Genomic DNA, 72089 nt, shown 5'->3' with positions numbered 1-72089 from the left:
CTGTTTAGCATTCCATCTCCCAAATATAACCTGTTACCTTGATCTGCATTATATTCCATTCTGTCTGTTAGAATAATTGTTGTTTGAATACTGGTGACGTTGGGATATCACTGTACCCCCTCCAATCTCCACATCCACTGCCCCATTCCTCTCTGTCTCAAAGACAATGTCACATCAATGTCCCCGATTTATTAATCCATGGGCTTTAATGAACAACGTCATTTTACACATCATGTTTGGGCTTTAAACTGAATCAAGAAATATAAATGTTCCTGCTTAAAGCACAAAAATTGCAATGAGGAACATTATGTGTTGAAGATACAAAATTGCTTCAATACAGCAATGAGAGGAACATCCAGACAATCCACACTTGCCCTGCATGGTCAAGGAACTATATCAGCGACATAATATTGGTTGTGGAGGACTGATAAGCACAGTCACAACATTCCGCTTTTGTACGTTTATTTTTCAGGGCCTGGGGCGTTGATGCAGTTGATTACAATATTGTACATGGACAAAAGAGAATCTAACTTACAACAAGAAATATCCATCATTTCCCTTTACCAAAGACTATCTTAGAGCAATTGGTGATGGGATATAAGACCAATAGCCACTGATGTTAACATCCAGTCTATCCCAGTTGTTATTGTGAATAGAAAGTGCTGTATTGTAGGGGGTTAACTGGAACTGTTTGTTCAGTGACTTTGACTGATGTAAGTCTCCATGGATTCTAACTGTGTCACAGGAGGCTTTCCCTCTCCTATTACTGAGGGTCTCTATTCAGTGTGCAAGCCCATAACATAAGCAGGAGCATCAGTGACAGCACAAACTGGGATCAGCTGCTGCAGAGAGAGAGGGAGGAGAGATGCAAATCTGAGCACAATAGACTGGAACGTTAAAACAATCGGCAGGAGTTTATCCTGGGGGCTTTCCTATCTTCCCTGGAGTTGGCCAACATTACCAGATCGGATACGAGGTGTATTGATGATTATTCAGGCTGGTTACTATCCAATTCTCGCTATTGTTGGTGTTCCTGGTCAGTCTGTCTATCTCTACCTATTTATTACTTTCAGAAGGCATATTCAATTCTATTCATATTTCTGTTACTGATATTTGGCAAAGACAGAAACAATTACTATCAGTTTTAATTAAAACATCCTGTCAGTATCCATGCATTTCAGACTTTCTCTCACCAGCATTTGAGGGCAAGACTGTTCAAGCACTGTGGACCTTTTATGACTGATGTCTCACTATTGTCTCCATCACCTGTCCAATAAAAGGTTCATAATATCCCCACTCTCTCCCACTGCCTTTGTGCTGTTGCTGAATATACCATTATCTATGCCGAGGTAAAATTCAGACTATATAATTCCAGCTTTTTTCTGGCCTGTCTTTCAGTTACAAATATTTCGATCACACTGTTGCTCTTTTCTCTAAAGTTACTTTACAATAGGGAAACCAGGTCAGAGTAGTTACATTGCTGGGCAGGTAATTCAGAGGCACAGATTATTACGCGAAAGATACCGTTTCAATTCCTACCACAGATGGAACAAAAGAAAATTTCACTCACAGCAACCATTATACCAGCATCATTTTGTTTCATTACACTGATGTCCTTTAGGAAAGAATTCTAACATTATTACCTTGTCCGGATTAAGTGTAAATTCATGCAAAAAAAATCAACGTATTTGTCTCTATACAACCATGTGGAATGGTCGCAGTCAGGGGCAGTTAATGATGGTGAGCATATGCTGCCCTTGCCAGCGATGTCAACATCCCATGAAATAACAAAATTAATGATTAAACCAAACAAAGGCAAGTGCTGGAAATCTGAAACAAAGTACTGAGGAAACTGAGCCGGTTTGGCAGGCACACTCAAAATAAAAAAAAGACAGTGTTGGCATTTCGAGTCCTCTAAACCACATATCAGAACTGAAATCAGCCTGTGAATATTATGTCTTTTTCTGGTGACACGGATGTTTACATTGATTGACATGGGACAGCACAGTAGCTCAGTGGTTAACACCGTTGCCTCACAGAGCTAGGGACCCAGGTTTGATCCCAGCCTCGGGTAACTGTCTGTGTGGAGTTTGAACATTCTCCCAGTGTCTGCATGGGTTTCCTCCGGGTGCTCTGGTTTCCTCTCACTGGCCAAAGATGTGCAGGCTCAGTGGATTGGCCATGCTAATTTGCCTGTAGTGTTCTGGAGTGTGTAGATTATGTGAGTTATGGAGGGTTGTGTCTGGGTGAGATGTTGTGAGGGTCATTATGGACTTGTTGGGCTGAAGGGCCAGCTTCCAACACTGTAGGGATTCTATGACCCATGGCGCTATGAGTTTCAGAGTCCTCCACCGTTTCAGCTCAACCTGTCCATGTCAAACATAACCCCAAACCTAACTGAGTCCCACCTGCCTGGGTTTGGCACATATCCCTCCAAATGTTTCCTGTTCATGTTCTTATCCAAAAGTTTTGGGGTATCACATGTATCATTTGGATCACAGCAATTCGCAAGGCAGACAAATGATTTGGTTGTGACCAACAGTAGCATGCATCTCATTTTGTATTGATTAAATGGTGCAATGTTGTGAAGCGTTTCCCAAAAGGACAGGCATGTCCCTGATCAGCAGTCAGCAAAAATAGGACACACAGGGCTGTCAGTAATGAGTTGCACGAAATGGTATGTTGTCCTTCATTGTAAGGTGATTCAAATACATTAGTAAAGCAATCTTCCTGCAATTGTAAACCCTTGATGGGAGAGTATTTGGGACATTGTGTACAGATGTAATCTTTTTCTTGAGGAATATTCTCCTTGCCATAGACATACTACAATTGTGTACCAGCAGACTAATATCCAAGATGATGGTACCATGAGGAGAGTGTGAAGAAACTGAGTGATTATTCTGCAGCACTGTGAAAGAATACGAGATGATTGCATTAAAACTTGAGAGTTGGTGACGACCATTAATGTCCAAAAAAGACGTTGATAGGGTGCGAAATTGCATATGTTGCCCAGGAGATGGCATTCCTCATAGTTTATGTGTCTCTGCAGAGCCCCATGGTGACGGAGATAGAGGGGCAGGCTCTGAATGAAGTCTCCCCACATTAATGTATGACCCTGCGCTGAACGTCATGCTGTTCACAATCCGCGCAGCAGCTCTAATACCTTCCTGCTGAAACTATCCATTCCCACCAGCTCCTGACATCCATGGGGGGCACCAATCCATCTTCTCGGAGATGGAAAATTCCTCCTTAAGACTTTGCACAAAACATTTGCCTTCCCTCCACACTGCTATAAAGCCAGGTTAAAGTGCCATGTGTGTTCCACAAGCAATAGAGGCATGAAGAACAATGTGGAATTACCGTATTCTGTCCCTGTGCAAATGGCTCGATGGGCTGAAAGGCCTCATCCTGTTCCTGTGTAAGTGTTTCAAGGGGAGGAATGGCTCCTTTCTCACCCGATTGCATGACTGTGTCCAGCTTTCACAAATTAGGATTTCTTGGTTTTGGTTTTTCATTGACATCAGAAGCAATTGGAGTCTCAACAAAGTTCGACATTTCAATTAATGTCTCCTGCTGCTACTCTCTCTGAGTTTTCGCTGGATTTTTTTTCCCCAACTGGATTGAGGACTGCATACGAGAATCTTTGTCTAAATTTTCCTTTTTGACTATGAGTGTGTTTATGGGATGTTACTATACTGGAACAGGTCATTCGTAATAGTAACTGTAACTATTTTTCTGTTACATTTCCTAATAGAGTTAGGTTATTCCAAATGGCTCTTTCTTTGTTTATATTTTAACTAAAGTGCTGAATAAATTGTGTTTTATTTAACATCAAGCAGTTTAAACAGTTGCAATGCATCTGAAACATAACACTTCACATTTGCCTATAAAGTAAGAAATTGTTAGGGTCCAGGCTACCTGCGTAAACTATTTTTGTGTGGCGTCTGGTCTGGTCTATAAAACTAGACTCCTCTTCTTGATGCGTAAAAGGCTGGAGGGACTGAACAGGCTATCCGTCTTAGAATATAGAACAATACAGCGCAGAACAGGCCCTTCAGCCCTCGATGTTGCGCCGACCTGTGAACTCATCTAATCCCCTCTCCCTACACTACTCCATCATTATCCATATGTTTACCCAAGGACTGTTTAAATGCCCCTAATGTGGCTGGGTTTACTACATTGGCAGGCAGGGTGTTCAACGCCCTTACCACTCTCTGAGTAAAGAACCTGCCTTGGACATCTGTCTTAAATCTATCACCCTTCAATTTGTAGCTATGCCCCTTTGTACAAGCAGAAGTCATCATCCTCGGAAAAAAAAGACTCTCACTGTCCACCCTATCTAATCCTCTGATCATCTTGTATGTCTCTAGTAAATCCCCTCTTAGCCTCTTTCTCTCGAATGAGAACAGATCCAAGTCCCTCAGTCTTTCTTCAGAGGCCTGCGCTCCAGACCAGGTAACATCCTGGTAAATCTCCTCTGCACCTTTTCAAATGCTTCCACGTCCTTCCTGTAATAGGACGACCAGAACCACATGCAATAAACCACTAGCATGACATCATGGCTCCAGAACTCAATCCTTCTACCAATAAAACCTAACACACCATCTGCCTTCTTAACAACACTATCAACCTGGGTGGCAACTTTCAGGGACCTGTGTACATGGACACCAAGATCAATCTGCACATCGACGTGACCAAGAATCTTTCCATTGACCCGATATTCTGCCTTCCCATTATTCCTCCCAAAGTGAATGACCTCACATTTATCCGCATTAAACTCCTTTTGCCAACTTTCTGCCCAATTCTGCAGTTTATCCAAATCTCCCTGCAACCTGCAACATTCTTCCACGCTGTCCACCACTCCATCGACTTCATTGTCATCTGCAATCTTACTAAGCCATTCACCAATGCCTGTGTCCAAGTCGTTTATAAAAATGACAAACAGCAGTGGTTCCAAAACATCCTTGTGCACCCGGACTCCAGGCTGAATATTTTCCATCAACCACCACTCGTTGCCTTCTGACACAAAGCCAGTTTCTAATCCAACCTGCTTAATCTCCCTGAATCCCATGTCTCTGCATTTTCTCCAATAGCCTACCATGTGGAGCCTTATCAAAGGCTTTCCTGAAGTCCAGGTATGCCACGTCAACTGCCTACCCTCCTCCACATGCTTGGCCACATTCTCAAAAAACTCAATGAGGTTTGTGAGGCACGACATGTCCTTGATGAATCAATGCTGACTATCTCCAATCAAATTGTTCCTCAAGAGTTTCGAAGGGCTGAATGGATTCCTCATATTCCTGTGAAATGAGCTTGTGTTAATGAATAAGCTCCTCTTTGTTCTGTGGAAATGTACAGTGTCCAGCTGTACTGTTACCTGAATGTTACATACACTTTAATAACACAAGCTTGGATGTTGCCCAGGTCTTGCTGCACATGGACACAGACTGTTTCAGTACCTGAGGGTTGACAAATTGTTCCGAACATTGTGTAATCTTCAGTGACCGTTCCCACTTCTGATCTTATTTTGGGGAAAGACATTGATGAGCAGCTGAAGATGTCTGTGCTGAGGAAGCTACTCTGAGGATCTCCTGAAGAGGTGTCCCTAAATGAATCTCATCCTATTTACCAGCATTTGGCACACGTCTCTCAAAATCCTTCCTGGTCATATAGCCATCCACATGCCATTTAAATGTTGTTTTTATTTGCCTGCACAACTTCCTCTGGCACTTTCTTCCATACACACATCATCCTCTGCACGAAAAGTTTGCCTCTTCTCACCACTGGCTGGTCTGCAATTCTATTTATGTGTTTAGGTAGAATGTGGGACATAACACAAGCGCTTCACCGGAGGCTCACTGATGATGTTACCTAGAATGGTGACGAAACATCTGAAAACTAACCTTCTAGCTCAGCGAGCAAACTCACGACCAGAACCTCAACCTGAGCTACAAGTCATCTCAAAACTCACTGCAGATACTGCACTGAGCTGGGTGGTGAGCTCAGACCTTGTTCGATGGGTCTGGTGGTGTGATTTCCTCTGCTAAAAGAATGGTCTGCCTTTGTACGAGCCCATCCACCAGGATCTCCAGGTCCCTTTAGATAAATCTTGGTGCAATTGTCGCTTATCTGTCAGGCTCGGGATAAACCGTGCAGTCTGGATCCGAACTGACAAAGTTCAAATGTGTGCCCATTAGCCTTTTAAAGATGACACCTGTGCCAGGGATCATGGAATACCCGGGCAATCGAGGCGATGGGAACTATTACCAGCCATGATGGGTGGGAGAATCAGGCTGGCATTGAATGAGAGGAATGGGATGTGCTGGGGTGGGTAGATAATGAGGGGTGTTTGATAAGATAGCATCAGAAAACGAGCTCAGTCTCTTGCAGACTATCACTCTGTCACACTCAATTAAAATGTCACTGAGACAAATTATTGTTAGATTCAGCCCAATGAGCCAAAGACTGCTCACCATACTCTCAGTCACAAATGCAGAACAAATGCTCATTCAGAACTCTCCATCATCTGAACTTACAGCAATATCCTATTCATGCATCATCCCCGAAAAACTGACCCATGTTACAAGATGCTATCAAAATGTCTACATGTCAGCATTCTAAAACTTGTGAACACATCCTTCCATGACACTGTCTCTCAAGATCCCCCTCTCTGTCTGTATACCCAACCCATCCCATTTGTTCATATTTAAACTGATTCCCCACCATCTCTCTCTGGCAGTGATTTTCACACCCATGGCACCCCTTGTCATGGCAAATTGGAGATATGGAGATGCAAATGGATGGGAGCTGCACATCCTGTCACTTCCAGCATGGGCTGCAAGTTTCACCAGGCTGGGTAGCGATTTAACACACCGTTACCGAGCACTGCACTGGGATGGTCTGCACAGATCCACATGCTGGGAAGGTAACTGACTCAGGTTTACAGATCAGTTCAGTAGTGTTCACTTCACAGCCCCGCGTGCTGGAGAAGTACCTGGTCTGGGTTTATAGATCATTGCAGTCGAGTGGTCTGCATGGTTCTCCACATATTGAACACGTATCTAATCTGGGTTTATAGATCAATTCACTGGTGTAGTCTGCACAGCTCCCCGTGCTGGACTGATATCTATATGACTGGTGAGCCCTGCACAGTGTCCCACTCTGCCGGGTTGCCCGGATTGCCCGGTTGTATTAAACAGGACACGAGCCTGGTCTGCCCAGTGCTCCATGCTGAACAGATATTTCATCTGGGTTCGTAGTGTCTGGGCTGGTTCTGTGAGGTGGATTGAGAATATGAGATAACTGACCACTTTAGCTGATCTGGCCATGCTTTTAATTTGTGTTTGCCAGTTGTGTTGGGGCAGCGATTTCCACCGCGAGGTTGATTGGGTCCCACCAAAACTGATGGACAGAAGGGTCTTTGTGATGTGGATCTTTGTGACTCCATCACATTCTGTAACTGATATGCCCCAGAACATACTGTAACCGACATTCTCCGAAACATTCTAGAACCAACATTCCCCGGAATATTCTGTAACTGGCATTATTTGTCAAAGGCTGGATGTCAGTTAATTGAACAAAAGATAATGTCCCAAGGGAAAGCATCCCGTTCTCGGGAGAAGGAGACACTTTTTCAAAACCCGCTTAGGCAGTTAAAGGGGTGAATACATTTTCCCTAACTTCACGCTTCTTCACAACTGAAAATTGACGACAATTCAGACAAAAAGACAAAAATGTCCAAACCCTGTTCGTCCTCAAGAAACTGGGCGAGAATCCTTAAGGATGGCAACGTCTTCACCCTGTGTACTACGAACTGTAAAGAAGTGACCTGTGCCTGCTCTCGAGTGATCGAGTATGTGGGAATGTTCTTGAAACCATCTGTTCTTATGGATGTTTACCTGTGTTTTGGGGGTGGGAGTGTCTGTTGTGTTTTATGTTACATTTCTTGTCAAAGAATTGAGACCTCACTATTGTGATCAGAGATAATGGGTACGGTAGATGCTGGAGAATCCAAGAGAACAAATTGTGAAGCTGGATGAACATAGCTGGCCAAGCAGCCTCTCAGGAGCACAAAAGTTGACGTTTCGGGCCTGGACGGAGGGTCCAGGCCCGAAACGTCAATTTTTGTGCTTCTGAGATGCTGCTTGGCTTGCTGTGTTCATCCAGCTTCACACTTTGTTATCTTGAGACCACGCTATCTGTTGTTTCAGCTTCATTTTTTTTCTCAACAAATCAGTGATAGAGTTGAAAATGTCACTAGGTGCTCAATCAAACTGGTAATTTTGCCTCCAGGCTGATGTATAGTATATTTATTTTCCTTCCTCACAGATAACGTAGTGACGATCTACATCCTGATTTATAAAGATTGTGGATTGTCTCCATGTGTCAGACGTTACCTGGGGGCCATGGCAGTGGCCGATCTACTGGTCATTATCCTCGACCTGATACTGAGACACATTCCCATTGTTTATCGGGAACAGTTTAATTTCCTGTTGTCCAAGTAAGTGTGTAATATCCACACCGTCCTGCTTTATGCAGACATTGACTGTTCTGTCTGGTTCACTGTCACTTTCACCTTTGATCGATTTGTGGCCATTTGTTGCCAGCAACTGAAAAGTAAATATTGCAGTGAGAAAGTGGCGGTTGTGGTTCTGGGAACAGTGACTGCGCTGAGCTATTTAAAGAACATTTTCTGGTATTTTATATTCACAGCTCGCTATTGGCTGGGGTACGCCCCCTGGTTTTGTCTTGTCTCAGGCGATGTTCGTTCCTCTCATGTCTGGGTCACAATTGAGTCCCTCCACCACATTCTAACCCCGACTCTCCCATTTCTCCGAATTTTGCTGCTCAATGTTTTCACCGTCAGACACATTTTAGTGACCAGCAGAGCCCGCAGGAGACTCCAGGCTCACGCCAATGAGGATGGTCTGGGTGACACAGAAATGCACAATCGAAAAAGATCCATCAATTTACTGTTTGTGATCTCAACCAATTTCACCCTGTTATGGTCAACGTTAATGGTGTATTCTATATTTTATCGTATGGTGTGGAATGGGTATGAATCTGTGTCTCTAAATGGCTTTGTGCGGGAATTGGGCTTCATGCTTCAGCTCCTCAGTTGCTGCACAAACACCACGATTTATGCCGTGACCCAGACGAAGTTCAGGCAGCAGCTGAAGAATGTGCTGAAATATCCCTTTACCCAAATTCACCAATCAATCAAATTCACTCATTAATCAATCCATCCAGGATTTTCTCATTTCAGTTCACGGTTTCAGCGATGAAGCAGACTGTCGCTGTGGTAACAGGCTGAGGGTAGTGCTGTTTTATCCAACCTTATCCCACAGGGGGTTACAGGGAAACATGTCAATGTTTCTCTCAACTCACAGGCCAAAGAGAAAAGGCACCATTCCACTGACTGCATTCATAACTTCAATATGTAATTAAGGTTCAATAAAAAGTGCCAAGCAGCACAGTAAACTGTGTTGTTATTTGGCTTGTGTTGAAGAAGCTCAGCTGGAAAGAGACAGGCTCGGCCCCAAGGGAATGGGGAGCTTTCAGGACTGAGTTCAGGAGTTAGGTTGCAGTCATTCTGTCCTTGCATTCACCTCTGGGATATCTCTGTCTCTTTGTCTCTCTCCTGGCCCTCCTCACACTCTCTCTGTCTCTGATGTACATTTCTCCATATCCTCCTGCCCTGCATCCTTCTCTCCATTCCTTCCCTTCTCTCTTTCCATCCACCCTCTCCAAAACACTCCCTCCCTCTCTCCCTGCATCCTGTCTCTCTCTCACTCTTTCCCTCCTCCTCAAATATCCGCACCCCCTTCTCTGACCCTCTGGCCGGTGAACCCCATCTCCCACTGTGTACTTTTGCCTCTGACCCCACCTCTCCCTAATCCCCTTTCACAGCCTTTCCCTCTCTCCATCTCCTCCCCCTCTCTATCTCTCTTCCCATACCCCTTTGTACCCTTTGCCTCTTTCCTCACCCCTCGCTCTAACCTCTCACTCTGGCTCTGTTTCCTTGTCTCTACCCCTCTATCTCTGACAAACTTTCTCTCTCTGTCTCTCTCTCTGCCTCCTCTTCCTTGTCCTCCTCTCTCCCTTCGTGTCCCTGACTTATCTCTAAATCCCCCAACATCCCTGTCCCCCGTCCCCCAGGCCCACAGCCACTGCCCCTGTCGTTTGCTCCCTCCCTCCCTGTCGCTCTTTCGCTCCGTGTTGCTCACTCCCTCCCTTCCTGTCGTTCCCTCCCTCCCTGTCGCTTGCTCCCTCCCTCCCTTTTGCTCACTCCATCTCTCCATCCTGTTGCTCCTTCCCCATCCCTCGCTCCCACTCCATCCATCCCCATACTTCACTCACCCGCCATCCCTTGCATCCTCTTGCTCCCTTGCCGTCCCTCACTCCCTCGTCCTATTCCTGCCCCTCCCTCTCTGTCCCTGACTCACTCACTCCTTCCCTGTCCCGAGCTTCTTGCCTCGCACTTTCCCCATCCCTCACTCCCTCCTCTCCCACTCCATTTGCCTCACTCCCTCCAGCCCGACCCTCGTTACCTCGCTGTCCTTCCCTCACTCCCTGTCCCTTACGCCCCGTCCCTCCCTTCCCATCACTCGTTCGCACACCCTGCCTCCACGTTCGTCCTTCCCTCCCCATCCCTTGCTCCCTCCTGGACGCTCCCTCCCGATCCTTCGCACCCTCCCTGCCCTGCACTCCCAACCCAGTCCCTCACGTGCCCACTCCCCGTCACTCGATCCATCCCCATTCCTCGTTCCCTCCCTGTCCCTCACTCCCGTCCCAAGTTCCGTCCATTTCAACCACTCCTGGCCCTCTCTCCCTCACTACCATCGCTTGCTCGGGTCTCTCCCTCCCTCGCTCCTTCCCCATACTTCACACCCTCTCTCGCTCCCTCTCAGTCCCTCGTTCCCTCCCTGTCCCATGGTCTGTCGCTGTTGGTCCCTCCCTTGCTCACTCTCCATTGCTCCCTCTCTTGCTCAGCTCCCCATCGCTCGCTTTCTCCCCATTCCTCGCTCCCTGTTCCTCCCTCCCCCGCACCCTGTTGCTCCATCCCCATTTCTCATGGCCTCCTACCCTCCCCACAATCGACCTGTCCATCCCTCCCTCCCAATCCGACCCTTGCTCCCTCGCTCTCACTCCCTCCATGTCGCCCCCTCCCCATCGCTTGCTCCTTCCCTGTCCCTTGTTCCCTGTCCCTGTCCCTCTCCCTGTGGAACCCGTGGCGGGGTCTCTCGTTTCTGCGATTTGATTTAGAGTAAAACCAGATGGAGAAAATACTCACGTATGGCTGGCCGAATCCTCTACACTCAATAATAGAGTACTCAAGGCTCTCACACCGCTGTCCACAATCCGTCAGTACCGAATCCTCGTCAGGGCACCCGATGGGGTCTTTCCATTCTGCGCTCAGTCAATGAACGCTCGCAGGCGGTCTGCTTGTTAAGACTTTACTCTTTTCTTCTTCAATCGGTCGGGTGCAGATCATTCTGAAAACACAGAAGTGGAACGCTTCCGTCTTCCTCGGAGGAGCTGCACACACAAATTAATACAAAGATATTTTTTATACTTTTCTTCAAGCAGGGCACATGGCGTGATCGCATAGTGTATTCAAACAACTACCAGTCAATACATGATATTGCTTCATTGACAGTTACATAATCCAATAGGATTAACTGGTAAACAACTTATGTCACAATGCCTAGGTTACTTTTTTGTCGCCATATAGCGTCATAACATTTGCGACTGAAGGTCAGCTAGAATGGTTAGTAATGTATTATCTTACCATTACTGTGTTATTTATGGAGCTCAAGCGAAACCCAGAGATCCCAGTCTAAAATAGCAGTTCTAGCAGAATTCACAGTTCCCAGGCTCGAAGCCATTTTGTTGCTAACTCGCACCAGCAGCCATCATGTGCCTGTATCCAAATCTCAGATTCTCATCGCCACCCTTTGGTCATTCCATGACCACACCATAGGGCGGGAAAGCATAGATTAGGTCAGACAAGCAGATGGACTCCAGACCCTGCCAATGCTCCTCTGCCTCCAAGGAGGAGGATAGTTAATCTACAAATCAGGTAGCTTCTATTTTTTAACATTAATAATTCCCAGTGATCCCTCGAGAGACAGGGATCCAAGGGAGCTGAAGCTAAGCCAAGATCCCAGAGTGACTGGATCCCTCCAGTCTGCACAAAATTATGCGCTAATGGTTCAGGCCATTATCTTCCTACGGGTATGTCCTCGTTGTGGGCAGGGGACAGCAAGTGGTCCAATAGTACCAACTGAAAACAGGACAGGAAGGGTCGGGGTGGCTGTTGTGTATACCCCCTTAAGGAGGAACACAAAGCCTTTCTTAGCTCGATAGCATTTGATCTCCTGATTATTTTCCTGCGTGAATTGTTTGTACCACCAGTTCTCCAGCTGGCTGGAGTCTCCGCCTGATCCCACTAGTTGGTAGGTATCAAATGGATACTTCCAGGTTGTTGAACTGACATGTGTCCCATTATATCGGCTACAAATAAACCGTCTGCCGGCAGTTATGTGAAGACATCGGGTTGGCATGATTACTCAGTGGTTAGCACTGCCACCTCACAGCACCAGGGACCCAGGTTCGATTTCAGCCTTGGGTAACTATCTGTGCAGAGCTTGCACATTCTCCCTGTATCTGCGTGGGCTTCCTCTGGGTGCTCCGGTTTCCTCCCACAGAGCAAAGATGCGCAGGGTAGATGGATCAGCCATGCTAGATTGCCCGTAGTGTTAAGGGGTTTGTGGGTTATCGGGGGATGGTCTGGGTGGGATGGTCCAAGGTGGGGTGTGGACTTGTTGGGCCAAACTGTAGGGAATCCAGTATAGTCTTTGCTTATAGCAAGCACACGTCAACAGGCCTTGGCTGCCGTGGCAATGTTGGCGGGAGCACTGTGTCTGCACACAGGAGGTGTCATTGAGGACTAGAGCATATACACACCCCATCCCTGTCCTGTAAAGCAAAGCGGGTAACTTAGCAAGTTCGAGCATGTTGTGCCATTTTTCCCCCAAGTCCGTATACAATTGGGGGACCGTTTCCTGTTTGAGTTGATCAGCTCTACACATCTCCCATGGATGCTTCATCGGTATGTACCAGTCTGGCCTACGCATGAGGCATTAGTCATGTCAGTCGTGTATAAGTCAAAGGGGGTCCATCCAGCGGTGGCTACAAATAACGCCTGTGCCGACATGGCAAGTGGGTAACACACAGTGTGGTTTCCATCTGAAAGGATATGAGTCTTTAAAAAATTGTCCTTTAGGCTTAATGCTGTAAAGGCGGCCATGACAATGGAAAGCCTAATAGCAGGCTTTAATCCTTTAGCGGGGGCCTATCGTTTACAATCACTCAGGTGAATCCAGTGGGTCTGTCCTCTAGCCTTTGGCTGCTTTTGATGTTTGCAGTCGTATCTAGAATGGTCGGGAGATTCCTTCTGGTCGTCCTGGAGCAAGGATTACGATAGATAAAACAAAAGAAGAATTACTATTCAAAACATGCAGTTTTGGTTGTATCTTAGGAGTCTAGTTTGTTACCAACTGATTCTGGTTCCTTCCCCAGTTCCTTATTGTTTCAAAGAACAAAGAATAAAGAAAATTACAGCACAGGAAGAGGCTATTCGGCCCTCCAAGCCTGCACCGATCAAGAGCCTTTCTTTAAACTGTCATCTATTCTCGAACGGTCTGTGTCGATTTGCTCCCTGCCCATCCATTTCCCTGTCCAAATATATCTTAAAACATGCTGACATGTCTGCGTCTACCACCTCCGCTGTCAATGCATTTCAGGCACCCAGCACCCGCTGTGTAAAGAACTTTCTACGCATATCTCCCTTAAATTTTTCTCCTCTCACTTTGAACTCATGACCCCTAGAAATTGAGTCCCTCACTCTGGGAAAAAAGCTTTTTGCTATCCACCCTGTCTATACCCCTCATGATTTTGTAGACCTCAGTCAGGTCCCCCTTCAATGTCTGTATTTCTAATGAAAATAATTCTAATCTACTCAAACTCTCTTCATAGCTAGCACCCTCCATGCCAGGCTTCCTCTGCACCCTCTCCAAAGCGTCCACATCCTTTTGGTAATGTGGCGACCAGATGGTTTCGATCTCTTTCATCTCCCGCCTTGGAAGGGACTCGACTGCTGAACTTACAATGATGGAGGTGAACCCTGGAGGAGTGCCCGACGACCCTGGCAGCAGTAGGTGTGGTGAGGAGAACCTGGAACGGCCCTTCCCATCGATGTTGTAGACCGCAGCGCGTCCAATTCTTGATGAGAAGGAAGGTGCTGGGTTCAACAGTCGGAAGAGTGTCGAGGGAGGGGAGTTTCTCTCAAGCAGCTTGGACCTGGAAGTGAAGAACTCGCAAAATTTTAGCCAAAGTGAGAAAATAGGAGCACATGTCCTCAGTCATGTGGTGGAAATAAACAGGGGAAGGGGCATCATTCCCAGAAAGATCAACCGTAAATGATTTCAACTGGGGACAAGCGAGTTTTGCCTGCAGGAGTGCAACGCAGTTGGAATAAGAACTGAAACAACAACTGAACCGAGGAGAGACCGGTCACAGAAGTCACTTTGGCAGGTTTAGTTTTCAAAGTCTGGTTACAACATTCTATAAGCCCTACTGCCTGAGGGTGATACGCACAATGAAGATCCCAAAATGAGAGCATATTTCATCATTAAAACCCCCAATAAAGTGGGAGCCATTGGCTGAACAAACCTGTCGAGGTACTCCGAACCTTAGTATGATCTGTCAGTAGTAATTTTATCACTGTCAAGGCTCTATTATTAGTGGTTGGAAAGGCTTCAATCCATCTACTAAATACATCAACAATAACAAGGCAATACTTACACCAATGTACATGTGGCAGTTCAATAAAATCAAGCTGAATGCATTCAAATAGACGAACTGGCAAGAGTGTTTTCCTGTTACGCACCACACTCCTTGAACAGTCAATAAGCATTGGTAACAAAGCAGCAGGTATGCACACTTGGCTAACTGGAGTGACCCAGTAGCCTGAGGACGCAGAATGCGAACATCCACGTCTGCCGGAATCATGTTTCAGAGCCAGGGGCGACCCTGTAAATGGTGAACAGTGGCAATATCTGGCATGCCCTCATATTCGAATGAGGCAAGCAATTTATTACCTGCGTGCTTATAGAGGGCGCAATAAAATTTTGATCTGAGGATTCAGGGACAGAATTCGAGAAGATGGAATGTGAAGCCCTTGAGCAGATGGATGTAAAAAATGCGAGCAGGGATTGAGGGTTTTGGCTGATATAAAATTGGACAAAACCCCTGGTCCGGCTGATTTCTACCACAAGATGCTGTGGGAGACAAGAGAGGGAAGACTCTGATCCATATTTTTCAGAATTACTACAGCGGACGTGCCAGAGGTCTAGAGAACAGCTGATGTGGTTCCATCTTACAATGATAGGCCAGGGAGTATCAGATCAGTGTGAGCGAAACCATGGGAGAAAATAGGAAAGGAGAGAATTGATCTGCAGTTAGAGAGGCAACGTTTGATCAGGGATAGTCAGGGTGATTGCATCAAAGGGAAATCATGTCTAACAAATGTGATTGAATTTTTTTCAATGTGGTCATTTAAATGTTTTTTTCAGCGAGGTCTTTTGACAAAGCTCCACATGGGAAACTCGTAAAGAAAGTAGAATATAATGGTATCAAAGGTAATTTGGCAAGTCACATTCATAATTGTCTCAGTGGCAGGAGACAGTGGGTGTTGATAGAAGGCTGTTTGCGTGACTGGAGACCAGGTCCTTGATGAGATCTAATCTCGAGCATTGTGCAGTATTGCGTGCAGATTTGGCCTCCTTACCTCATAAAGGACGAACCTGACACTGAGGGAGTGCAGTGAAGGATGACCAGAATGATCCCTGTGATCACAGGCCTGTTGTTTGAGCAGAGTTTGAATCAACTCGGACAAAATTCATTGACGTTTAGGAAAATGAGTGAAGATCTCAGTGAAATATCTAATACTCACACAGGTGAGACAGATTGGAAACATGGATGATAATGCCCCTGGCTGGGATGCCTAAAATAAAGGTCCACAGTGTTAGGTACAGGCAGGCTACTGTGCATTGAGATGAGAATACACGTCTGCACTCAGAGACTGGTGAACCTGGGGCATTCTCTCCCATGCAAGGCTATGGAAGAAAGTCACTGAATATAAATAAGGATTTCTAGACACTAAATTGATGCAGACAGAACAGGAGTATAGGATGGGAATAGAGAATCAGCCATCATTATGTTCAATGGGGGAGAAAAATCATTGGACCAAAAGGACTACTGAAATGCATATTTTATATTTTTCGGAAGATTAATCATGTTAAGGGATATGTATATTGTGTGGGAGAAGTGCATTGAGGAGATATTTGGCCACTAACTGGAATGAGGAAGATTGAATGGCCTGCTCCTTTCCCGAAGTTTCTGTGCAGTCTGTGGGAAAGCTCTGTGCATCTTCTCACAAGCTCTCGGATGCCAAGAAGGGTGTCTCTGCAGGTTTGACAGGACAGTGTTTCATTTTCCCTTTCCTACTACCAAGGCCGGGGCAGGGTGTTCTGTCCAGGTTTTTCCTTTAAGATGACGGAGTCGGTTGATACGAGTGACTGCCTTGCATTGCTGTTTCAGAGACCATTGAAGAGTTCATCATGGGTCTGGAATCACTTTTAGGACATACCATGAAAGCACGGCCGAATGGCATCCTGGAAGTGCATTGTTGAAGCATATTGGTTTTTGAAATTGATATTGGTTTCAAGTCCCACTTTTAGTGACACCAGAGTTGAAATTTCGATATTTTATTAATTGTTCTTAACATCCCTCAGCTGCCAAAGCATGAGCCTGGTCTGGATTCGAAATCCAGTGATAGTTTCACAACAGCACCATCTCCACTTGGGGACCCATCAGAAACCACACTGAGCAGGTTATTTCTGTGCTGCTTGACAGCTCTGTGAAAAACATCTTCCAACAATTCGACAGTTGTAATGAGACTCAGGGTGTGGCAGTTGGTCAGATTGTAAATATTTTCCTCTCACGGAATTGGGCACAGCCGAGTGATTTTCCACAATGCCAGGTAGATGTCAGAGTTGGGGCTGGAATGAAACAACTTCCCCAGGGGCACGACTTGCTGTGCAGCAGAAGCCTTCAGTCCTATTGCAGGAACGGCGACGGGGCCAGTTACCTCTTCGTATCTTTAGTTTATCATTGTCTTTTTCTTGATATCATGGCAGTGAATTGAATTGTTTGAATACTGGCATCTATGATTTTGTGGATATCATAATGAGAGTGAGCTAAGTCATCTGCTCGATACATCTGGCTGATGATGGTGCAGATACGACATCCTTGAATTTTGTACTGACGTGGAGGGTTGTTCCATTGTTTGAGATGGGGAGATTTGTGGATCCCTCTCCTCCAGGGAGTTGTTTCACTGTCAATCACGATTGATGACTGGTTGCGGCAGGAATTTTGGTCTGTTGGTCTTGCAATCATTTTTCCCTGTCTGTCATGTTTTAGTTCTGCTGTCTGTAATGCAAGCAGTCTAATGTGGGATCTATAACGGGTTGCCATCAGGTTTAGGTTCAGGTGGTTCTGACCGCGGCATGTTTGCCTGCACCCCTCACTGAGCCATTGCTCAGCTTCATGGTAATCATAGACTGAGGGATTATCCAGGACAAAGAGTCACAGACTGTTGTGGAATACAATTCTGCTGCTGCTGCTGCTGCTGCTGTAGTTTCCATCACCACATGGATGCCCAGTTTTGAGCTGCAATCGTGCAATGCCATTGTGCTGCATGTCCCCAAGTTCAGACAGAGTCCCCATCGCTCCTGTACTCATTGTGCTACTCTGGGTTCTGATGTGGTAACACTTCTATTTTAATGTTCTCTTCCTTCTGAGATTCTCTCCATGATGTCACACCTCAATTTGTCACATTCCTCAAAACATATTTGACATATTCATCTGAATCTTTTCTCTTCCCGTAGTGACATCTTCTGTGTTTAAAGTGAATGTGCTTCTCCCTGTTTCTCTCCCTGACCATGATTAAGTGCTCTGTAGTGCCAGTGATGCCGGTCTTAACCAATGCATGAGTGCACCGTGCTCTGCCATTCACTTCCCAGTGTATGGTGCTCCACGTCGGACAGGGCGTTTGAGCAGCTTTGACACACATTGTTGGAATTTATTCGAAAACAGAAATTATTGAAGAAATTAAGCAGGAATGACAGCATCTGTGGAGTGAACACAAAGTTAACCTGTAGGATTGGGTGACGCTTCTTCAAAACTCCCAGTTTCATCAGCAATATTTGTTATGGTTTCAGATTTCCAATGTCCATAGTTGTATGTTTTGTCGAAAATGTATTTTGTGCTGATACATTTCGGGAGAAACTCAGCAGGTCTGGATGCATCTGTGGAGACAGAGAAACTGAGATAACGTTTCAAGTCCAGCATGAGCATTTTTCCAAACTGAAAAGGATTGGAAAATAATCTTTTTAATACCTTGTTAGAGGTGGTTGAGGAGTGACAGAAAACAGAGGGCTTGGGGTTGCCGTGCAAAATACAAACAGATGTTTTGTTGTGGTGAAAGAGAAACAGATGTAAAATGGGACTAAATACCGGTGTGAATGGGGGAGATGGGTTTTTTCCATTGTGTGCAAGATAAACAAGACACAAACAAGACAAGGTCACAGGGAGACCGGGAGGGAGAACGTAAGAACGATGGAGAACATGCACAATGGTGTCAGGCTGTGAGGCTATGGAGTTGAATATTAAGGCCTACAAACTAAAAAGCACAAAGCCTAAAATGAGGTCTTACTCAAGCTTGGAATGTCCTTCATTGAAACATTGCAGGAGCCCAGGACTGAAATGTTAGCATGAGAACAAGGTAGATTAGCGAAATTGGAATCAATGAGAAGGTTAGGATTATTCCTACAGGCAGAGTGGAAGTGTTCGACAAAGCAGTCTCTCTTTGGTCTCGTCAGTGTAAAGCAGGCAGCATTGTGAGCAGCAATGACGGTAGACTGTAAGGGTGAAATGTGACCTCACCTGGTAGGTGTGTTTTGGGTTGCTGAGAAAGGAGGAACAAGTCTGCGATCTTTTCAAATATATGGCTTTATTTCATCTTCAATATCGACAACATTGTTGTACGTTGGGACCTCTGCAGCAACAGCTTTAATTGTGCTTTTTAGACTTTTCAAAACTCAATTTACTCACAAGCTGTTCCCGACATCCTTAAGTACAGGGTCTAGGCAACAATTTGTTTGTTATATATGCTCCTGTATGCTTTAAACCGATTTCCTTTGTTTCAACCGCACTTGCAAGTCTGCTGTTTGTAATATAATTTGTAAATTTAATGCTTGTTATGTTGTAGCTTAATCAGAAAAAAATCAATACACTCCACAACTTTCTTGCTATTACACTCTGTACTTCTGTTCAGAAAACAAAAGTTCCACTTTGCCTTCTTTACAATATTTTTCACCTGCCCCATCACCTATAATCTCCTGTCTCTGTGCCCCTCTCTTCTGAAAAAGGGTGGGTTATATTTGCCGGTGGCCTGGGACCCTACCTGACTCCAGCCATTTCTGAAATATCACCAGCAAAGCCAAACAATCTCCTCTGCTGTCCTCTTAGAACTATGGCGTGCGGTCCATGTGATCTAGTTAATTTATCTACCTTCAGACCTTTTCAGCTTCCCCTGCACCTTCTCCTTACTGATGGTCACCACACTCACCTCTGCCCTCTGATTTGCTTCATATTCTTGCAGGCTGCTGGTGTCTTCCACAGTGAAGACTGATGCAAAGTCCCTATTCAGATACTCTCCCATTTCTGTTTCCCATAAGTACTCATTTCCAGTAGTCTCATGTTAGTTCATGCTTCCCTCTCTTCCCTGTTATATATCTAAAGGCCCCTTGCAATCTGCTTTTATATTATTTGCAAGCTTGCCATCATATTTCACCTTCTCCTCCCTGTTGCTTTTATTATTTATCCTAAGATGGGATTTGAAGTCTTACTAGTCCATTGGATTTCCAATTGTCTTCACCACATTGCATGCTTTCTCTTCTGCTCTCATGCTGTGCCTGACTTCCTGTATTGTGGACAACTGCCTTGTCCTCCACTGAGTGTACTTCTTCTCCCTTGGGAATAATTTAAAATGCACCTTTGAATCATCCCAAGTAACTCCTGCTACACTGCTACACTGTCTTCCCTGTCAGGCTTCCCTTCCCATCTAGTCTGGCAATTTTCTTCCTCCTTTATAGTGACATTCCTCGATTATAATCATGTCATATCCACAAATGAGCAATAGATCTAACTGAAAGATGGAGGCTTGAGAGATGCGACACCAAGCGCTATTGGAGGATTTATTAACAAGATATAAATAGAGAAAGAGAGACACCGAGACAGCGAGGGAATGTGGCTGAAGAGGTGAAAAATAGAGAAAACTAGATTATTGACTGAAGGAAATGTACTTTGCTGTTTTGGCAATTTCTGTGTGCTGTGGTCCTCTGTAAATGTATGTACAACACAGCAACATGTTCACATTCTCTCTCTGATGCCAGAACTTTTATCTGAACTAATATGACAGACACCAGACATTGACAGAACCCAGCCGGTAAGTGTATTTATTTTCTTGCAGAGTCTCAACTAATTGAAATTAGGTGGCACACCCGAAGCAGGAATTTATAACACACAAACTGATAAGAATGAGAGACTCGAGCATGGAAACCCAGAGAGGGGAAATTCCTGAGAGAATGGGAACAGAACAAATCAGCTGAGAATCAAATATTGTTTAAATGATTGTTAAATTTTGTATATCGTATGCACCATATTTTGTTAACCATGAGCCCGTTGTTAACTCTGAATGTCTCCTACACACATGAACAATCTTATCTATCTGCACACACCGACAGAGAGTACATATCAAATCATTTCTTCTCTATTCCAAACAGTCATGTTTTGTTAAGCAGTATCAGTCGCCATTCCTTAAGCCAAGTACATTCTGTTTCCTTCCCTGCATTTTATTTTATTCTGACTATAAGAAGATATTGGTGTCTGGGAGATATCGGTTTACTCCTGCCCAGTCTCCACAGGCACTGTCTGCTATTCCTTTCTGTTTGTTACCCAATCATATAGATGCTGTCTCTGACACTTTAATCCCAATAAACAACGCATTTGGAAATTTAATGCTTACGTTTGAGCTTGAGGCCAAAAAAGGAAAGAAAAGGTGTACAAACTGTGCAAAAAAATGTTTGCAATTTTCGAAACAAATTATTGATTGCATTGCGTTAAAGATAAAATGTTTCCTTGTCAGAGCAGTGAGAGGAAAATTCAGCGAAATCCACATTTCCTGTCTTTCTTCAGGACCGTTGTGTCCAGAGGCAGTTTTTAGCTTGTCAGCTGTCGTGATAGAGACTTCAACGCAGCAACAACCTCTCAATTGGCTCTGAAGAATGTGGTTACGCTGATTATCTCATGTGGATAACACAACAGAATCATCGAGCCTGTAAAGAGAAAGTATCACCTTTGTGTTTTGCTTCTGTCATTGTGTGAGAGTAATTGGAGATGGGCACTAAGACCAAAAGCAGCAATGTCAGCATCCCAGTCCGGGTATTGTTGTTACAATAAGAGTGTTGCAGTGAAAGGGGTTAACTGGAGCTGTTTGTTCTGTGACTTGAATTAATGTCAGTCAACGTGGATACTAACTGTGTCACTGGAGGGTTTCCCTCTTCTGTTAATAAGGGTTTCTTCCAATGCATTATCCCATAGTATCAGTGGCTGTGTTGTCCTCAACACAATTGGGATCAACAGCTTCAGAGAGATGGAGAGATCAGAATCTGTGACCAACAGATTGGGATGTTCCAATTATGGATCAGAATGTGAGAACAATGGACTGGAATGTTCCAGTGACGGATCAGGATCTCAGAACCATAGACGGGAGTGTTACGACAACCGATCAGAATCTGAGAGTAATAGAATGGAGTATTCCATCAATGGACAGAAGTTTATCCTATGGCCTTTACTGTCTTTCTTTTGGTCAGATACCATTCATATTCTAGATAGAATATGTACTCATGATTATTCAAGCGGGCTACTATCCGATCCTCGCTTTTTTGGAGTTCCCGGTAAGTTTCTCGATCTCTGTCCATTTATTAATTTTGTAAGCTTTTGTGAACAGCATCTCAATTTCTCAGCTCTGTATTAGGTAAAGATGGAAACTATTGCATACACTTTCAATTACAATCTCAATTCTTATTCCATGGCTGTTTTCACCTTCACTCACAAACATGTGAGGAGGAATAAAAGTGTTCATTACCACCATTGGCCCATTTTGTCCTGAGTTTATTTATATCACACTATTCTCTTTATCAGCAATAATATTCCCAGCTTTCACTTCTGCCTCAGTAGTGTTTCTGAATGAACAATCATCTACATCTTTCCAGTTTAAATTCTCTTCTGGCCACACTTGCAATTGCTCAAATTTTGATTCTATACTTATTCTTATCTTGACCTGGGCCAATGCCAGCAAAGTGCGAAGGCTGTTTGATTCTTAAATGACGTGGTCACAACTTTGTGTCGCTGGTTTAAGCATGATCCGTCGATGGCCATCAAATCACAGTTTCACTGAACTGTTTAGATTCTTGAACTCTCCGAGTAGGAGTGGGTGCCAGGTCGATCATTGCCTAAGTGCAGTGTTCCGACGTATTCACTTGGTGACAGAGGCCATCTCTCGTCACTTCATCCCCACTGACCCACTGCTGACTGGGATACGTTACTCTGTCTCCACAGAAGAAGATGCAGAAAATCTTCCAGAAAATCTACAGGTCAGTGACTGTTAAAGCGAGAAACTGTGGGAGATTAGAATCGATAAAGAGGAATTACTCAAAACTAATTGAACTGAGGTTTGGTACATGGCTCTGGTATGTCCCAGAGTATACATTAAGGGGCAAGAGAGCTCTTCAGTACAACCAGTCCATGCCAAACATAATCCCAAACTATACTCGTCCCACCTGCCTGGGCTTGGCCCGTATCTCTCCAACTGTTTCCCGTTCATGTACTAATTCAAATGTCATTTAAAACTTGTAACTACGAGAAAGGATTATTGATTGCCATTCAAAATTCTTTAGATCCTGGACTTTTTGAGTCCCACACAATGGAAAGTTACTGTTGTAGCCCCAATAAAAACTGGAGTGGAAGAGAAAACAAAATAAAACTAAATTTTGGGCAACTTGATGTCTGTTAATTAGGAAAATATTGAAATCTTTTATGACAACTGTGAAAACTAGATACTTGGGGAATCATAAAATGACTTGGCGGAATGATCTTAGATTCAGGAAAAGGAAGACGTCTTTGAAAAACCTGTGAAGTTTGTGTTAATTAAATTTCAGTCCACAAATTTCAGGTATGTGTCCAAATTATCACCAGAAATGTCTTCCGTTGCTGCTTCACCATCTTCCCGACTAAGATTCTATTCCTATTAACTCGAGCCAGTTCCTCCTTCATGACTTCGCAGTTTCATTATTCAATTATAAGTGTGTCACATCCAAATGTGAGCAATACATTTAAACTGAAAGAGGGAGTTTTGAGAGATAAGACATGGAGAAAGATTGGAGTATTTAGTAACTCGATATATGTAACGTATGGATGAGAGACAGAGAAAGGGAGAGAGAATATGGATGATGAGATGTAAAAATAGAGAAAACTAGATTATCAACAGAAGTAGATGTACTTCCCAATTTGTTTTGGGAATTCCAGTGTGTTTTTGTCTTTTGTTCAGTGCATGTACGGCCGAGTAATATGTATATAAGAGGTGAAGCATCCGCACATGGGAGACAGTGGGAGTGGTGTTTTTGAAATGACATAACACTTGTGATATGGTTGCACACAGGTGAGTGAGTAAAGCTGGAGTCCAGCGGTTAAGGCAAATATACTGCATGGATTGAGAATTGTTTACTTGAGACAAAATAGCCAGTTAAGGCCCTTTCCAGAAAGAACGCTGTTTTGGGGTATCTCATGTACCAGGGTTCGGTAATTTGAAAAGCATTCTACAATTTGGATGTGCCCAGCAAATAGCATACATCTCATTTTGTAATGAATAAATTGTGCGATGTTGGGAAGTGTTGTTGTCCAAAAGGAGCTATATGTCCTTGATAATGAAATGTGAGGCTGGATGAACACAGCACGTCCAGCAGCATCTCAGGAGCACAATCGTTGGTCAGCACAATTAGTACATACAGGGGTATCAGTAATAAGGGAAGTAAATGGTCTGTTGTCATTCATTATCAGATAATTCAAGTGCATAAATAAGACCATATTTCTGCAATTGTACAGCCTTGATGAGAGAGCACTTAGAGCCATTGTGTACAGATTTTATCTCTGTTGTAAGGAAAGATCTCCTTGCCACAACCACGGTACAAGCAGGTATCCCCAGTCTAATCCCTGAGATGATGGCACGTGAGGAGAGAGTGAAGAAACTGAGTGTTTAATCTGTTGCACTGTGAAAGAATAAGAGATAATTGCATAAAAGTTGAGGTTTGGCAGTGAACACTTATTTCCAAGAAAGACATTGATAGTGTGAGAAATTCCAAACAATACCCATGTTATTACATGTGGATTTAACACGTAAAATGAGATAGAGCCCCATGTCAGTTGAGAGAGAAGTGCAGGATCTGAATGAACTCTCCACAAGTTAATGTGTGACCCTACACTGAATGTCATGTTGTTCACTATCCAGACATTAGCCTTAACACCTTATTTCTGAAACAGAAAGCCATTCCAACCACACTCTGATCTCCATAGAGAACATAAGTCTATCTTCTCAGAAGATGCCACCTTGAGATTTTGCAAAAAAACATTAGGCTTCCCACCTCACTGCTGGAAAACCACTTTAAAGTACCACATGTGTACCACGAGCAATGGACACACGAGGAACAACGTGGAGCAGACTATCTGTGCAGCCTTTGCTCCATTTGCCTGTCATGTTGGAGCATCAGTTACCCTACTCTGTCTCCATGTGAGTGACTGTAGGGGCTGAATGGCCTCCTCCTGTTCATATGTCAGTGACTCAAGGGGCTGTACAGCAGGCCAAGTGCCTAATTGGGCTTCCCCAGTTTCCTGTGTAACAGCTCGAAGTGCGAACAAGTGTGACAATGCTGTCACTATATGAAGTTATTTTCTCCTGGATTCTTTTAAGAGAGAGATTGAACAAGTGGCACAATGCTGTCTAGTTAATCAAACTTGAGGAAACAGCTTGAGAGTTTTTTTTAACAACATCTGTCAACTATTTCACTCATGTAGCTCTAAATAAACAGAAAGGCACCACAGATTTCTGGGGAAGATAATTCCAAGTCAAAATGAACATTTAGAATTTCTTCTCATCCATCTTATAGAATCAGAAACTCACACAGCACAGAAACATTCCTTTAGTTCAACTTGTCCACGCTGACCAGATATGTAATCTGATTGATTCCCATTTTCCAGTATTTGGCCAATAACCTTCTAAACCCTTCCTATACATTTACCATTCCAGGTACCCTTTAACTGTCTAAATGCACCCGTCTCCATCACTTCGGACTGCACTTTTTGTACACACACCACTCTCTGCATGAAAACGTTGCCCCACATTCCCGTTTATATCTTTCCCCTCTCATCTTCATCAATGCACTTCACTTTTTGACTCCTGGGAGACAGATCTTGGCTATTCAGACGATCCATGCTCCTCGTGATTTTATAAGTCTCTGCAATGTCACCACTCAGCTTCCAATACACCAGGGGAAAAGCTTCAAACTATTCTGTGTTTCATCTCACTCAAAGCCTCCAATCCAGGAACATGCTTGTCAATCTTTTCTCCTTCTATCAGGGTTAACAATATCTTTCTTTTAGCAGAGCCAACCGAAATGTGCACAATATTCTTAACGTGGCCTCATCAACGTCCTGTAAAGGAGCAAAATGCCATCCCAACTCCAATACCCAATGCTCTGACTGATTAGGGCAAGCATGAAAAATGTGCTCTTCAGCATCTTGCCTACCTGCTACTCCACTTTCAAGGAACTAAGTGCCTGCACCCAAGGTCTCTTTATTCAGCAACACTCCCCAGGACCCTAGCATTAACTGTATAAGTCCTGCCCTGTTTCACCTTACCAAATACAATATCTCTCATTTGTCGAAATCAAACTCCATCAGCCACACCTTGGCCCACTGGCCCATATGATCAATGTCACATTGCACTCTGAGATAATCTTCACCACTGTCCACTGCACCACTTTTTGATGTCATCTGTAAGCTTACTAACCATGCCTCTGATATTCACATCCAAACCCTTTATATTAATGATGGGAAGCAGGGAACTTAGCACTGATACTTGCAGCACACCGCTGGTCACCGGTCTCCAGCCTGGAAAACAGTCCTCTGCCTTCAAGCCAATTTCGAATACAATTGGCTATCTCCCCCGGATCCCATGTACCCTCCCATTAATATCGTGTCCACCATTTGGAACCTTACCAAACACCTTCCTAAAGTCCATCTCGACAACGTCTGCCACACTGCCTTCAACAATCTTCTTTATCACGTCTTCAAAATAATCCAGTTAGTGAGACATGAGTTCCACCATACAAAGCCATGTTGACTATCTCTAATCAATGTTTGCCTTTCCCATTGCATATAAATCCTGTCACTCACAATCGCCTCCAACAACTTAACCCGCGCTCATGACAGCCTCACTGGTCTATGGTTCCCCGACTTGGCTGGTCATTGTCTCCTTTTCCAGTCCCGCTCCTCCACTGGCCACAACAAATTTTAAATGTAACCAGGTTGGTGATGTGGCCGATGACATACACTCAGGCTGGGTCAGGTCGGTGTTTGGAACAAGTCAGGCAGTTTTCTTTAAACTGATAAAAAGCTACACAAGCTGTGATGGAAAGAAAAATGCCAAAGAGTTTCAGTCTGCAAATATGTACGTTGATAACAAGTTTTGAGAAGATTTGTAGCTCAGGTTGAGGTTCTGGATGTGAGTTTGCTCGCTGAGCTGGAAGGCTAGTTTTCAGACGTTTCATCACTTTTTCTTATACTTGAAAAAATATACTTTATTCATAGGATGTACAAAAATAAAACATATTTATACATCTACCCAGGCATGTAAGCCGCTCCGGGTTACCCAGGGGGTACATACACCAACTAAAGGAAAAAAAAAGAAGAAAAATAAAGCAAAGAAAATACCCCGGCAACAGTCTCCCCGCACAGTCCCTGTTGGCCCCCTGACCAGATGGGGAAGGCGCCAGCTGTGCCCAGTTACCAGATAGGGCCTTTTTTTTCTATTCTGGACGAGGGGTTTCATATGGTGGGCTTTCCCCACCGCGCCTTGGCGTGTTGCCCCAAGCTTTAGCGCATCTCTCAGCACGTAGTCCTGGACCTTGGAGTGCGCCAGTCAGCAACACTCAGTCGGCGTCAATTCTTTCAGCTGGCAGACCAGCTAGTTGTGGGCAGACCAAAGAGTGTCTTTCACCACATTGATGGTCGTCCAGGCGCAGGTGATGTTGATCTCGGTGTGTGTCCCAGGAAACAGCCCGTAGAGCACGGAGTCCTGTGTGACGGAGCTGCTCGGGACGAACCTCGACAAATACCACTGCATCCACCTCCAGGCCTCCTGCGAATAGGCATGCTCCAGAAGGAGGTGAGCGACAGTCTCGTCCCGCCCGCAGCCACCTCGAGGGCAGCGTGTGGTGGCGCCGGGATTCCAGGCATTCATAAAGGATCTCACTGGCAGAGTCCCTCGCACCGATAGCCAAGCAATGTCCTGGTGCTTGCTTTAAAGTTCTGGCGATGAGATTTCGGCCAAACGACTTTGGCAGTCTGCTTGGGGAACCACACGATGGGGACCACCCTCTCCTCTTCCCGAAGGGTCTCGAGGATACTCCGTGCTGACCACTGCCTGACGGCCTTGTGGTCAAAGGGGTTTCATTTCAAAAATTTCTCCAAGAAGGACAGGTGGTACGGGACTGTCCAACCACTCACAGCGTTCCGTGGCAAAGAGGCCAGGCCCATCATTCGCAACACTGGGGACAAGCAGAACCTCAGTAAGTAGTGACACATGGTGCTTGCGTGCTAAGGATCTACGCACAGCTTGATGCAGCCGCACATAAAGGTAGCCATTAGGGCGAGGGTGGCGTTCGGTACGCCCTTTCCCACATTTTCCAGGTCTTTGTACGTGGTGTCCCTGCGGTCCATCCTCGACCCCCAAATGAAGTGAAAGATGGCCCAGGTGACTGCAGCGTCGCAGGTCCAGGAAATAGGCCAGGCCTGCGCCACATACAACAGTAACGAAAGCCCCTCACACCTGACAACCAAGTTCTTACCCGCGATGGAGAGGGACTGGAGTGTCCACCTGCCCAGCTTCTGCTTCAGTTTGGTGATATGCTCCTCCCAAGTCTTAGTGCACGCCCCAACTCCACCGAACCAAACACCGAGCACGTTCAGGTAGTCTGTCCTGACATTGAAGGGGATGAAGGAGCGGTCGTCCCAGTTCCCAAGGAAAATGGCCTCGCTCTTACTCCTATCGACTTTGGTTCCCGAGGCCAGTTCAAATTGGCCGCAGATGTCACACAGCCTACTCACTGACCGACGATCGGTGCAGAAGACGGTGACATCATCCATGTAGAGGGAGATTTTGACCTGAAGGCCTCCGCTGCCTGAGATAGTCACGCCCTCAAGGCTCACGTCCTCCCTGATGGATGAGGCAAAGGGCTCCACACAGCACAAGAACAAGGCAAGAGAGCGCGGGCAGCCCTGCCGGACACCAGATCTGATGGGAGAACTGTGTGATTCCCACCCGTTGATCGAGTCTGCGCTAACGATGTTGGCGTAGAGCAGCTCGATCCAATTCTGGATGCCCTCCCCGAACCCCAATTTGGAGAGGACATCCCTCATGTAAGCATGAGAGACCCTGTCGAAGGCCTTCTCCTGTTCCAGGCTGACGAGGCAGGTGTCCACCCGCCTGTCGTGCATGTAGGCAATCATACACCTGATGAGCCACGAGGGTCTCAGCGATCTACCTGCAGGGCACAGCACAGGTTTGCTTAGGGTGAATCACTGACTCCAGGACAGACCTGACCTGCTTTTCTATGAGCTTGGCCAGGATTTTGTAGTCCACGCTCAACAGTGAAATTGGACGCCAATTCTTAATTCCTTCTCTCTATCCCTTGCTCTTGCAAATGAGGGTGATGATGCCCTTCCTCATGGACTTGCACATTTCCCCTGCCCGAAGCGCACTATCATACACCTTCAGCAGTTCCTGGCCGACCAGGTCCCACAGAGCGGAATACAGCTCGACCGGGAAGCCGTCGTTCCCGGGAGTCTTATTCATCTCCAAGGCCTCGAGGGCTCTGGTCAGCTCGTCCAGGGATATCGGCCAGACCAGCCACTCCCTTGTGCCGTCGACTAAGACCTCCACGAGAGATGACAGGAACGACTCGGAGGCTGTACTGTCCATGGGCTTCGCGTCGTGCACTCTGACACAGAAGGATCTGCTGATCCTCAAAATGTCGGGCAGAGACAATGTCACTGAGCTGTCGTCCTCCTTCAGCTGGCTAAGCACAGAGCTCTGCTTGTGCACCTTCTGAAAGAAGAAACGCGAGCACGTCTCGTCCTGATCCACGGAGCAGACCCTGGAATGGAAGATTATCCCGGAGGCCTCCGCGGAGAACAGCGAGGCTTGCTGGCCCCTCACCTCGGAGTTCCTCCGTGACATCGAACCATATCAACTGCAGAAGGAGCAGGTTCTGCACCCTTTTCTGGAGTCGCGACAGCTTTCCCCGACTCTCATTCGCGTTCTGAACACCATTGAGGACAAAGAACCTCTTGCCGTTGTCCTTCACCATCTCCCACCAGTCGCCCGGAGACTCAAAGATGGGTTTCATGGTTCTCCAACCAGCGTACTCCCTCTTCGGGTGCTCGAAGTTCTCTGGAGTCAACAGAGTCGTATTGAGCTTCCACTTGCTCGCCTGCTGGTCGTCCTGTAAGTGACAGTCGGCCAGCAGGAGGCAGTGGTCAGAGAAGAACACTGGCTTGACGCCGGTGGACCTGACCGAGAACGCCCGTTACACAAACAGGAATTCTATCCTTGAGTGGATAGACCCGTCTGGCCCCGACCAGGTGTATCTCTGCTGCGCTCCATCTGCAGGGGTGCTGAAGACGTTGAGCAGCTTGGCGTCCTTCACCGTGCCAAACAGGAATCTGGACATGATGTCCGGTTGACTCCCCCAACCCACTGTCGCCACGCCGGATCTTCCATCTGCATCGATGATGCAGTTGAATTCTCCACCCAGGATGACCGGCCTGGACCTAGCCAGCAGCGGTGTAAGCAGCTGCAGGACGGCCAAACGCTCACTCTGTATCGCTGGGGCGTACGCGTTGATCAGACTCACGGGAGCGTTCCTGTAGATGACATCAGCCACGAGGAGGCGTGGCCCACCACCTCCTGAACTTGAGAGATGGTGATGTTGCGCCCCTGGAGCAGAATAGCCAGGCCCGAGGAGCGACATTCCTTACCCCCCGACCAGATCGAAGGCCCACAGGTCCAGGTGCCACACCAATTCCTGTACCTGCTGAGGTGCGGTGTCCCGCACTCCTGCAGAAACTGGAGATCCGCCTTGACGGTTGTCAGGTAGGCCAACGTGGACACACATCTTGCGGTGGACTTGACGCTGCACACATTAATGTTCGCAACTCATACCCCCATTGTGGGCAGTGACCGCAACACCCTCCCCAAGTGCAAGGTCCAGCCCCTGCATGCCCATTGCCCGGGCTAATTGCTGGATGCTCTCCAGGCTGACAAAACCGTCTGTGCTGCCTTGGGGGTGGCATCCCCCCATCGTGGATACGGAGGCAGGAGAGTCCGGCTCTGGGTCAGGCTGGGGGCACCCTGTTTCCTCCTTCCTGCCTGAAAGTTCCGGGTGGCTCTCTCGGGCCCCAGTGCCACGTGGCTGGGTGTCTTGTGGGGTGGCCTCAGGACGCCTCCCGTCACCTGGAAGCGGGGTGCTGCTTTCCTTCTCCCTTGAGGTCTTTAGCTTCTGCTTTGGGCGGGCCTCCTCGGAATCTCCGCCGTCAGAGGAGCTCTCACAGCCCCCCTGTAGCTGCCACTTCCCGCTTGATGTTTGCAGTGTTTGGGCCCACCAGCGCGCCTTTCTATTTGCTTTCCAGACACGTCGTAGACTCCCCTGGGTCACCTGTCTCCTCCTCCATCAACTCTGGTTTGTCAGGGATAGGAAGGCAGGGGGGAGCGGAGCCTGCAGGTGTGCTTTGCTGTCCTCGGGTCCGTCCTGTGGGGCTGGGGCCTCCTGCATGACCTGGACCTCCTACATATTAGGGGTGTCCTTGCAGAGCACTGGTGCCTTCCTCACCTCCGGGGGGGCTTTCCCCGCATTGCCCCTGCCAGCGACCTGGGCGGAGGCAGTCCCCCACTGTGGGCATGCCCTATAGAGGTGGCCCGCTTCCCCGCAAAGGTTGCAGCTTTTTTCTTGTGGGCAATCCTTTGCAAGGTGTCCCTCCTCCCTGCAGTTCCTGCAGATTGTGGCTTGCAGTCATCCGCCACGTGACCTGACCTACCGCAGGCATGGCAGACATTAGGTTGCCCTGCGTAGGTCAGGTTGCCTTTGCTCGCGCCGTTCGCGAAGCTGGACGGTAGGTGTACGATGTTCCCATCCGCACCTGATCTCAGCGTCATCTTGACCTACCTCTTACTGGTCCAGATCCCAAAGGGGCCCATGATGTTGGTTTGGCCACCTTCCACCTTCACGTACCTTCCAAGGAAGGTCAGGACATCAACTGCTGGCACATGCGAATTGTACACGTGTACAGTCACCATAAGGCTCCTATGCACCGGCATCGCGAGCAGCGGGACAGCAGTCAATACAAAGAGGAGGCCCTCACTTCATTTCTCCTTGCAAACCTCCAGGAAGTCCTCGGAAAGCTTGGCACTCCTGAAGGTTACATCGTAGAAACCTCCTCCGGGGAAATCCTGCAGGCAGTAAATTTCTGCAGCAGTGAACCCACAAGAGTCCAACAGGACCCTCTTCATGAAGAAGGTGCGGTCCACAGGTGCACCTTCATCCACCTTCTTCACAGAAACACAGATGGTGTTCCGGACCCCCTGACCCGAGGCACGAGCACTTGCCGCAGCCATCGTTGCAGGTTGGCTGCTCCCCTGAACCAGCGTTAGGCAGAAGCCAGCATTAAGATCCACCAATTGCAATGGTGCACAGACAACCAGACGTCTTCCTTCCAACTCCAACACAGTGGCGTTCTCCACTTCTCAGTCCACAAAAGAGTGGGTCTTTATTTTGTTCCAGATGTCAGCTGGTTCACTGAGCTGGAAGGTTTATTCCCAGACGTTTCGTCACCATTCGAGGTAACATCATCATTGCGCCTCTGACAAAGAATTGGTGTTATGTCCCCCTTTCTGTTTTTGTGTTTAGGTTTCCTTGGGTTGGTGATGTCATTTCCTGCATTGGTTATGTCATTTCCTGTTCTTGGACATCACCAATGCAGGAAATGACATCACCAACCCAAGGAAACCTAAACAGAGAAATAGAAAGCGGGACAGAACACCAGCGCTTTGTCAGTGGCTCACTGATGATGTTACCTAGAATGGTGACAAAACATCTGTGAACAAACCTTCCAACTCAGTGAACCAGCTGACATCCGGAACAAAACAAAGGCCCGCTCTTTTATGGACTGAGAAGATGAGAGTGCGACTGTGTTGGAGGTGGAAGGAAGACGTCAGGTTGGCTGTGCACCCTTGCAACTGGTGGATCTTAATGCTGGCTTCGGCCTAACGCTAGTTCAGGGGAGCAGCCAACCTGGCTGCAGTGAATGCTCGTGCCCCGGGTCAGGGGGTCCGGAACACCATCCGTCTTTCCGTGAAGAAGGTGGATGAAGGTGCACCTGTGGACCGCACCTTCTTCATGAATAGGGTCTTGTTGGACTATTGTGGGTTTGCTGCTGCGGATATTTACTGCTTGCAGGTTTTCCCCGGAGGAGGATTCTACGATGCAACCTTCAGTAGTGCCAAGCTTTCCGAGCACTTCCTGGAGGTTTTCAAGGAGAAATGAGGTGAGGGCCCCCTCTCTGTATTGACCACTGTCCCGTTGTTCATGATGCCGGTGCAGAGGAGCCGTATGGTGATTGTACACATGTACAACCTGCATGTGCCAGCAGTTGATGTCCTGACCATCCTTGGAAGGTACGTGTCGGTGGAAGGGGTCCGAACCAACATCATAGACCCCTTTGAGATCTGGACCAGTAAGAGGCAGGTCAAGGTGACTCTGAGATCAGGTGTGGACGGGAATGTCGTACACCCACCGTCCAGCTTCGCGATTGGCGGGAGCAAGGGCTACGTGACATACACAGGGCATCCTAAACTCTGCCATTCCTGCTGTAGGTCAGGTCACGTGGCGGACGACTACAAAGCCACCATCTTCAGGAACTGCAGGGAGGAGGGACACCTTGCAAGGGATTGCCCACAAGAAAAAAGCTGCAACTTTTGCGGGGAAGCGGGCCAAATCTATAGCGCATGCCCGCAGTGGGGGACCACCTCCGCCCAGGTCGCCGACAGGGGCAATGAGGGGCAAGCCCCCCCCGGAGGAGAGGAAGGGACCAGTGCTCAGCAATGACCCCCTAATATGCAGGAGGGCCTGGTCTTGCAGGAGGCCCCAGCCCCGCACGATGGACCCGAGGCCAGCAAAGCACACCTGAAGGCTCTGCTCCCCACCCCCGACAACGTGGAGTCGATGGAGGAGGCGACAGGTGACCCTGGGAGTGGACGACAGTCCAGAAAGCGAGGCGGAAGGTGCGCCGGTGGGCCTAGGCACCACAACCATCAGGCCGGAAGAGGCAGCCAGGGGACGCTATAAGAGCTCCTCTGACGAGGGAGATTCGGAGGACGCCCTGCCAAAGCAGAAGCTAAAGGCCTCAAAGGAGAAGGAAAGCAGCACCCCGCTTCCAGGTGATGGGAGGCGTCCTGGGGCCACCCCACCTGACACCCAGCCACGCAGCACTGGTGCCCTGGAGGGCCACCCGGAACTTTCAGGCGGGAAGGAGGAAACAGGGTGTCCCCAGCCTGACCCAGAGCTGGAATCTCCTGCCTCCGTACCCCCGATGGGGGGATGCCACCCGCAAGGCAGCACGGACGGTTTTGTCAGCCCGGAGAGCATCCAGCAATTAGCCCGGGCAATGGGCATGTAGGGGCTGGACTTTGCACTTGGGGAGGGTGTAGCGGTCACTGCCCACAATGGGGGTACGAGTTGCGAGCATTAATGTGCGCACTGTCAATTCCACCGTAAGATGTGTGTCCACGTTGGCCTACCTGACCACCGTCAAGGCAGACCTCTTGTTTCTGCAGGAGTGCGGGACAATGCACCTCAGCAGGTATGGGAATTGGTGTGGCACCTGGACCTGTGGCGCTTCGATCTGGTTGGGGTGTAAGGACTATCGCTCCTCGGGCCTGGCTATTCTGCAGCTTGGGTGCAACTTCATTATCTCTCAAGTTCAGGAGGTGGTGGGTTGCGCCACGCAGTGGCTGATGTCACCTACAGGAACGCTCCCCTGAGTCTGATCAACGTATACGCCCCAGCGGTACGGAGTGAGCGGTTGGCCGTCCTGCAGCGTCTTCCACCTCTGCTGGCTACATCCAGGCCAGTCATCCTAGGCGGAGACTTCAACTGCATCATTGATGCAGATGAAAGATCAGGTGTGGCGACAGTTGGTTGGGGGAGTCAACTGGACATCACGTCCAGATTCCTGATGGGCAGGGTGAAGGGAGCCAAGCTGCTGGACGTCTTCAGCACCCCTGCAGATGGAGAGCAGTGGAGATACACCTGGTCGCGGCCAGGCCGGTATATCCACTCAAGGATAGACTTTCTGTTTGTGTCACAGGCGTTCTCGGTTAGGTCCACCGGCGTCGAGCCGGTGTTCTTCTCTGACCACTGCCTCCTGCTGGCCGACTGTCACTTACAGGACGACCAGCAGCCCGGCAAAGGGACGTGGAAGCTTAACACCACTCTGTTGACCCCAGAGAACGTCGAGGAGCTTAAGAGGGAGTACGCTGGTTGGAGAACTGTGAAACCCCTCTTTGAGTCTCTGGGCGACTGGTGGGAGACGGTGAAGGAGAACATCAAGAGGTTCTTTGTCCTCAAGGGTGTTCAGAAGGTGAGACAGAGGCGGGGAAAGCTGTCACGTCTCCAGAAAAGGGTGCAGAACCTGCTCCTTCTGCAGTTGATCGGTGTCAATGTCACAGAGGACCTCCGCGAGTTGAGGGGCCAGCAAGCCTCGCTCTTCACCTCAGAGGCCTCCAGGATAATCTTCCAGTCCATGGCACACTCCGTGGAGCAGGACGAGGCGTGCTCACATTTCTTCTTTCAGAAGGTGCACAAAGAGAGCTCTGTGCTTCGATGACTGAAGGAGGACGACAGCTTGTTGACATTGTCTCGGCCCGACATTTTGAGGATTTAGTAGATCCTTCGATAACGGACTGTACGAGGCGAAGCCCACGGACAGCACGGCCTCCGAGTCGTTCCTGTCGTCTATCATGGAGGTCTTAGATGACGGCACGAGGGAGTGGCTGGATGGGCTGATATCCCTGGGTGAGCTGACCAGAACACTCAAGTCCTTGGAGGTCAATAAGACTCCCGGGAGTGACGGCTTACCAGTCGAGCTCTGTGGGACCTGATTGGCCAGGACCTGCTGGAGGTGCACGATAGTGTGCTTTGGGCAGGGGAAATGTGCAAGTCCATGAGGAAGGGCATCATCAACCTCATTTGCAAGAGGAATGGGGAGAGGGAAGAAATTTAGAATTGGCGCCCTATTTCACTATTGAATGTGGACTAAAAATCCTGGCCAAGGTCGTAGCCAACCGAGTCAGGTCTGTCCTGGAGTCGGTGATTCACCCTGACCAAACCCATGCTGTGCCGAGCAGAAAGATCACTGAGAGCCTCGCTCTCATCAGGGATAAGAAGGCCTACGTGCAGGGCAGGCAGGTGGACACCTGCCTCGTCAGCCTGGACCAGGAGAAGGCCTTCGACAGGGTCTCTCATGCTTACATGAGGGATGTCCGCTCCAAATTGGGGTTCGGGGAGGGCATCTGCAATTGGATCCATCTGCTCTACACCAACATCGTTAGCGCAGTCTCGATCAACGGGTAGGAATCGGACAGATTTCCCGTCAGATCTGTAGTAAGTCAGGGCTGCCCGCTCTCTCCTGCTTTGTTCTTATGCTGTGTGGAGCCCTTCACCGCACCCATCAAGAAGGATGTGAGCCTGAAGTGCGTGACTATCGCAGGCAGCGGAAGCCTTCAGGTCATGAAACTCCCTCTACATGGACGATGTCGCCGTCTTCTGCACTGATCGTCGGTCAGTGAGTAGGTTGTTGGATATCTGCGGCCAGTTTGAACTGGCCTCGGGTGCCAAAGCCAATAGGGGTAAGAGTGAGGCCATGTTCTTCAGCGACTGGGACGACCACTCCTTCATCCCCTTCACCGTCAGGAAAGACTACCTGAATGTGCTGGGTGTTTGGTTCGGTGGAGTTGGGGTGTGCACTAAGACTTGGGAGGAGTGTATCACCAAACTGAAGCAGAAGCTGGGCAGGTGGACACTCCGGTCTCTCTCCATCACGGGTTAGAACCTCGTTGTCAGGTGTGAGGGGCTTTTGATACTGTTGTATTTGGCACAGGCCTGGCCTATTCCCTGGACATGCGCCGCTGCGGTCAACCGGGCCATCTTCCACTTCATTTGGAGGTCGAGGATGGACCGGGTCCACAGGGACACCATGTACAAAGACCGGGAAAATGGGGGAAAGGGCGTACCGAACGCCACCCTCGCCCTGATGTCTACCTTTGTGTGCGGCTGCATCAAGCTGTGCGTAGATCCTCAGTACGCAAACACCAAGTGTCACTATTTACTGAGGTTCTACCTGTCCCTGGTGTTGTGAAGGATGGGCCTGGCCTCGTTGCCGCAGAACGCTGTGAGTGGTTGGACAGTCCCGTACCACCTGTCCTTCATGGAGAAATTTTTGAAGGAAACACCTTTGACAACAAACCCGTCAGGCAGTGGTCAGCACATGGTATCTTCGAGACCCTCGGGAAAAGGAGAGGGTGGATCCCGTCATGTGATTCCCCATGCAGATTGCCAAATTCGTTTGGCAGATTGCCACATCGCCAGAACTTTCACACAAGCACAAGGACATTGTTTGGCTCGCGGTGAGAGGGGCTCTGCCAGTGAGATCCTTTATGCATGCCCGTAATCTCTGCGCAACCGTAGGCTGCCCTTGAGGGGGCTGCAGGCGGGACGAGACTTTCGATCACGTCCTTCTGGAGTGTGCCTATGCGCAATAGATCTGGAGGGGGATGCAATGGCATTTGTTGAAGTTCGCCCCGAGCAGCTCCGTGATGAGGGACTCCATGCTCTATGGGCTGTTGCCTGGGACGCACACTGAGACCAACATCAACTGCGCCTGGAGGACCATCAATGCGTTGAAAGACACTCTTTGGTCTGCCCGCAACTTGCTGGTCTGCCAGGTGAAAGAACTGACACCGACCGAGTCTTCCTGACTTGTGCACTCCAAGGTCCAGGACTACGTGCTGAGGGATGCGCTAAAGCTTGGGACAACCGCCGCCAAGGCGGGGTGAGGAAGACCACGGTATGAAACCCCTCATCTAGAATAGAAAAAAAAGAGCCCTGTCGGTAACTGGGTCCAGCTAACGCCTTCCCCAACTGGTCAGGGGGCCAACGGGGACTGTGTGGGGAGACGACTGTCCGGGTATTTTATTTGCATTGTTTTTTTTTGGTTTTGTTTTTATTCCTTTCCTTGGTGTACGTACTCCTTGGGTAACCCGGAGCGGCTTCCATGACTGGGTAGGTGTATAAATATGTTTTTTTTACATCCTATGAATAAAGTATATTTTCTCAAATAAAAATAAGTGATGAAAAGTCTGAAAACTAACCTTCCAGCTCCACGAGCAAACTCACATCCATATACATTGATATTTTCCCTTTCTAAAAATAATGACACAGACACACACAGATATACACACACACACACACACACACACACACACACACAGATACACACACACACACACACACACACACACACACACACACACACACACACACACACACACACACACACACGTACGTTTGATGACAAACTTAAATCTTAATTTGAAATCACCGTGTCCACCTAATCGTTGAACTCTTGACAAAAGGAAAAATGTGAGATTGCCCCAAATATTATTCTGCTTCCAAATTGTTGGCAATGGGATTACTTTCTGGAACAGTTAGATTTGGTTGAATTACCTTCGCTTCAGGCAGAGGGAAATTCAAATGAATCCTTGTCATGAATCCTCCATGAGTGGTCAAGATGACTGACTGGTGTTTAGCTCTCGTACATTGCAGTGATGAGGAAGAAAGAAAGAGAGAGGGACCAAGAGGCCATTGCTAAATAGAGAGGTTTCATTGTTTTTCCCTCTCTGAGTTGAATCCCATAATAATGTTATTCGACCCCTAAACTGGAACATGTCAGGTCTCCTTGAACTTTGTCCGAACTTTTTGTTTCCACCACATTCCCTGCTCCATGTCGGTGCATCATTGCTGCTGTTGTACAAAGAGCCATTTCCTTAGCAACAAATGGGCCTACCTGATTTAAATATATGTTTATATGTGCTTGCATAATTTAAAAATAAACTGTTTAATGTCTTCACAACATCTGTTTTAAAATGAATGTGTCTTATTCCTAAATAAACACAGAAATTACCAGAAAAGCTCAGCAGGCTGGGAGCATCTGTGAGGAGAAATCTGAGTCAATGTTTCAGGTCCAGTGAACCTTCCTCAGAACCGGTTTTATTTTTTAAAAATTACTTCCTCAGTTTTATTTTCCCATACATGAGGAAATATCCATGAGGTATTCACCAGCTACAATGTCCGAAATCCTATATTGTAACGAAAAGCATTCTCGTTCTCAGGTCTGAGCTGTTAATTCTCCATAACATAATGCCTTCATCCCAGGACGGTCTGTAGAGAGCCACCTTTGAAAATCTTCAAACTCAGTTGTGTTTTTTTTTCAGTTTAGGGCATCATAACTACACGCAGAGCACCAAATGTGGTCTCAGCAATGCCCTGTACAGATGCAGGGAAACATGTCTCAGATCATACCCGACACCCTTTGCAAGATACAACATCATTCAATTCAAATCACTTGCGATTCCTTCAGAATAGTATTATCTGATTTATGTACCAGGACACACAAATCCCATCTGTAGCACCGACCTCTGTGTTCATTCTTCAATCATATAAATTGCTGCTGTTTTATCGTTTCCCCAAAACACAAACTTCGCATCCCCCACACTGTCCCATTTTATTTGCAATGCTGAAAATTAGCTTATTATCATCCTCTGTCTACAGCCCGTTGCAGATGCTCTGCTTCCACTTCACATTTTATTGAATTACTATGTTGGTGTAGTAACTAATGGAGCTCCAATCCCATCGGACCTTGATCCATACCTTAACCTAGTATGTAAACTGTTGATGACCTCACACTGATCTCTGAGGAATTCCAGTGGTTGCAGTTTTGAAAATTAAAATAAATAATTATCTGTCCTGTGCATTTCCTGTTAGCTAACCAGGACTCCCTGTGTAGCAGCCGAGAAAGGTTGCAGGGCCTCTCCTGTGGTGTGCAGCTTGTTGTCGAAGTGTTTCTGAGCTCAGCAACTCACCGTTAGGGCTATTTGTTTTCAGATCATCAGGTAGAGGTTGTACTGTCAATGATTCTGATCCTTGAATGTTTAATAGACAAGCACAGAATACTGATTGACACTTGAGTAGAATGTTGCTCGGTCAAATATGCTGTCTTTTAGATGCAGCAATAAATCTCGTCTGCCGTCTTAATCAGGTGCTCAATTTCCCCCGGAAATTTATTGAGGAGGAGGAGAGATTTCCCATCAGTCTGGTTAACATTTGTCCCTTTAACAACACCACGAATACAGATAATCTTCAGGATTAATTTCTTTTTTTTTTGCTGTGGGTACTGTGTGGAAAAATTGCCACAACTGGTACACAATAAAATAAAAGAAAGTCTTTGACGAGTGACCTCACAGACGTTTGCAAAGCCATAAGGGACACAGATGTGTAAACAATCAAGGTCTTTTCCCCGGGGTGGCGGAGTCCAAAACGAGAGGGCACAGCTTTAAGGAAAGAAGTGAAAGGTTTAAAAAGGGACTGAAGGGGAAACATTTTCATGCAGAGGTTGGTGTGTTTATGGAATGAGCTGCCAGAGGAAGTTGTGGAGGCTGGTAAAATTACAACATTTAAAAGTCTTCAGGATCAGTATATGTTTGGGAAGGGAAGAGAGTTATGGACAAAATACTGGCAAATGGGCCTAGATTTATTTAGGATATCTGGGCGGCGTGGATGAGTTGGACAGAAGGGTCTGTTTGCATGTTAAATATCTCTATGTCTCTATGACTTCATGTCTGAGCACTTCATTCTAGTCCTGCGGACCTCGGTGGGAAGAATAAAGATCTACTATCTCATTGTAACTACTATGATGAGGGGTTTCCTTGCCGTCTGTGACAGCTTTGAGGGTTGGAGTGAGAGAACAACACACAGGATAGGAACTGCAGTTGGCCTATCGGATCCTCATAACTGCTGCTCAATTTAGAAAGATCAAAGCTGATCTGTTTGTGGCTGAATACCCCTTTCCCATTTATTCTGAATCAAGGACTCCCTTGTGCATTAAAGGTCAGTTGAGCTCTGCCTTGAATATCTTCACGAACCCACTCTTCACTGTTCCGTGTGGAAGAGAACACCACAGGCAGCACAATATTAAAGCGAAAGAGATATTATTATCTCAATGTTTATTTGGAGACTCCATAAAGTGTGTTAACCGCACAGCAAGTTACCTCCTCTTTAAAGAGCACAACAAGTAGGAGAAGATATAGACCATTCATCCACTCAAACCTATTCCATATTTCAATTGATTCTGATCAGTAAAGTATCGATCCATCTCAGCCATCACTGCTCTCTTGGGAATATATTCCCGTTACCTTCAGAGCAGATAGCATAAGAAATTGGAACAGAATTAGCCATTTGGCCCATCAAGTCTGTTGTGCTGTTCGATTATGCTTGACATGTTTCTCAAAATAATTATCTTACCTTCTCACCGTAACCCTTAATCTGCTTCTTGATCAAGATGTATCTATCTCTGTCTTAAAGACATGAATGTGTCTGTTTCTGTGTGTGTGTCTGTGTGTGTGTTTGTCTGTGTGTGCGTGTCTGTGTGTGTGTGCGTTTCTACTCAGGACTCAGGAGACAGGGTGGCCACGGAGGATGGTTCATCAGACTGGACGCCTGTGACCAGTGGTGATCCACAGGGATCCGATCCGTGTTGGATTAACTTTTGTTTGCCATTTCAATCAATTATTGACTTGAAAAGTATAGAAGGCATGATTAGCAAGTTTAGAGAGGACACTGAGATTATTTGAACGCAGACAAGGAAGGCTATCTTAGATTACAAAGAGATCTTGAACAATTGGCTGAATGAATCATAAAGATGGAACAAATCATTTTGTCCAACATGTCCATCCTGACCAGGTATCCGAAATTAATCTAGTTCCATTTGGCTTATATTCCTCTGAACCCTTACAATTTATATACCCATCCAGATACCTTAAAAATGGTGCTTTCACAAGCATCCAGCACTTTATCTGGCAGTTCATTCCATTTTTTAAAATTATTTTTCCGCTTGCACCTTAAACCTGTGCCTTCTAACTTTTGACTCCCAATACTTGGGGGAAAAGACCCTGACTACTCACTTTATCCATGCCCTTCATGATTTTATAAACATATACAAAGTGCAAATGTTACTCCAATCCACACGAATGGCTGTGCTTTCTGTTATCCCGGGCCTGAACTCTGACATTCAAAACTGCTACCGCTTCCTTTTCGATCAAGTCACAATTCTAGAAAAATTTCAACCAACTTCTTCAAACGTATTATGAATCAGCTGTTTGGGATTTGAATCTGGACCTTTATGCCCAAAGGTATTATTGCACTGCAATATCCCGTGATTCTGCACCATCATTATTATGTAAATTTGCTCATCAAACTGTTCTGACATGCTGTGACACACCTCTGCGACTGGCAGGACTTGAATCCAGAACTTCTGGTCCAGAGCTAGTGACATTACCACAGATTCAGTGATGGGAATTGAATCCAGAGCTCTGGCACAGAGGCATTGGCGCCACCCATTAAACAATACCAAAGTCATGCCCCAGATTTTGAGTCGCATTTTGCATGCCAGCTATCAGCTGAGCTTGGATTTATCAAATTCTGGCTAACTTTACTGAATTACACAGGGAAGGTTTTTCAGCGTTGAACTAATGCAAGCTACTTGCCCCAATTACAGGATGTTGAGTGCATGTGCTCTGCCATTGAGATAAACTATTAACATCTTTAATTGCTTTGGCCAGGATTTCCAGCTTAAATGGCTTTTATCTGTAGACTGCAACATGAGGGCAAGAAATTCTGCAGGTGTACTCTGCCCTATGAAAATTCTTGTATAGATAATATTACTGAACACCAGAGACAACAAATAAGCTCCGGCCACAAAAGACGGTATTGCAGATCACTATTTCCCACCTCGAACGTTGGATTGCCCTCCTCCCGAAACCATTAAATGTTACAAAGCAACAAATTATATTCCAGCATGTCCTAATCAATGGCTAATCTGCAGTCTACACCCCACCCGTCCTCCCACCTGCAAAAGGGAAACCAAGCGCAGGATGATGGGAAAATAAAGGCCAGATATTGTAGACCTTCTGGAGATGGGAGGGTCTTTCAAGACATGTCAGGGTTGTGTGGGGGCGGATGGGGAGGAATATCACTCACTGGGCTGTGTGTGGCAGTTGTGTTTAATTCGCATAAATGCGAGACATTGTTTTTTGAAAAACAAACAAGCCAGGACATACAATTTAAATTATGACCTTTGGTAGTGTTGCAGAACAGACACTAGACTGTCAGGTGCAGTTCTGTGAAGTCTGTGTCACACATGGACAGGGTGGTTCAGAAGGAGTTTAGTTCGCTGCCTTCATCGCTCAGACCTTTGAGTTTCAGAGTTGGGATGCCATTTTCAGATTGAACAGGACGTTGGTGAGGCATCTTTTGCAGTATTGTGTCCAGTTGTGATCGTACTGTTATAGGAAGGATAATATTAATCCAGAGAGGGATCAGCAGAGATTTAGCGGGATGTCGCTGGGAATGGATGGTTTGAGACATAAGTAGAGGCTGGACAGGCTGGGACTTTCCTCAGTTGTGCGTAGGAGGTTGAGGGGTGACCTGATTGAGGTTTATAAATCACGAGCGGCACAGATAACTTGAATGTTCAGTACCTATTGCCAAAGGTGGAAGATTTCAAGATGATGGGGATATTTCAAATTTTGTGGACCAACCTATTATTTTAAAAGAAGTCATGGGGGCAATTATTTTACAGAGAATTGTTCATCTATTCAATGAACATCCAGACAAAGTGGTGGAAGTGGATACAGTTACAAAGTTTAGAAGACATTTAGATAAGTACATGAAGAAGAAATCAGTTTGGATGGTGTTGTGAGCTTCTCCCCTCCCAGGCCCTCTCTGAATAAATCCCTGATGGTTCTCAATTTCTGCTGCTGCCTGTGCAGTGGCGTGTGGAGACCAGCAGAAGGTGGCATTGCATCACATCAAACAGCACAGAGACTGTCAGACCTGCCCCACACAGAGACACGCACAAATACACCGATACTTACACAAATAAGGGGACAAGATCAGAATTTCACTGGCTCTGTGGTTTGTCAATATTTCATTCATTCCATCTGGTGTGTGTCAGGATTTATGTTATTCCGTGGACAACATTTCATTATTTGAGTCACTCCATGCGAGTGCATCAGCATTTGCTCACTCCAGTGAGTGTGACAGTATTTTAGTTGTTACATGGGGACTGTGACTCTGTGAGATTTTCACTGCTTGATTAATGAAGATGTAAGGACAAGTTGGGAGACGAGTAAATATGACGGGTCAGTTTCAGAACCTGATCTGTCTGAAGGAGGAGGTGTAGGAGGGAGACTCCGTGCACCCTTCCGGGGAGCTGATGGAGATGATCTGTTGTGAGCCCACCCTCCTGCCCACCGAGACCGTTGGGATTCCATTTGTATCGGCTCGATATAAAACGGAGATGGCATCAGGGGCACGGTTTCTAAGCTGTGCCAGGTGGAAATGGAACTGACAGTGGGATTAAACTGAGAATTACCATTCACCAAACATTGCTCCTTACTCGGTTGGTGGGACGTGTATATTTTGAAATCTCGACTTGGGTCATCCTGGTTCCCTTTGGCTCATTCCGGGGTCCACCCCATGAGGCGGAGGAAGGTGGGTGACGGAAATGATGTGGAGAACACCACCGCCATGGTTGGTCCTTTCTGTCCTTTTCCAGGTTGTTTCTCCTGGAATGAGGGCAAGGGAGGGAGGGAATGAAGGTGAATGTGCGCTGCCCTGCTGTTAGTGATGGCGTCGGTGAGGGAAAATTGGTGAGGTATCCGGATTGAATCATGCCTACAGTGTTGGATCCACGCATGTTTTCAGTGTAGGACAGTAGCGGAGGTGTGTGTGTGTGTGTGTGTGTGTGTGTGTGTGTGTGTGTGTGTGTGTGTGTGTGTGTGTGTGTGTGTGTGTGTGTGCGTGTGTGTGTGTGTGAGTGAGAGAGAGAGAGAGAGAGAGAGAGTTAGAGAGAGATGGAGCAGAGAGAATACAGTGATACTTATCCTGACAGAGCGGGGAAGGTTATTGTTGCTTGCCCTGTGTTGCTGGATATTTCTTCAGACTGCAGGTACTGCTCTGAGCTGGGTGGTGAGCTCAGGCTATGTCGGTGGGGCTGGTGGTGTGGTTTGCTCTGCTAGAAGAATGGTCCACCTTTGAACTAGCCCACCCACCAGGACCTCCATACCCCTTTCAACAAATCTTGGTGCAATTGCTCCTTATCTGCCAGGCTCAGGATAAAATGTGTAGGCTGGCTCCGAACTGAGAAAGGTCAAATGTGTGCCCATTGGCGTTTCAAAGCTGGCACCCGCACCAGGGATCATGAAATACCCGGACCATCCAGGCGATGGGAACTATTACCAGCCATGATGTGTGGGAGAATCAGCTGTCATTAAATGAGAGGAAAGGCATGAGCTAGGGGAGGTAGATCATGAGGGTGTTCGATAAGATAGCATCAGAAAACAAGCCCGGCCTCCTGCAGGCTATCCCTCTGTCACACTCAATTAAAATGATACTGAGTCAAAGTATTGTGAAATACATCCTTCCATGACACTGTCTCTCAATCTCCCCCTCTCTGTCTCTATATCCAACCCCTCCCATTTGTTCGTATTTAAACTGGTTCTGCACCATCTCTGGCAGTGATTTTCACACCCATGGCACCCCTTGTCATGGCAGATTGCAGATATGGAGCTGTAAATGGATGGGAGCCACACATCCTGTCACTTCCAGCATGGGCTGCAATTTTCCCCAGGCTGGGCAGTGATTTAACACAGCTTTACCGAACACTGCACTGGTGTCGTCTGTACTGATCTGCACGCGGGGGGGGGGCAAGTGCTCCGGGTTTACAGATCAGTTCAGTGGTGTTTACTTTACGCCCACCCCCCACCCCCCGCCCGTGCTGGAGAGATACCTGGCCCAGATTTACATATCAATGCACTGGTGTGGTTGCACAGCTCCCCGTGCTGAACTGATATCTATTTGACTGGTGAGGCCTGCACAGTGTCCCACTCTGGACAGATTGCTGGGTTGTGCTGAGCAGGACACTAGCCTGGTCTGCACAGTGCTCCATGCTGAACAGATATTTCATCTGGGTTTGTGTTGTCTGGGCTGGTTCTGTGACGTGGATTGAGAATGTGAGATAACTGACTTCAGCTGATCTGGCAATGCCTCTAATTTGTGTTTGCCAGTTGTGCTGAGTTTGGGGAGAGATTTCCACCACGCGGCTGAGTGGGTCTCACCAAAACTGATGGGCAGAAGGGCCTTTGTGATGTGTAACCGACGTTCCCCGGAACATTCTATAACTGACATTACTTGTGAACGTTTCGATTCCAGTTAATTGAACAAAATATAAGATCCCGAGGGAAAAGATCCCTTCCAGGGAGAAGGTGAAACTGTTTCTAAATCCCCTCAGGCAGTTAAAAGGGTGAACAGATTTTCCCTGTGTTCGTGTTTCTTAATACAACTGAAAATTGACCACAATTTAGAGGAAAAGGCAGAAATTTCCAATCTCTGTTTGTCTTCACGAAGCTGGGTTAGAATCATTCAGGACCGCAACGTCTTCACCCTCTGTATTAAGAACTGTCAAGAAGTGACCTGTACCAGCTCTCGAGTGATCAAGTTTGCACGAGTGTTCTAGAAACCATCTGTTCTTATGGATGTTTATCTGTGTGTATGGGGTGGGAGTGTTTCTTGTCTTTTTATTGTAAAAAAAATTGAGAAAATACTATTTGTGGTTTCACCTTCATTTTTTAAACTAAATCAGCAAGAAATTTGAAAATGTCACCGGGTCCTCGATGAAACTGGTAAATTTGCCTCCAGTCTGATGTATGATGTATTTGTTTCCTTCCTCATAGTTAATGTAGTGGCAATCTACGTCCTGTTTTATAAAGATTGTGGATTGGCTCCATGTGTCAGACTTTACCTGTGGGCCGTGGCAGTGGCGGATGTACTGGTCATTATCCTCGACCTGATATTGAGACACATTTCCATTGTTTATTTGGAACAGTTTGATTTTCTGTATTTCATCCCCGTGTGTAATATCCACGCCGTCCTGCTTTATGCAGCCACTGACTGTTCTGTCCGGTTCACTGTCACTTTCACCTTTGATCAATTTGTGGCCATTTGTTGGCAGAAGCTGAAAAGTAAATATTGCAGTGAGAAAACGGCGGCTGTGGTTCTGGGAACAGTGACTGTGCTGAGCTGTTTAAAGAATATTTTCTGGTATTTTATGCTCACAGCTCGCTATTGGCTGGGGAACGCCCCCTGGTTTTGTGATGTAACAATCGATGTTCAAATCTCTCGTGTCTGGGTCACAATCGAGTTCCTCCACCACATTCTACCCCCGACTCTCCCATTTCTCCTGATTCTGCTGCTCAATGTTTTCACCGTCAGACACATTTTAGTGACCAGCAGAGCCCACAGGAGACTCCGGGCTCACACCAATGGGGACGGTCAGTGTGACACAGAAAAGAGAAATTAAAAAAAAATCCATCATTTTACTGTTCGTGATCTCGGCCAATTTCATCCTGTTATGGTCAACGATAATGGTGTATTCTATATGGGGCCGAATGTATGATTTTGGGTAGCAGTCTGTGTATCTAGATGGCTTTGTGCAGAAATTGGGCTTCATGCTGCAGCTCCTCAGTTGCTGCACAAACACCGCGATTTATGCCGTGACCCAGACTAAGTTCAGGCAGCAGCTGAAGAATGTGCTGAAATATCCCTTTACCCAAATTCATCAATCAATTAAATTCACTCATTAATCGATCCATCCAGGATTTTCACATTTCAGTTCAATGTTTCAGCAATGAAGCAGCCTGTCGCTATGGTAACAGACTGAGGGTAGAGTTGGTTTGTCCAACCTTATCCCACAGGGGGTTAACAGGGAAACATGTGAATGTTTCTCTCAACTCACAGGCCAAAGAGAAAAGGCACCATTCCACTGACCACATTCATAACTTCAATATGTAAGTAACATTCATTAAAAAGTGCCAAGCAGTTCAGCAAACTATATTGTTGTTTATCTTTGTGTTGAAGAAGCAGAGCTGGAGAGAGACAGACTTGGCCCCAAGAGAATGGGAGGATTTCGGGACTAGCTCAGGAGTTGGGTTTAATCACTCTGCCGTTGCATTGACCTCTGGGATATCTCTGACTTTCTCTCTCTCCTGTCCCTCCTCGTTCGCGGTCTCCATCTCCGGCTCACAATTCTCCGTACTCCCTTGATCCCTATCCCTCTGTCTATTCCCTTCCTTCTCTCTTTCTATCCACCCTGTCCAAACCACTCCCTCCCGCTCTCCCTGCATCCTGTCTCTCTTTCTCCCTCCTCGTCGAATGTGTCCACCTCACTTCTCTCATCCTCTGCCTGTGTGAGTACTATCTCCCACTCTGTATTTTTCCCTCTGACTCCACCTCTCCCGAATCCCCTATCACAGTCTTTCCGTCTCTCCGTCCCCTCCCCCTCTCTATCTTTCTGCCCATCCTCCTCTGTCCCCTTTGTCTCTCTCCTCCCCCCTCACTCTCACATCTCACTCTGCCTCTGATTCCTTCTCTCCACCTGTCTATCTCTGACCCACTTTCTGTGTCTCTCTGCCCCCTCTTCCTTGTCCTCCTCTCTTCCTTCAAGTCCCTCACTTATCTCTGTACGCACCTGGCCGCCAGCCCTGTATTTGACTCCCTGGACCCGATCACCCTGTAACCAAGCCCCGGCCCCGATCGTTTTCTCTCTCTCTCTCTCTCACTCCCTCCCTCCATGAGTCTCCCTCCCTTCCACCCAATCGTACGCTCCTTCCCTCCCTGTCGCTCACTCCATCACTCTCTTCCCGTCCCTGTCGCTCGATTCATCGCTGTTACTTGCACCCTCACCTACACTTGCTCCCTAGCTGTCCCTCGCTCCCTCCCCATCACTCACTACCCGCCCCTTGCTCCCTGGTCCCTCGTTCCCTTGCTGCCCCTCACCCAATCCCTGATCCTCACTCCCACTATGTCCCTCACTCCGAGTCCCTCCAAGTCCATTTGCCTCGCTCCCTCCTCCCTGTCATCATCCCTGCCCCTCACTCCCTCCCCATCCCTTGCTCCCTCCCTGTCACTTGTTCCATCCTTGCTTCCCTGCCTTACTGTCCCTCTCTCCCAGTATGTCACTCCCACCCCATCCGTCCCACCTGTCTCTCGACCCCTCCGCGCCCCTCCCTTCCTTTCCATCTTTCCCTCCCTGTCCCTCCCACTCTGTGCCTCTCTCCCTCACTGCCTCTCTGCGCCTCGCTCCATTCCCACTTCCCTCCCGAACCCTTGCTCCCTCCCCGTCCCTCTCTCTCTCCCTGTTACTCACTTCCCTTCGCTCCCTACCTATTGCTATAACGTTTCCGCTCCCTCACTCACTCCCTGTCAGCCCCTCCCTCCCCCTCCCTTGCTCCCCATCACTTGCTCAATCACTGTCCCTTGCTCCACATCACTCTCTCGCTCCCCGTCCTTTGCTCCCCATTACTCTCTGCCTCCCCATCATTCACTCCCCATCACTCTCTCCCTCCCCGCCCTTCGGTCTTTCCCATCCCTTGCTTCCTCATTCCCTTGCTCCCATTCCATCCCTCACTCCCTCCCTTCCTCCACATCCCTTGCTCACTCCCGTACCTTGCTCCTCTCCCTCTCTCCCTCTCCGCTCCCTCCCTTGTTGTCTCTCAGTCCCTCGTTCCATCCCTTGCTCCGTCCATGTCCTGCACTTCCTCTCTTTCCAACTCCCAGTCCATGTCCATCGCTCTCTTTCCTGTCCTTCCCTGTCCCTGTCCCTCACACCCTCCCTATCCATGCCCCTCCCTGTTCTTTGTTCCGTCACTCTCTCACTCTGTACCCCTCCCTATTCCTCGCTCATTCCCTCTCCCTCCCAATACCACTCGCACTCTCTCCCTATCCCTCTCTCCATCCCTGCCCTTCACTCCATGTCCCCCGGTCCTTACACGTCCTTTACTTACTCCCAAACCCTTGGTCTCCGACCCTCACTCCCCGTCCCTTGCTCCATTGCTACCCATCCCTCCCTCCTCGTCCATTATTCCCTCTCCCCTCCCTCCCCATCCTTCCCTCCCTCAATCCCTCACTCTTGCTCTCAATCTCTCGCTCCCTCACTCCTTCCCTGTCCCTCCCGCCCAGTCCATCACTCCCTTGCTGTCCCTCACTCCCTCACTTACTCCCTCCCTGTCCCTCACTCTCTCCCCGTCCCTTGCTCCTTTGTTACCTCCTTGTCCTTCTCTTTCCCTCTCCATCTCTCCCTGTTCCTATCCCTCACGCCCTCTGTGTCCCTGGCTCCCGCTCTGGCCCTCCCTGCCTAAATCTCTGTCCCTCGCTCCCTCAGTCGTTCTCTGCCCCTCCCTGTCCCTGTCCCTCGCTCCCTCCCTGTCCCTCCCACCCTCCTTGTTTCTCGCTCCCTGTTCTTTGCTCCTTCCCTGTCCGTCCTCCTCCTTGTCCTTCCCTGTCCCTGTCCTTCACTCTCTCCCCATCCCTCGCTTCGTCGCTGTCCCGCCCTGTCTCCCCACTTCTCCCTCCAAATCACTCACTCTGTCCCTGTGTCTCACTCCGTTTCCCTTGCTCAATCCCCATCCCTGGCTCCTGCCACGTCCCTCATTCCCTCCCAGTCACTTGCTCCCTCCCGATTCCTTGCTTCCGTACCTAGATCCCTCCCTGCTCCTCGGCCCCATCCCTGGCTCCTGTCCCTTGTTCCAATCCCTCACTCCCTTGCTCCTTCCCCATCGCCCTCTCCCTCTGTCATATCGTCTACGTCTCTCACTCCTATCATCCCCATCACATGCTACGTCTTTCCCTCCCTGAGCCTCCCCATCCCTGAATCCCACTCTCCCTTGCTCCATCCCCATCCCTCACCTCCTCGCACCAGCCCGCACAACAACCCATCCCTCCCTCACACCCCGTCCCTCGCTCCCTTCCTGTCTGTCACTCCATGCCTGGCTATCTCCACATCCCTCACGGCCTCACACCCTCCCCGTCCCTAGCAGCTTAATCATCCTTCGCTCCCTCCCTCCTTCCCACCCATCTCCCGGTCTCACCCTCACTCCCTCCTTCCTCGTCCCTCGCTCTCCGTCATTCACTCCACATCCCATGCACACCCGCTCTCCCACTCCCCATCTGTCCCTCTCCATTCCTCCCTCCCTCATTCCTTCCCCATCCCTTGCTCCCTCGCTCCCTCCCCCTCGATCCCTCTCCGCCCCTGGTTCCCTTGCTCCTTCCTCATCCCTTGATCCAACCCAGTCCCTCCCTGCCCAACTCCAAGACACTGTCCCTCTCTCCCTCTTTGTCCCTCCCTCCCTGTGCTTCACACCCTCCCTGTCCTTCCCTCTTTCCTATTCTTTGCTCCCTCCCTGTCTGTCCCATTACTTATCCTTCCCTGCCCCTCACTCCCTCCCTGTTTCAACCTCTCCCTGTCCCTTGTTTCCCCCCTCTCCCTCGCTGCACCCCTCCCTTTCCCTCCATATCACTCGCTCCCTCCCGATTCTTCGCTCTCACCACATCCCTTGCTCCCTGTCCCTCCCAGTCCATGTCCCTCGCTCTGTCCTCCCTGTCACCATCCCAACCCATCACTGCCTCCCCATCCTTGCATATTCCCAGTCCCTCGTTCGCTCCCGTCCTAGCTCCCTCTCCCTTGTGCCCTCCCCGTCGTTCACTTCCTCTCTGTCCCTCGCGAACTCCCTCCCTGTTCCTCATTCCCTTCCTGCATCACTCTCCATCCCTTGCTCCCTCCCTCACTCCCCATCCATTGCTTCCTCCCAGTCCCTCGCTCGCTCCTATCCCTCATTCCCTCTCCCTCCCGAATCCCTGCCTCCCTTGTTCCCCCTCAGTCCCTTGCTCCGTCCCTTGCTCCATCCAACTCCCATGCTCCCTCGTTCCCTCGCATACTCCCCAGACCTCACCCACTCCCCATCCCTTGCTCGCTCTGTCCTTCACACTCTTCCAGTCTCCATTCCTGCTCTCTCCCTGCCCCTCACTCACTCTCCGTCCCTCGATCCCTCCCGGCCGGTCCCTTGCTCCCTCCATCCCAGTCCCGTGGTCCTCACTTCCTGCGACTCCCTTGCCATCCCTCGCTCTGGCTCCCTCCCTCACTTCATCCCTCCCTTTCCCTCATTCCTTCCCTCGCTCATTCCCTCGCTCTCCCTTGATTCCATTCCTCACTCACTCGCTCCCTCGTTCACTATCCGTACCTCGCTCCCTCCCTGTCTCTCACTCCCCATCCCTGTTCTTCGCTCCCCATCTCTCCCTCCCTGTCACTCGCTTCCTCTGCATGCCACACTGCCTTGCTCCCTCCCTGTCCCTCACTCCCTACCCATCTGTCGCTCCGTCCCCGTCCCTCGCTCCATCCCCATCTCTCACTCACTCCCATCCTTCCCTGCCTTCTCCCTCCCCGCCCCTCACTCACTCTCCCTCGCTCAATCCCTGTCAATCTCTCCCTCATTACCTTCCCTTCCCTCACTGACATACTTCCCTGTCCCTCAGACCCTCGCCATCCCTCGTTCCCTAACTGTCCATCACTCCCTACCCACCCGTCGCTTCGTCTCCGTCCCTCACTCCCTCCCTATCCCTCGATCCATCCTTCCCTGCTCCCTCATCCTCACTCCACCCCTGTCACTCACTCCCTCACTACTTCGATATCCCTCATTCCCATCTCTCTGTTCCTTGCTCCCTCCCCGTCTCTCGCTCTGTCTCCCTTGCTCCATCCCTGTCACTCCCTGCGTCACTGCCTTCCCATCACTTGCTCCCATCCTTCCCTGCCTCCCTTCCTCGCTGTCCCTCATTCCCTCCCTCCCCGCATCCTCATTCCTCCCCATCTCCCTGCCCAACCCTCCCTTCTTCCCTACATGCCCCTTGCTCCTTTGCTCCCTCCTAATCACTCCCTCCCCATCCCAAGCTCCATCCCTCCCAGTCTCTCATTTCCTCACTCCCTCCCCATCCCACGCTCCCTCCCGATCTACCACTCCTGGCCGTCTCTGCCTCATTCCCTCCCCATCCCTCTCTCACTCTCCCTCGCTCCATCTCTGTCACTCCCTCCCTCACTACCTCCCAATCGCTCAACCCGTCCTTCGCTGCCTCCCAACCTCCATGTTTCTCATTCTCTTTCGCCCTCCCTCCTCATTCCTCCACTGCCACCCTGTCCACCCCTCGGTCCCTCCCTATACACCCCTTCCTCCCGTGCTCCCTCCCAATTGGTCCCCCTCTGTCTCACATTGCCTCCCTCTCAGTCCCTCATTCACTCTCCCACGCTCAATCCCTGTCACTTCCTCCCTCATTACCTCCCCATCACTCGCTCCTGTCTCTCTGTCTCTCATTCCCTCCCTCATTCCTCATTCCTCCACCCATCTCCCCGTCCATCCGTCCCTCCCTCCCTACATGCCCCTTGCTCCCTTGCTTCCTCCCCATCGCTCCCTCCCTGTCCCTCACTCGCTTCCTCCCCGTCCCACGCTCCACCTCTACCTGTCCCTTGCTCCCTCCCCGTTTCTCGCTCCCTCCTCATCCTTTGCTCCCTCCCCACCCCTTGCTCCCTGTCCCTGTCCATCTCCATGTCCCTGCCCCCATCTCTGTCCCTGTACCTCGCTCCCTGTCCTTGTACCTTGCTCTCTCCCTGTCCATTGCTTCCTACCTGTCTGTCCCACCGGTCTCCCTCCTTGCACCTCACTCCCTCCCTGCCTCTCCCTCTCTGTCCTTCGTATCCTCCCTGTCCCTCCCGCTCCTAATTCATCCCCGTCCGTGTCCCTCGCTCTCTCCTTCACACCCTCTGTCCCTCGGTCCCTCCATCCCCGTCCCTTGCTCCCTCCAGCCCTGTCCGATGCTTCCTCCATCCCTGTCCCTTGCTCTCACCCCGTCCCTCGCTCCCATCCTCATCGCCCCTTGCTGCCACGGTCACTCCCTCCCTCCCTCCTCAACTCCCCGTCCCTCCCTCGCTCCCCCTCTCCATCCCCGTCCCTCCCTCCCTCGCTTCTTCTTTTGCTCATACCTTCACTCATTCCCCATCCCTCCTTCACTCCCAGGCTCCCTCCCTCCTTGTCCCTTGCTCCGTCCCTCTACGCCCATTGGTCCCTCACACCCTCCCCTACCCTGTCACGCGCTACCTCCCTCCCGGATCCTCGCTCCCTTGCTCCCCAGTCCTGTGTTACCTCCCTCCCCAGCCCTCGCTACCTCCTTCCAAACCTACATCCCCATCCCTCGCTCCCTCCCTCCATACCTCCCTGTCCCTTGCATTATCCCTCCCTCCTTGTCCTTCCCCTTTCGCTCACTCACTCCAACACTAGCTCACTTGCTCCCTCACTCAATTGGTCCCTGCTCCCTCCCATCCCGAGCTACTTCCCCGTCCTTTGCTCCCTCCTCCCCCATCGCTCCCTCTCTATCCCTCGCTCCCTCCAATTCCGTCACTTCCTGCCCATCCCTCGGCTCCACAGTCCCTCTCCCTCGCTCCCTCCCCTCTGTTACTCCCATCTCTCACTCCCTCCCTGTCCGTTGCTCCCGCCCCTAGCTCCCCGTCCCTCCCACCACATCCCTTGTTCCCTCCCTCCGCTTTCCTCCCCCGCCTACATGTCCATCCCTCTCTCCCTCCCGACCCACCTCTTCCTCACTCTCTCTCTCCCCACTGGCCCCCCGATCATTCCTCGCTCCTTCCCCGTCCCATGTTCCTTCATTCTTTCTCTCCCCAACCCTCGCTCCCCGACTCTTTCCCTATCCCTTGCTCCCTCCCATCCTTCACTCCCTCCCTGTCCTTCGTTCCCTCCATCCCTGCCTGTCCCTGCCTGTCCCTTGCTCCCTGTCCCTGTCCATCTCCCTGTCCCTCTCCCTGTCCATTGCTCCCTGCCCTTGCCACTGTTCCTCACTCCGTCCCTGTACCTCGCTCTGTTCTTGACCCTCCCTGTACCCCTCCCTGTCCTCACTCCCTCCCTCCCTGTCCCTCGCATCCTGTCTGTCTCGCTCTCCCTGTCCTTTGCTCCCTCCCTGCGTCTTCCCCTCCTTGCCCATCCCTGTAACTGTCCCTCGCTCCGTCCCTGTCCAATCCTCACCCTGCACCACCTCTACTAGCTTCATCTCCACCTCCTTGAACTGTCCATCTTCTCTCCACCTATCTGCTCCGTTCTGCACGTTCTATCACTTCATCCCCCTCTCTCTAATTATTTCAGAGCGATGTTCCCCTATATCATTTCTGAAGAAGGGTGCAGACCCGAAACATCAGCTTTTCTGCTCCTCTCATGCTGCCCAGCCTGCTGGGTTCATCCAGATCCACACCTTGTTATCTCACACCTTGTTATCCCACACCTTGTTATCTCACACCTTGTTATCCCACACCTTGTTATCTCAGGCCCCAGCGTCGGCAGTTCTTACTAGCCCCAAAGGGTATCATCTATCTTTTGTGACCACTCTCTGGACAGGGAGTTTGTAGAGTCTACCACTGGGCTGGGTACTTCCCATCACAAGTTGGTACCTCAGACTATACAATGCCTCATAGACACTGGGAACAACAGCCTGATTTATGCAGGAATGTCGTTTTTGCTTTTGGTACCGACTTTCACATCGTTTAGTGGGTCATAAGTTTTTGGGTGGGTGCAATAATGGAAAAATGCCTCAGAAATTGAATTTGTTTGTTCTGAGATTTTACCCTGTACAGACAGTGATGATGTTTGTAATATTAATAGAAAGAAAGACATTGAAGATGGGAGGGTCAAATCAAACACAGTGTTAAGATCCAGTAGAGTTATTCAATTCATCAGGACCAGAAGGGAATATGTTTATCTGGTATTTCTGTGGGAAAAGATTTCAAACATCAGTGTGAGTGGGAAAGCACCAACACCCGCACACTGATACGCCTGATTCTGAATGTTCCAATGAACTAACTGCAGAAATTAATCAACATCATCCAGTTAACATTCTGAAAAAAAAAACAACACCCACAGAGCAGAGAAACTGTCCACACATTGTGTTATGGACAAGGAATCATCAGACCATCCAATCTGTAGAGATGCCAGAAGATCAGCTTCATGGCATAACCGTGGAAATCTGTGGATTGTGCGAAGGGATTTAAACACCCAGGCCAACTGGAAGCTCACCGTCGTAGTCACTCCAAGGAGAGACCATTCACCTGTTAAATGTGTGGGAAGGGATTTGCTCAGTCACCCAGCCTCATGTCACACCAGTAGGTTCACACTGACAAGAGACCTTTTTAGTGATCTGACTGTGGGAAAAGCTTCAGGAGCTCTAAAGGTCTAATTCAATATCGACCTGTTCACACGTGGGAGAATTTGTTCAACTGTTCCACATGTGGGAAGGGAGTCATTTGCAGATTCAGCCTAATGTCACACAAAAGTCTTCACGGGGAGGGAAGCTTCATCTGCTCTCTGTCTGGGATGTGATAGAATTCATGGTCCAGCCCAATGTTACACAATTGAGTTCACACTGCAGAGAGACTGATACCTGCTGAGTGTGTAGGATGGGATTCACGTCTTCATCTATTCTAATGTCACACAATCAGGTCACACTGGAGAGAAATCTTTTACCTGTCCTGTGTGTGGGAGGGGATTCACATCATCATCCAGCCTAAGGTCACATAAACCATCTCACACTGGAGAGAGACCGTTCATCTGCTCTCAGCTTGGGAAGAACTTCAGTCAGTTTAGTCAGTTACCCAGCATCACTAAACATCGATGTGTTCACAGTGGGGAGAAGCCATTCATCTGCTCCATGTGTGGGAAGGGATTAACCTGTTCTTCCCACCTCACTTATAACAGGCCTGTCACACTAGAGAGAGACCATTGGTCTGCTCAGTGTGTGGGAAGGGATTTATTAAATCAGCGCAGCTTCTGATACACCAGCATGGCCACATTAGAGAGAGACCGTACACCTGCAATGAGATTGGGAAGCGACTCACTCGGACATCTGATTCTCAGCGAACACCAGCTATTAACACTGGGGAGAAAGATTTTACTTGCTCTGTGGTTGGGAAGGGATTCGCTCGACCCTCCAATTACAGTGGATATCGCTTATTCACACTGATGAGAGACCATTTAAATGCTCTGACTGGGAGAAGATCTTTAGAAGCAACAATGATTGGATGAAACACCAGCAAATCCCATTCAGTGGAGATGCGTCATAATTCAGTAATGTGACCAATGGGAAGAGTTGGAGGACTGGAAGCACGCTGGACCTCCAGCCAGTCACAGCACCCTTTTGTCGAAACGGGAATATGAACCCATCAACTTCTGAAGCTGGTCAGAGCTGCCAAGTTACGCTGTTGCTCCTGTCTCTCTGAATGAAGTTTGAGCTTCACCCAGGCTGAAACTTCTTCCTCTCTCCAATATTGTTGAGAAAACAATTTCCCCTGATTTCTTGTTTTTCAATTCTGGTGTGATTTTTTTTTTACTTTCAGCATGTGAAAGGAAAGGAGGGAGCAGAATCTCTGCAGACAAGATGTGATGGTCCATCAGATTTAGTTGTTCTGAATTTTTAACCTAAATTCTCATCCAATAACAATAAACATAATAATCTTATTTCAGGATGTGAGAAAGGGAAGATTTTCAGACAAAAATCTTGAAACGACCATCTCGTAACGATCCAATGAAGCCACTGAAATAAGTCACACTTGAATGGTATTGGCTTGAAACCATTGATCAAGAAATGTCTATTTGTTTCAAAAGATTTGAAACAATAGTTTGTCTGGCAAAGTCCTGAGACACATACAGTCAAGTGAGAGTCTTCCAGTGAACTGATATACCTTCACTTCATCTCACAGCTGAAAGAAACATCACACCATTCACAGTAGGAGCTTATAGAGACACAAGACCTCCTACAATATGGGAAAACTATGGAAATGTGAGGGCTGTGAGAAAGGCTTCCATTCGTTGTCTGCGCACGAGGCAGAGACCACTTACCTGCTCTGAATTTGGGAAGAGATTCCCTGATTCATCTACTCTGTGGAAACACCGATGTGCTGTCACTAGAGAGAGACCATTCACCTGCTCTGATTTTTTAAAAATTCATTCATGGGATGAGAGTGTCGTTGGCTAAGTAGCATATATTGTCCATCTCGAACTGCCCAGAGGGCAGTTCAAATTCAACCACAATGCTGCAGATCTGGAGTCACATGTTCTGCAAACCAGGTAAGGACAGCAGTTTCCTTCCCTAAAGGACATTACTGAAGCAGATGGGTTTTTCCAACAATCGACAATAGATTCACAGTCATCATTGGATTCTTAATTCCAGATATTTGTTGAATTCAAATTCCACCATCTGCGTCCATACAGGGAAGAGACCAAAAAATGCTCCGAGTGTGGGAAGCGGTTCAGAGATTCATCTGGCCGACAGTTAAACCAGCGAGGGCATACTGGGGAGAAGCTATCCATATGTCTTGAGTGAGGGAAAGGATTCATTCAGTCATCCAGTCTGTTGAAGGATGAGGAAGTTCACAAGTGATTTTAAGAGTTGTATCTGCTGTTAATCCGCATATTTCAAACAGACAGCATCTACTGTCCAGAAAATAAAAAAAAACAAGTGAAGCAGTTATATTCGACAGTTAGCACCTGCATGCTCTTCTCCATACTGCACACCATTCTCTTTATCAGGATGTTAGAAAGGGAAGATTTGCTGACTGAAATCTGAAAATAACCATCACATGAAGATATAATGGAGTCACTGAAATAATTGGGACATGAACTTCATAATCTTCCGGATTGGCTGTTCCTTTACTCTCAGTGAATGTAAACCCTGGAACCTCTCCCAAACAACATAGTGGTTACCCGACACCTCAAAGACTGCAGTCCCAGAAAACACAATCTTCTCAAGGAGGACAACTGAGATGGGCCGTAAGTGCTGACCGAGACATTGATACTATATCCCATGAATTGATTTTGAAAATGAGGGAAAATCACATCCAAGGCTGAGCCATATTCATTCTGACAGTGAGTAAAGTGGGAGGGACAGAGGGTTTCTTTCTGCTGGTCTGGCCGCTCTCACCACTTTGCGTCTAGTGAGGCTGATGCTCTTTGAGCCTGGGATTGCACATTCCTTAGGAAATGATCCCCAAAAGCCGATGAAGTAAATTTATTTGATCCTGGATAGGAAATAATGTTTTCCTCACCACTCCAATTAGATCAAAAGCAAATATGTTTGTCTTTGTTCCGTTGAGTCTCTCGCTCAATCAACTCAATTAGTATCCATCAGTATTTGTGCTCCACATCCTCCCCTTTCATCTCCCCCATCAGCAGATCCTTCTATTCCTTTCTCCCTCACATATGCATCCAACTTCTTAAATATATTCCACTGCTCACCTCTATCTCGCGCTCTTGGACTGAATAGCACATTCTGGCCTCTCGCAGGGTAAAGAGGTTTCTCCTAAAATCACTGTTGGATTTTAAAAGTCTTTCATCATTTTAAAGGCTTCCATTAGATCATCCTTTAGTCTTCTCCCTTCTGGAGAAAAGCTCCCCAGGCTTGACACAAGGTTACATGTTTTCATTTCTGATAATGTCTTTTTGAATCTGTGTGACACATTCCCAGTGCCTCCATTGACAAATGTTGACAATATTCCCAATGAAGTCAAACTTTGGTTTCAAATAAGTGAAACTTCATTCTCCTCCTTTTCAATTCTGTCTCTTTGGAAAGAATTCCAAATATAGTTTGTTCCTTCGGTGAAATATATTAAGTTCCTCGAGAAGTTTGAGACTGGAATTGCAGGAATGTCGTCAGGGATTCAAGACTTCAGTTGGTTGGAGAGACAGGAGCAGCTGATCCTCTTCACTTTGGATCATAGTGTCATTGCGATAGAACAGACAGAGAGAGACCATTTAGCCCTCTGAGGTCATGCTGGCTCTGTTTTGAACAAATGTTCAGCATTGTTCAATCCCAGTAAACTTCCAAATTTATATGCATCAAAGAACCTCCAGTTTTTAAAAAAGAAGGTAATGAATATTTTGTTCAGGATGATAAACGGACTGGAAAAAATAATTTCAGATGTAGTTCAGCACAAAACTTGCCATCTAGCATCCACCTACGTTGCAGTTGTAACCTGGAATGTGAGATGATTTGAATAAGTTGACATCTTTCCTTGGCAATACTTATATTTTGTTTTTCTTTTAATTTTGTTTTGGGAAGGCACATTTAACAATCTGGTCACTAACCGACAGATCAGCACCACATGGGAAGTTGTTCTCAAAACTTGCTAACATGGGAAGTTGTTGAGACAGACATCCATTTTGAAGAATGCACCTGAATGTTAATATATGCCATGATGTTGAGCTGTCAGTGGATATGCAGAAATAATATGCTGTACATGAAAGAAATGACATGTAAATTCACGGTGAACCCACACTGCAGAGAGGGTCCCAAACGCGTGCAGCTCCATTAGAAACAGCCAGACATTAAATAAATACTGTGACCAGAGTAAACGAGATAGCATTGTGACATCATGAAGATAGTGACACGTTCTCCTGAGAGAAACTGACCTGAAACAATCCGGAGAGAATTCATCCCACAGGGAATGGTCAAGAAGTCAGTGAGGTACATTAGGAAGGGGTTAAAAACTTAAATTGGGATAATTAAGAACTGGTCACAGGTTCGACACAGGCAAGTAGAAAGATTGGAGAATCTTTACGCCCATATTTGATCTGTTGCTTGAAGCTCATGTATCTGTGTACGAGTAATTTATAAACTCATGGCGCTCCTGAGGAGAAAAACAGGTCAAATTGATATGACCCCAGCAGGGGCCAGAACAGAACTGGAAAATAACAAAGTGCAAATGAGAGAGGGGTGATATAGAGAGCACCACACCTTCAACGTGTGGTTTGTCAATATCCTGTTCCGGTTTTCTTGCTAATTAGCACATATTAATTTAAATATGATAACCATTTATTTGCTTATGAGTCATTGGCATCGCTGGGTAAGGCCAGGTTTATTGCTCATTGATAACCACCCTGGAGAGGATCGGGCCAGCTATAGCCCATGTACAGTCAATCGATCCACCATGCCATTAAGAGAGACTTCCAGGAATTTGACCAAGCGACACAGAAGAAACATGATATATTTCAGGTCAAAGTCAGATGTCACACAATACCAGGTTAAAGTCTCAAAGGTTTATTTGAAATCATAAGCTTTCAGGGTGTTCCTCCTTCATCAGACGAAGCGCTACTTTATTACTTTGTTACACATCATAAGAAAGTGATAAAGTCAGGTGCAGCGTCCGGAAAGCTTATGATTTCAAATAAACCTGTTGATCTAGAACCTGTTGTCATCTGACTTCGGACATTGTCCACCCACACCAACACCAGCATCGTCACGTCATATTTCCAGTTCAGCACGGTATGTGGCCTAGAGGGGATCCAGCAGGTGGGAGCGTTCCCATGTGACCGCTGCCCCAGGTCTTCAGAACAGCAAAGGCTGCAGATTCAGAAGGTGCTGTTGGAGGAGCCTTGCTGAGTCAATGCAGTTCATCTTGTAAATGGTACAGACCGCTACCACTGGGCATCAGTGGTGAAAGGAGTAGAGGGATGTAATTGGGGTGCAAGTCAAGAGGGCCGTTTTGTGTTCGATTGCATTAAAGCAGACGGAAGACTTTTAAAATAATTTAATCGTCATATGAAACTGCCCACAAATTGTAATAATTGTTTTTAGAGTTAACTCTGGATGAGACAAGTGAATGGAAGGTAGTCCAGTTGGAAAATGATATCAAAGTTGGAATAAAAGACATGTCCTGGAGACATCATAAGAATGTGATAAAGTGTCAGACGAGATTCCTTCTGATAAAAAATATAACTTCCTCCCATTGCCAGCGCTAACCCTGAATACACCCTTTCCTGACCAATATATGTACGTTACGTGTTGTTATTGAAAATGAAAATTAATATTTTCCCAACACTCTCCATGTCATCACTGTTGTTGAAGTATAATTCTGACCCAGACACTTCTCTCCCTTCACCCTGGTGCATTCTGTGTGGTTACAGCAGAGTCATGGACAGGCTGCTCATACCCCTGCACTGGATCTCAGTGTTGTATGTTTACCACAGACTGTTTTATCTTTACCAATGTAGAACCAACCCAAACCTGAGCCTGATGGTTCACATCCAGTCAGGAACAGATCATTGATTTATGCTAATCTCTGATTTGAAGCGAATTTACAGCATTCAGTGTTGTTTTCCTCTGACTCTAAACCCAGTTAGAAATGAGATTTTGTTCCATAGTGAGGAGCTGCGAGTGATGGAAGACAGTCACTGGGACACATTTCTTACACACAGCAGGATTAAACCTCACAGTGGATTGGCTGTCAGTCAAGAGGGACATGATAAATTGCCATCTGACCCCCTCAGTGTGACCCTGAGGGATTTGTCCATGCTGAAGCTCTGTTGCTGCCGCACGATTCTCCACAACAAACCACACTGCTACCCCCGACCCCACCACCTCCCCGCGAGATTGTCCTTTCTGACCTCCAGGTGCTGTTCAACCCTCAGGAAAAATGCAACAATCTACAGTACTGTGTTTGAGGCAAAGCTGATTTATTTTACATTTCTCGAGGACATTAACCTTTAGTTCAATTCTAGAGGTTATAGCCATCATCAGAGACAAACTGCAAGTTTCAGAACAAAAGTGTCAGAAAATTACAGCGCAGATCAAGGTCTGTTTTTTATTCATTTGTGTGATGTACATATTGTTGGCTGGCCACCAGTATTCACCCTTGGCCCATCATGTTTGTGTTGGCTGGAATAGAACTAGCCAGGCTTCACAGCCTTCTGGGCTCATCATTGAGATCAACAATTTCAGACTGTGAACTCTGCCCCAATTTGTTTACATTTCTTGTTTCAATTTTTTTCTGAGTCCACTGCACACCTGGCTCCAGGCTCATCTTTTGTTTATTTGTTTCTTTTCCAGCCCTAACTCCATTCCCGGCAGCCTTGAAGGACTAATAACATTTCTGCAATTGAATCTCTCCTGCTTTCCCCCTGTGACATCTGCCTTTTTGTCCTTGTCTCACCCCCACCTTGCTCCGAATCTGCTACATTTCTGGTCCCAGGCATCTGTCAACCCCACCCCTGGGTCAGAGTTTTGAATTCTCTTCCTCCAGAGAGATTTCTGAAATCGTTGTGGCTGCAGTTTTCCACAGATTTTAATTTTGGAAACAAAAACCATGACTTTTTTTCAGACTTGAGGTTTTTTTGAGCCTTAATCCACATTTTTTTTTCTTTAGAGCTAAGCTGTGATCCTCCCATGGCCCACAAATGCAAGTTAGGTGGATAGGCCACACTAAATTGTCCCTGAGTTTGCAGGTTAATTGGTTGGGTTAGCTCCGGTAAATGTGGGGTTTATGGGACGAGGGTGGGATAGAGAGCGAGTGCAGCCTAGATGCACTGAATGACCTCTTTCTGCACCATGGGAACCTGTGATCTTAACCATTTGTGATCATGGTCACATTTTACTCATGACAGCCCACACATCACCATGTTCATTCAGCTCAAGCTTTCATGCTGCCTTTGTGTTTTGGGAACCTCTATTGCTGGAAAGGGAGTTTTCATTGATGTGGCCTCTCCTCATACTTCTGCCCACTTCCCAGTTCCCTGCATTAATTCCAGCTCTCGTTTACCCAAATGGGGTTGTTGAAGAGCTCAAAAGGCACGTGGACTGAAACTGAGAAATTAAACTGTCAGATAGAAAGAGGAAGTGGAAATAATAAGGAGGTTTGGTAAATCCCAGGGGAGTGAGGAAAGGTCACAGGTGCTTCCAGACCTGCTGAGCTTTTCCAGCAACTTTGTTTTTGTTCCAGGGGAATGCGACTCCAGGATCCTTCTGTTGTGACTGCTCGCACTTTTTTTTGTTAATGTGTGAGATGTGGATGTCCCTGGCTGGGCCAGCATTTCTTGCCCATCAGTAGTTGTCCTTGGGAAGGTGGTGGTGAGCTGCCTTCTTGAACCACTGCAGTCCTCCTGCTATGTGGTGACCCACAATGCGATTAGGGAGGGAATTCCAGGACTTTGACCCAGTGGCAGTGAAGGAATGGTGACATATATCCAAGTCAGGATGGTGAGTGAATTGGAGGGGAACGTGGATGTGGTGATCCCATACATCTACAGCCCTCGTTCTTCCAGATGGAAGTGGTCCAGATGGAATGGGTTTGGAAGGTGCTGCCTGAGGATCTTTTGTGTTTTTCTGCAGTCGAGACAACATTCTCTGATGAGAGTCAAACCCGGGCAGGCGAAGGTGGAGCACTAAATAGTAACAGACTTAGTTCAAACACAGGAGATTTGTTCAGCCAGTAATAGCATGCGCTGTAATAGTCACGGATGTGAAGTGAGTGGAAGTATTGCCACAAGCTGCAAATGGAAAACTTCTACTGGAACAGGAGTAGACCATTCGGCCCCCCAAGCCTGTTCTGTCATTCAATGAGATAATTGCCTGATCTGTGGCCTAACTTTCAATTTCCAAAACCTACCAAACCAGTCAAAGAGGCTCCTCTGAAACAGACAAGGTGAATATTGAAAAGCAAAGGAAAAACTGAAAATGCAGGGAAATCAGAAACAAAAACAGAAATTGCTGAAAAAATTCAGCAGGCCTGGCAGCATCGAGGAAAGAAATCAAAGTTACACTTTCGGGTCCATTGACCCTTTGAGTGACGAGATGCAGTTGACCATTCCCCCTTTCCTGTAACCTGTCCGGAACAGGTGATGGTTTGCGGGCAGTGAGATTGTCATTAACAACTGAGAAAACAGCAGGGCATGCTGAATCAGAATAAAACCAATTTTGGCCTTTCACTTCTAAATCAACTGCAACAATTTATTCACTATTGTTCCAGAAACAGGACAAAAGACCGGAAAATCATCTCAGTGTCAATGGGCCTGGGAACCATTGTTATTCTGAACTCCATGTAAATCCATGCTAGAGTAATTAGTTTGATACTGAACCATCCTCTGGGCAGTTAGAATGGATGATAAAAGCTTGCTGAGCTTCTGATGGCATGATCCCATGAACAAACAAAAGAAAAATCCAATTACTGAAGTTACTTGTGAACCCACTGGGGTTTCTTCAAGCTATATGACTGAGTGAATTTTCTCTCATATGCAGAGTAGGTGAATGACCTCTCCCCAGTGTGTATTTGCTGGTGTGCAGTGAGGGTTGATGATGTCCTGAACCCAGCCCCACAGTGACAGCATATGAGCGGCCTCCCTTCAGTGTGAGCATGTTGACAGTACGTCGGTCCCCTCGAGCTTTTATAGCGCTTCCCACAATCTGCACATTTATCTCTGTTCAGAGTTAACCTGTTGGGGTTTCAACAGGCTGGATGACCAGAAGAAATCCTTCCCACAACTGGAGCAGGTGAATGGTCTCTCCCCCGTGTGGGTCCATTGGTGTGCCAGCAGATGGGATGGCTGAATGAATTCCTTGCCACTCCCACAGCAGGGAAACAGCCCCTTTCCAGTGCGAAACCGCTGCGAATACCTTCTCACACATGAAGCAAGTGAACAGTTTAAACCTGGTGTGATTGAATCAATGTGCTTGCAGCTTGGATGGGGAATTGTAACTCCTCCCATAGTCCCCACGGATCCACAGCTGGATGAAGGAAAATCCCAAGGGCATTCTGTATATGTATGTGAGGAACAAGAGGATGGTGAGAATAACGGTGGTGCCTACCAGGGATAGTGGGAGGGAACTTGTGGTCAGAGTCAGACATGGTAGGGGAGGGCCTTGATGAATAATTTGCTTCATATTCACCAGTGAGAGGGGCCTTAACATTTGTCAGGATAGCATGAAAAAGGCAGATACGCTCAAACAGGTTGATGTTAGGAAGGAGGATGTGCGACACATTTTGAAAAACATGAGGATAGATAAGTCCCCTGGGCCAGATAGGATAAGCCGATGGTTATCACAGGAAAGTGAGGAAAAGAATGTTTTGCCTTTGGTGATGATGTTTGCGTCCTCACTGCCTACTGGAATAATACCAGATGATTGGAAGGAGGCAAATGTTATTCCCTTGTTCAAGAAAGGGAATAGGGAAAATCCTGGGAATTACAGAACAGTCAGTCATTCTGTGGTGGGCAAATTATTGGAGAGGATTCTGAGAGACAGTATTTATGATTATTTGGACATGCACAATTTGATTAGAAATAGTCAGTGTAGCTTTGTGAGGGCAGATTCACAAGCCTTAGTGAATTCTTTGAGAATGTGGCAAATGATATTGATGAAGATCGAGCAATGGATCAGGTGCATATGGATTTTAGAGAAACATTTGATTTGGTTCTCCAAGGTAGGGTCATTTAGAAAGCTAGGAGATATGGGATTCGTGGAAATTTGGCTGTCTGGATGCAGAATTCGCTGTTCAATAGAAGCCAGAGGGTTGCAATAGATTGAAATTATTCAGCCTGGAGCTCGGCGATCAGTGGTGTTTTGAAAGAATCTGTTCTGGGAACCCCACTCTTTGTGGTCTTTATAAATGACTTGGATGAGGAAGTGGAAGGGTGGGTTAATAGGTTTGATGATGCCACGAAGGTTGGTGGCATGGTGGGTCGTGTGGAGGCCTGTTGGATGTTGCAATGGGACATTGACAAGATGCAAAGCTGGCCAAAGAAGTGGCAGATGGAATTCAACCTGGAAAAATGTCAAGTCATTCATTTTGAAAGGTTGATTTTAAATGCAGAATATAGGGTTAATTGCAGGATTCTTGGCAATGTGGAGGAACAGAGGGATCCTGGAGTCGACATCGATAGACCCCTCAATGTTGCTCCCGACGTTAATAGGGTAGTTAAGAAGGTGTATGGTGTGTTGGCTTTCATTGGCCAGGGAATTGAGTTTAAAAGCCACAAGGTTATAATTCAGTTGCTTAAAACCCTGGTTCGACCACACTTGGAATATTGTGTTCAGTTCTTATTGCCACATTACAGGAAGCATGTGAAAGCTTTAGTGGGGGTGCAGAGGAGATTTACCAGGATGCTGCCTGGACTGGAGGGCAGGTCTTATGAGGAAATGTTGAGGGAGCTCAGGCTTTTCTCTTTCGAGAGAAAAAGGATGAGCTGTGACTTGATAGACATAAATAAGATGATGAGAGATATAGATAGCATGGATACCCAGAGACTTTTTACCAGAGCAGAAGTGACTATTATCGGGGGGCATATTTTTCAGGTGATTGGAGGAAGGTATTGTGGAGATGTCAGAGGTAGGTTCTTTACACAGAGAGTGGTAGGTGCGTGGAATGCGCTGTCAGCAGTGGTATTCGAGTCAGAAACATTCGGGACATTTAAGCAAGTCCTGGGAAGGTGCATGGATGATCATAAAATATAGAGTATACAGGGTAGTTAGATCTTAGAGCAGTATAATATTTCGGCAGAACATGGTGGACCGAAGGGCCTGTGCTATCCTCTTCTATTTTATATGTGTTCAATTCACCTAACCTGCATACGTTTAGACCGTGGGAAGAAATTGAAGCACTCAGACTCAGACATGGGGAGAATGTGCAAACTCCATGCAGACATCAGCTGAAGCTGAAATTGAAGCTGTGTCTTTCCTGCTGAAATGCCCCAAAAGTGCTTGGGTCGGGCCCAGTAAGAAATTGAACACCGGTCTCCCTCGCGAAAGGTGGGGATACTAACCACAAGACTAATGAGGGCATCAAGTGCAAATGCCCCTTAAGCCCTTCACGTGTGCACCGATCAAATACATTCGCTTCAGTATCCAAATTCTATTTCTGTTGCTTGGCCCAAAGTCATCAATGCCGTAGCATCACAAATTCACATCTGAATGCCTCTTAATGTCAGCAGGATATCTATCTCTAGGACACTTGCAGGCAGTGGCTTCCAGATTCCAAACTCACACTGGCTGAAAGCATTTTTCTGCAAATTTACTCAAAACTTCCTTCCTCTTACATTTAATCTATGGCCCTGGTGTTCGATCCTTCCATCAAGGGAAGCATTTACATAGCCTACTCTCATTCGTTTGTACATCTCCTCCGCACTAAGTAAAGCGACCACAGTCTGTTCGATCTTTCTTCATAACGGAAACTCTTCAGACTCTCCTGATAAGTCTCTTCTGCCCCGTTTCTGGTGCTATCATTTCCAAACATAATGTGAATGAAAGAACTGCGTGCAATGCTCTCGCTGTAGCCAAATGAACAAATACGATAAATGATGCAGAAAGCCACAGCAACTAGTCTTTTCCAATGCAGTCCATATTGCTCGTTATTGCCATTGGTCGTTTTCCTAACCCTGATGCTCCAATAATCACTGGTTCATGTCAGTAAAAGCTGCTCCATGAGTTTTGATCTTACCGTCCCAGTATTGAAATACTTCGTCTGGTTTAAAATTCCCACCAGTGAGACAGGCCATGTTCACACAACAACACTAACTGCAACAATACAGAATGAACAATGTCAATGTGAAAATGGATGTTAGATTGTGCAGTGCCTCAGTGGAAGAAGGGACGTAAAGGAGAGTTAGTGAATGTAGGAGGGAGAAAATTATCCAAGTGGTCAGTTTGAATTCTGACACAGCAAAAATGTCAGAGAGAGCCGGGATTGAAAGATGATTGTCACCACCTCAAAGAATATTTTCACGTAAAAATGTTTGATACTTGTCGCATTTGTGTGGCCCATGGCAGAAGGATTGAAAAGAAATACAGCAAGCACCCACTGCCATGACTCGGATTCGAACCGAGGTTGCTGCAGCCACAACACAGAGTACTAACCACTATACGATCACGGCACCACATGAATCAGCTTACATGCAAAGAGTAATAACTACAGTGGCAGAGGATATGTTAGGAACAGCACCAGATCCACAACAGGATTTTTTTCCCGGCAGTGCACTGTAATGTGAGGATTCACAGAGGGCTGCAATCTGTAATTACGATGCTACCAGAGACTGCGGAGATTCCATCAATTAGTATATTGAAGACTGAGATTGACAGATTTCTACTAAATATCAAAGACTCAGTGTATAGTCCCGACTCTTGTTGAAATCTGACAGTGACCGGGGTGATACAGATAGAAGTGACACAATCAGTGAGTGTGCGATTCTTCTATGACGATATAGAGGCACGTGAAGTGCTGAGTCTGTGAGTTCCAACCTCGCGGGGAGCAGCTTCAATTAACATGGAGCAGGGAATATTGGGACATCAAGCTGAATGAAAAGATACTCAGCAATTTTAATCTGAGGCAAAGTAGCTTTTGGCAGCACAGTTATTTAGAACATAGAACATAGAACAGTACAGCACAGAACAGGCCCTTCAGCCCACAATGTTGTGCCGACCATTGATCCTCATGTATGCACCCTCAAATTTCTGTGACCATATGCATGTCCAGCAGTCTCTTAAATGACCCCAATGACCTTGCTTCCACAACTGCTGCTGGCAACGCATTCCATGCTCTCACAACTCTCTGCGTAAAGAACCTGCCTCTGACATCCCCTCTATACATTCCACCAACCAGCTTAAAACTATGACCCCTCGTGCTAGCCATTTCTGCCCTGGGAAATAGTCTCTGGCTATCAACTCTATCTATGCCTCTCATTATCTTGTATACCTCAATTAGGTCCCCTCTCCTCCTCCTTTTCTCCAATGAAAAGAGACCGAGCTCAGTCAACCTCTCTTCATAAGATAAGCCCTCCAGTCCAGGCAGCATCCTGGTAAACCACCTCTGAACCCTCTCCAAAGCATCCACATCTTTCCTATAATAGGGCGCCCAGAACTGGACGCAGTATTCCAAGTGCGGTCTAACCAAAGTTTTATAGAGCTGCAACAGGATCTCACGACTCTTAAACTCAATCCCCCTGTTAATGAAAGCCAAAACACCATATGCTTTCTAAACAACCCTGTCCACTTGGGTGGCCATTTTAAGGGATCTATGTATCTGCACACCAAGATCCCTCTGTTCCTCCACGCTGCCAAGAATCCTATCCTTAATCCTGTACTCAGCTTTCAAATTCGACCTTCCAAAATGCATCACCTCGCATTTATCCAGGTTGAACTCCATCTGCCACCTCTCAGCCCATCTCTGCATAATGGATTGAGTGAGGATCAGTCCATGAAAATGTCACAATTATAATGAAAAATGCTGCAATATTCAACTCGTCAAGAGAGAAATCTGTGCTGGGAGAAATGTAGGTAATGTTTTCGCTTTCTTACTTTTGCCATATGTCTGACACTGCAGTGGATTGAATTGTGGGAATGGATTGTTTTTTTCTTAATTTGCTCATTTCATATTATTCAATTTCATGCAAACATGCACAGGTCACTGAAGTAATCTAAACTTCCGAAAAATATCGGTTACACATGATGTTGTGATTAGGCTCGAGTTTATCTCAGGTTATGGAGGAAAAGCAGAAAAGCAGAGTTGACATTTATGAGATCAGCAGCGATCTCATTGAATGGCTCAACAGACTCGATAGGGTGAATTTTAGCTTCCTGCCGACAAGTGCCAGTGAAACTCACTGCATCACAAATGGGAGACAATTGAATGGAAGTTGAGACGGTGATTATCTTTGCTGGTTGCTTATCTTGTGAATGTTATTCTGACTGCTGATGTCCCTGCGAACAACGCAACACAAAGGTGAATAGCCTGACTGAGCAGTGACAGCTCAGGCACCGTTCCCCTCTTTAAGCGGCTGGAATATGGACCCTGATGTTCTCAGGGACAGTCACCGACAGGTAAAGTGTTGCGGTCAGAGCTGCACTGTCTTTGCTGTTGTCACCATCAGGAAAAATAAATTTTTTTCTCTGACTGGGAATCAATGCTCATCATTAACCAAAACACATTGGAGTTTACAAGATTGAAATGTAAACTTATCTTTACGGAGAATGTGCCCTCATGCCCCTTGCACAACAATCATTTATGACCTTTTAGAGCAGCGTCCCATGGCACATAAATTGAGGTAGAGGGTAAAGAAAGGGAAGAAGTTAGAATTCTTCACTCGCGACAAAGAGTAGTGAGCAAAATATTGGAATTCTAGGTAATTTGTTAGAATCTACTGTCAAGGCATTAATAAGAGGAGATTTGCAAAGTCAAACAACTATCACAGTCAGCATGGTTTCATGAAGTATACATATTTGCTCGAGGTTGAATTGTTTGCTCGAGTCCTTTAAAGATAGCGGCACAGTGGCTTGGTGTTTAACTCTGCAAGCAAAATGGATAATGGGGATCTTGGAGATGTACTCCATCTGGGCTTGCAGAAGGCATTGAATAAAGTGCCAGACAAATGATTAATCCATAATATAGGAGTGCATGGGGTTAGGAGTAATCTTTTAACTTTGATAGTGGATTGGTGAACCAACAAAATAGACGGAGTCAGAATAGAGGGTCGTTTCCTTGTTGACAACTTTTGAGGTGCCACACAGTTTAGTTCCTATTCCCAAACGATTTGCAATCTGTGTTATTACCTGTATAAGGGGATATAAAATGCAATAGCCACATTTTAGAAGACATAAAAACAGATGGTAAAGTAGGATGCTATGAACTTGCATAAAATGCACAAATGGATTGGGATCAATGCAGTGAATGGATCAAATCTGGCTGATGAAATTTAACGTGGATAAATATGGTGTTCTCCATTTTAGCTAGAGGAAAAGAAAGGCAACTTGTTACCTAGATGGAGAGTCACTTCAGAGAGTTTTGGTGCAGAGGGATCTGAGCTTCATTGTGTATATCACTGAAAACCCACATACAAGTCCAGCAGGTAATTAGCAAAGCAAGTGCAATTTCAGCATGTAATTCTTCAAAAAAGAACAGATTTTATAGAAGTTGGGATGCGTTGCGGCAATTATGCAAGCCTTTATTGACACTTCAGCTGGAGTGCTGTGTGCAGCTTGGTGCCCTGACTGAAGGAGGGATGAAGTTGTGTTGGAAGCACGAACAGTAAGAGGTTCACCAGCTTGAGTACAGAGACGAGGAGTTTGTCTTATGGAGAGAGATTGAGCAACCCTGTCGATATTCTCTGGAGGTTGATGGAATGAGAGGAGGTCTCATTGAGATCTGCAAGGAGCTAAATGTGATTGAAATTGTAGATGTGGAGTGGATATTTCCTCAGGTGGCCCAATCTGAAACAAGAGGCCATTGTTTTCATATAAGCCAGAACAGATTAAAAGTGGGAATGAGGAGAACTTAATTTTCTAAAAGGATTGTGAATGTGTGTAATGCATGACCCCAGAATGCAGTGGATGCTGAGCGATTGGGTAATGGAGAGTGGGCAGGAAACTGGTACTGAGGCCAAGACGACATCAGCTATGATCGTATTCAATGCCGGAGCAGGTTGGTGGTGCTGAAAG

Source organism: Stegostoma tigrinum, chromosome 10 (assembly GCF_030684315.1).
Source record: "Stegostoma tigrinum isolate sSteTig4 chromosome 10, sSteTig4.hap1, whole genome shotgun sequence".
Lineage (NCBI taxonomy): Eukaryota > Metazoa > Chordata > Chondrichthyes > Orectolobiformes > Stegostomatidae > Stegostoma > Stegostoma tigrinum.
This window is presented reverse-complemented; position numbering follows the sequence as displayed.